The following is a 72,089-nucleotide window of genomic DNA, read 5'->3' on the forward strand; positions in this document are numbered from 1 at the left end:
CTCATAAAATTTTAACCAATAAAATAAGTAAATAAAATTAATAAAATAAATGTATTTAAATACATTTTTAATAAAATAAAGTTTAACCAATGTAGCTAGCAACATCTTTAGTGCTACAGGGGAATCCAAAAGAAATATGGCTGCAAAGGTTTGTTTTTTCTGAGATACCAGACACAAGACAAAAAAATACAAGTAGCCACATAAATGGAGATAGTTTAAAAATGTACTTGACATCAATGAATTTTAATGAGCACAATAAATGACTCTGTAGTAATAAAAGACATATCCAAACATCACTGTGACCCTAAGAAAAATTTGCCATACATTTTTTAATTTTATTTTTCATCAGATCAAACTAATGAATTCAGTCATATGTATTTCAGTTGAGACAAAGATAAAGAATGTGAATCTGGTGGGTTGCATGACTCATTACTGAAAACACGTGTGGGAGGGGCATTAAAAATGATAATATGAGAACCAAACGTCTGACTAAAGATAAAGCCATGAAAGTGTGCAGAGCAAACATATTAACAAGTGTAGAAATAAAACAGCATATAAAATACGTGTGTACAAGATTAAATCTGAGCAGCAAAACAGTTACAGCATGAACAGTCTGTCAGCAATATGATACAGTACAGAAAATGAAGGAATGTGTATATTTACTGAGTGCGGATTTATCAAATGACAGCTTGATCACAGAAAGCCACTTTCTTTGCCATGTGGTGTTGCACTTTCTCCACCACTGTCCAACTGTGGAGCTTGTGCATATAAGTTAGGTGGGCAGGGGGTGGTTTGCCCCCTGCAAGAAAGAGCTTTGGAAATGTATTTTACTGAAAGTGTATTTCACCAATTTGTTTCAAGAATGATCCTTCAACTAATAAATATGAACCCAAACGTGCAAGGCAGTGAGAAGGTATTACAGGAATCCAAGTCATAATTTCTTAGTAAAAATAACAGTGACATCAGAAATTATGCCAAGTTACTCAAGCTGTGGTTGCCAGCATTAAGCAAAATGGCACCCTAGGTAAAGGTTTCCATGACTTCCCACCTCACTGCCCATTATTCTCCCCACTAAGCACACACACACATCCTAAGATGTCATACCGTTTCCTCCATCATGGTCTTCCCACATTATCCAGATTACTTCTTGTCCATCTTCTCTCTCATTTTGCCTTACTGTTCAGCTTTTTCCTGCATCCTTCCAACTCACCCTAACTGGGGATCACACTGCATTACAACAACTCTGGCAGAAATAAATTACATTTGGTGTTTTGGAAGGTTGTTAAGCCTCAAAACTCCATGTCAGTTCCAGGTGACATGTTTTGGAGCTTCTTTCCAACCTTTTGATCCAATGATGTCAGGAATACAAACCTGGCTGCTAGGTCTCCAGAATTCATGAGGTTATAGACATTCTGAGGTACATGTTGTAAATTTTTTCCAACCTTTTGATCCATTTTATGCCTTGGACAAGAAATATGAACGAGGAAAGAAATTCAATCTTTCTCTCAAGGATGAAATGTGTTTTGTCTAACAAAAAACGGTTAATGATAAAAACTGGGAAGACAAATGCTTGGGAGGATATAAAAAATGATATATGGGAATAGTCTCTGCCTTCCTATCCAATTCCTTTCTTTCCCTCTGGTATGAAGGCACAAAAGGCCACAGTCAAATAATTGAAGAGTTTGCTGCCAAACATATATACAGCAGTATATATTGTGAGATGGCAATATTACTGCACAACTGTGCCAATAATCAGTTACTTATACACAGACACACACTGCTTTTGACCAACCACAATACTGGTGCTTGTGATGGAAAGTGAAAGAAATTATGGACATCATATTACTCAAATACACTGACCCCCCCACACACACACACACACACGCACACACATAGAAACACAAGCATAACCCATAGTAATACAAGTTTTATTTAACATATGTAACATATATACAGAATGCACCGCTACCTCCTGAAGACTAAGATGAAACTAAAAGAACAAACACAACATAGCAACATACTTCAATCTGTTGCAGTCAAATGTATATAAACAGCATGCCTCCTTACTCCTATCACCAAAAGAAGGTCACCTATACATGCATATGTTTGATTATGCAGAAAGTGAAAAACACAAACAAAAACACAGCAATGTAGTTCAACTTGTTGCTCCTAATAAAAATACTGCCCATAAAGAAGCTATAGTGATATTCTGTCCACACCTCCAAAGTTTGATTCTGAGAAAAAGTAAAGCAGTAGCAACCATACAGTCCCCAGCCCCCCAAACAAGCTGTAGTGACCTTTTGTGCACATCTGTGAGCAAGGCAATTTTAGATAAGGCAATGCTCAAGGAAGAGGCCATTACTAAGCCTGTGTCAAAATCTACTTGTACAGGTTGGGATGTGGGAGGGATAACAGTTCTTCAAAAGCACTCGGGAGGGGGGATGTCCGTCCTGCAAACCATTTAAAAGGTAATGACTTTAACCATTACACAGAAGAGGGATCTATTACCACATTGCTGAATGCACTAAATGTCAAACACCTCTTCGTTGAACCCCATTTGTCGAATCCTTATCCGAACAATTGTTACAGCGAAACTTTTTCCCACAGTAAGTAACAAGCCGTTCAACCTACTGACCGCAACAAAAGCAGCATTATTTAAAACCCACCCTGGTGAGAGGCGGCACCCCCACATCCTCTAACTAAATATACCAACTCTGAGATCGTACTACAGTGGGGAAAGAGACAAATTCCAGCTAATGGCCCATTGGTTACTTACCATGGGAAAGAGTTCACTGAAATGATCATTCAACGGACGAAGACTTCAATAGAGTTCGATGAAGAGGTGTTCGACATTTAGACCCCTCAGAAAAATACAGTGTGTGCCAAGCAATACTGTGTCTGTCCTGACAAACCAGGTCTGTCATATGCACTGATTTTACACACATGCACACACACTAATGATGCCCCCACCAGTCACGTGCATCACACACACACACAAATACATACACACTTATACCACACATACATGCTGCAAGCTCACCTACATGAATTAGTGTTCACCCAATATGCAACTGTATCACATCTTTGGGGTGGTACAGAAAAACTGAGTACGTGGATAAACCCATAAAGGCACGGGGTGGAGGTATGCAGACCCCACACAGAAGAAGCCACAACCAAGAACTCAACCAGAACTGTGAGATGGCAATATTACTGCACAACTGTGCCAATAATCAGTTACTTACACACAGACACACACTGCTTTTGACCAACCACAATACTGGTGCTTGTGATGGAAAGTGAAAGAAATTATGGACATCATATTACTCAAATACACTGACCCCCCCCCCCCCACACACACACACACACACACATAGAAACACAAGAATAACCCATAGTAATACAAGTTTTACATAGATATCAGCAAATGATGCACATTGCTTGACACTACTCCTGCCAAAATAGGTCGGTGACTATTTAAGAGGTGTTCCAAAACCTAGGAAGCCCATGACTAGAAAAATAAATAGCATTTTTGAAATCTGTTATATCTCAGTAGGCTATCAAAATCTATATAAACAGAGGTAATGGAAAAATTAAGAAAAAAATACAAATGGAAACACTTATAGAAGACTTAAATATTCCAAGATTAGAGGACAACAAAGCTCAAGAATTCAAGACCAAGATGGGAGAGGATGGTATAAAAATGATGATGTATAATCAAATCAACACTGACATCTCCAGGGACAGAATGTATTCCTGCGGAATTTAGGCTGGAATTAAAATGATAAAAGATGTGGAAGCTTTGTTTAATAGTTACATTCAAAGGTGGGATGGTACCAGCATCTTGGAAGAACGCTGTGATGACTGACCTAACTGAAGAGGACAAAAGTACAGTTTTGTACCTACCATAAATGTAGATGTTCGAGTGCTAATACAGCTGCAGTAATCACAGATGGGTTTTCTGCCGTCAGGCGGGTCCTCGGACGGCTGAATTCCAAAGTCTAGGTCCGGCGTCGGTTGTCGTCGCTTTCTTTCCTGACGTCAGTGCGACAGGGGTATATAAGACACAGCCGACGCCATATTCTTCAGTCTTTCTTGTCCCAGATGTCAGGTGCCCCCAGAAGGAAGGCAATACATAAATTATAAGTATATATATATATATATATATATATATATATATATATATATATATATATTCAAGCAATGCAATGTAATCAAAAAACAGTAGTTGCAAGCAAATACACCATAGAAGGATAACCCCAAATTAGGTTGCAAGAGGAGGTGTTAAGCCACTAGTCCTTTACCAAGAGGGGAAGGAGGGAGGGAAACCTGTACTGCAGCTGTATTAGCACTCGAACATCTACATTTATGGTAGGTACAAAACTGTACTATGTTCATCGTGCATACAGCTGCAGTAATCACAGATGGGTACAATCCCAAAGCTACGCACAGGGTGGTAGGCACTAGGTGGAACTGGGATGAGCCAGAATGCCCTGCAACACAGCAGTGGCAAAGCCTGCTCTAGTTTTGGAATATAAAGGCAGGTGGTAGTGTTTTGTGAAGGTATGCACAGAACTCCAAGTGGCTGCCTCCAAAATATCTTTGGTAGGAACTCCTCTGAGGAAGGCTGTAGAGGTAGCTGTGGCCCTGGTGGAGTGGGATCTGATGCCTGTAGGGACAGATTTTCCATGATAGGAGTAACAAAACCGTATGCAGTGGCTTATCCATTTTGAAATTGTCTGTTTGGTAACTGGCTTCCCTTGAGCTCCTACAGCATAGGAGACAAAAAGTTGTTCTGATTTCCTGAAGGGCTTTGCTCTGTCCAAATAGTAACGTAACTGTCTATGGATGTCTAAGGAGTGTAGCAGCCTTTCCCCTTTGTTTTGAGGATTGGGGTAAAAGGTAGGTAAGTGTATGGCTTGATTTAAAGCTACCCTGGATACCACTTTAGGCATAAATGATGGGTTGGTTCGAAGGGAAACTCTGTCCTGATGGAAAATGAGAAAGGGCTGCACAGCCATGAGGGCTTGTAGTTCTGAAACCCTACGAGCTGAGGTAATTGCCAGAAGGAAGGCTGTTTTCCAGGGCAAATATTGCAAATCTGTTGAGGCAGCTGGTTCAAAGGGAGGTAATGTTAATTTTTCTAAAATGTAATTAAGATCCCAGGCTGGCACTGGTTGTTTCCTTGGAGGTCTTATATTTTTTGCCCCTCTGAGGAACTGTCTTAAGAGTGGGTGAGAGAATAAGGGTGGATCCGTGTTGAATTCTGCAGAAATGGCTGAGGCATGGATTTTTATGGAGGAAAATGAAAGTCCACTGTTCAGCAGCTCAGCTAGATACTGTAGCACCTGAGGCAAATTCATTTTTCTAGGGTCCTGGCCTTTTTTCTCATTCCAAGAGCAAAACCGTTTCCATTTTGCGGAGTAAGTCTTTCTAGTAGATGGCCTTCTGGCCTCCAAAATGACATCCTGCACCTCTTTGGGGAGTAGGGTCTGTTGAGGTGTTAAGGAATTTTCCATGCAGCGAGATTGAGTGTTTTCAGCTGGCTGTGAAGAGTTTTGTAGCTGTGCTGAGTCAACAGAAGAGGCATTAGAGGTAGAGGCTAGTGAGGAGTATGTGTTAGGCTCCTCAGGAGTGGATACCAGTGTTGTCTCGGCCAGTCTGGAGCAATCAGTATCATCTTCGGTCTGTCTGCTCTTGCTTTCAAGAGCACCTTGGGCAGAAGAGGCAGAGGTGGAAAGGCGTAAACTGTCCATGCTGTCCAACTGAATGAAAGGGTGTCCACTCTCCAGGCCTTTGGATGAAAGGTCCTTGAACAAAACTTTTCCAATTAATGGTTCCTGTGGGAGGCGAAGAGATCTATGTCTGGCCTCCCCCATGCTTGGATTATCTCTGTAAACACTTGAGGATGCAACTTCCATTCGTGTGGATCTGTCATATTTCTGCTTAGATTGTCTGCCAGCGTGTTTTCCAAACTTGGCAAGTACTGTGCTTGAAGTTCGATTTGCCATTCCAGAGCCAAGTTCCAAAGTGTCATGGCTAGTCTGCACAGGGGGTATGAATGTGTTCCTCCTTGTTTGTTTATGTACCACATTACTGTGGTGTTGTCTGTTCTTATCAATAATTGTCCTGGATGCAGGAGGTCCTTGAAAGCTGTAATTGCATTTATCACTGCTAGCATTTCTTTTTGATTGATGTGAAGGTGCTTTTCTTTTTGGGACCATTTGCCCTGAATGCACCTGTCTGTCATGTGCGCCCCCCAGGCGTAATCTGAGGCGTCTGTTGTGATGACTTGATTTGCTTGAGGCTTGCAGAATGGGAGGCCTGTGTTTGTTTGACATGCTTGGGCCCACCATAGAAATTCCTTTTGCAAACATGGAATTATTGGTATTATTGTTTCCAAACTGTGGCTGTGTTGAGACCATAGGTTTTTTAGGTACCATTGAAGTTTCCTCATATGCAACTTTGCACATGGGATTAAAAGAATGCAAGATGCCATGAAGCCCAGAGCCTGCAGGATTTTCCTTGCAGTAAGCCTGGTACAATTTGCTAGTATTTTGAAGTACTGAGTTAGATGCCCCTGTTTTTCTGGTGTGAGATAGGCCATCTGAGTGTTTGTGTCCAAGCTGGCACCCAGGAAAGTTATTTTCTGAGATGGTGTTAGCCTGGAATTCTCTTTGTTGATTGTGTATCCCAGAGAGTTCAGTAACCGTGTTGCATAAGCCAGATGATCCAGAAGTATGTGCTTGCTGTCCGCTTGGATCAGGCAGTCGTCCAAATAAGGGTAAATTTGTATCCCTTGAAGTCTGCAGTAGGTAATTACTGATGCCAGGCATTTCGTGAATACTCTGGGTGCAGTAGATAAGCCAAAGGGCAATGCAGAGAATTGATAGTGGATTGAACCTGCAAGAAATCTGAGGTATCTTCTGCAGCTTTGTCTGATTGGGACATGCAGGTATGCCTCCTTGTGGTCCAATGTTACCAGCCAAAACTCCTTGCCCAGCATGGGAAGAAGCTGCTGTAATGTGAGCATCTTGAATTTTGGTATGAGCAAGAATGTGTTTAGGATGGATAAGTCCAAAATGGGTCTCCAGTCGGTTCCTTTCCTTGGTACCAGAAATAGCCTGGAATAAAAACCTTGGCCTTGTTCGTGAGTAGGTACCTCTTGAATAGCTTTCATGTCTATGAGCTTTGAAATTTGTAGTTGTGCCTCTGCCCTTTGATTGTGTGGCAGATTTGGCATGCCTCTCATTTTTGGTAGAGTGTGAAAATGAAATCTGTAGCCTCTGTCTATAACGTCCAGGATCCATTTGTCTGTTGTGACAATATGCCAATTTTTTATAAATAATGCCAGCTTTCCTCCCAAGGGTGCTGCTAGCTGAGACTTGCTTGGCATGGAAAGGAGGAAGTCATTGGGTTTGTTTCCTGTATTGTTGTGCACTGTCTTCGCCACCTCTTGGTGCTGGAGTTTGCCATTGCGTGCCTCTATATGATCCTTGTGATTGTCCTCTGCCCCTTGAGCGCCTGTATCTACCTCTTTGGGGCTTGTCCGTGGCTGGAAAGGACCAGTTTTTAGAAGGCCAATTTCTGATAAAACGTGGTGGTTGAACCTGTAGAAAAGCTTTGACAGACTGCGTAGATTTGGCTTTTTCTTCCATTTTTCGTAGTATCTCCTCAGCATTAGTACCAAATAGCACATCCTTTTGTAAAGGAGCATCTAGTAGTTTAGCTTTCACATGATCAGGCAAGATTTGTTCCCTAAGCCATGCATGTCTACGAATAACTGATCCTGTAACAGCAGCTCTACTTGAGGCCTCTAGGGCATCATAGCCACATTGTAAGGTGTGTTTACCCACTTGTTCTGCACTATGCATCATATCCAGCAACTCCTTCAAATCTGGTTGTTCAGGTTGAGACATTTTATTTCTTAATTGTGACAACAGAAACTGCTGATGTTTAAGCATATGAAACTGACAATTTAAGGCCCTCATGGCTAGGGTGGCCGAGGTATACACCTTTTTTCCCCACCTTTCTAAGGATCTTGACTCTCTTTCGGAAGGTAGTGGATTCTTAGCAGTAGAGGCCTTCATTCCCTTGGGGCCTTGAGAAATGGTTTCAGGGTCAGCATTATGGCCTTTGTACAGAAATTGGTGAGAGTTAGGAACTCTGTAGTACCCTTCAGGCATGACTGGGGCAGGAGGCAGGGAATCTGGATTAAGGCAAGCCTCCGAATAAACATCATCCAGTATGTCCAGGACAGGAGGTATCGCCAGAGGTCTGTGTTGAGGTAACAGAAGAAATTCCCTAAGTCTTTTCTTGGAATCAGAAAAGTCTTGGCCTTCCCAATGGAAGTGTTCCCTCAAGGTGTGCAAGGTTTCCCCAAAGGAAAAATCCTCAGGAGGAGATACAGAAGGAATGGACTGCTCTGCATCAGAATCTTCAAAAGGGGAGAAGGAGTGTTCCTCTACATCAGAATGATCTGAAAAAATGGAGCCCTGATCAGAAGAGGGAGAATCTTCCTCCACTCTGGGTCTCTTGTCTGGAGGGGGTTGGGAACCCCTGATAAGAGTAATTAAATCCTCAGCCATTTTAAGCATCTGCTTTTTAGGCATGGGGCCTGGAGATGGGCCCTGTGCAACAGGCCTCTTGGGATGCCTGGCTGATTTGGACTTAGTAAAGGCCTTAATGGAAAAGGAAGATGAGGATCTAAAGACACCATGGGTGGAAGTGGACCTGTCCACATTAGGAGGCTCAACGCTCACAGTGGCTTCAGTGGTTGTAGTCTGGGTATGGGCCGAGGTACCTGCGGTCTCGGGTACAGAAGACCCCACCAAAGAAGTGTCGTCGGTAGTCAGAGACTGCATAGGCGTCTCGCTGAGAACTGGACCACGTGTAGCCGGTTTTGGCATGGTGTCGGTGGGGAACGCGGACCTCACGTGTCGGTCCTTGTGTTTGCGTTTTTTGGACAAAACGGTAGTCGGAGTCTCCGATGACATTTTATAATCAAAGGCTTTACCGAAAAAATGTTGGGCGAACTCCGCCCGACGCTTAATAGTGTGCTTATTGAAAGTAGCGCAAAAGCGACAGCCCGAGACATCGTGGTTTGGGCCTAAACAAGGTATGCAGAGGGAATGGAAATCCTTATGCGGTATTTGCTTCCCACAAGAAATACAATTGTTAACTTTTTTTGACATTGGTCTGAGGCAAGAAAAGTTTCCCCAACGGGGTACTTAGCTTTAATGAAGACTTCGGTTTCCAATTATTCGTAAATTCAGGAGCTGGCCGACCGGCATTTGCGAACTGCTTCTGCTTCGGGCACCGCGCGGCAAAAAAGACTGAAGAATATGGCGTCGGCTGTGTCTTATATACCCCTGTCGCACTGACGTCAGGAAAGAAAGCGACGACAACCGACGCCGGACCTAGACTTTGGAATTCAGCCGACCGAGGACCCGCCTGATGGCAGAGAACCCATCTGTGATTACTGCAGCTGTATGCACGATGAACATCACTATTTAAACCCAATTTCATACAAACCAATTTCAAACTTGAATCATGACTATAAAACATTTATGTCAACAGTAGCTAAGTGTATAGCTAAAATGTTACCAAAGCTGACAGATAGTGTTTGCCTCCCCTCCATAAATCCACACTGAACTAACATTAACAGAATGGTGATTAGAATGCAAGATGACTCCAATACCCCTGATGGACTTAGATGCATTGAAAGCTTTCGATAGTCTTAGCTGGATTTTTGAGTGGAGCAATGATAGCATCTGCTTTTGCTGATAGGATACATGAAGTGTCAGAGGCAAGAATCAAGGTGGGCAGGTTCCTCTATGACAAGCTGTGTTTGAACAAAGGAACCAGGCAGGGGTATCCTCTTTCCCCTTTATTTGCCTTACACATTAAATATTTGGAGACAGTTTCAAGTTTTTCAAATGCATAAAATAAATAAAAATAAAAACAAAGGCTATATCAGTACACTGTGTTTCTACACATGAATTATTTCAGCAATACCCATATTTATGGGGACATAAGAAGAATACGGGAAGACACTAAACATAGGATAATACAAAAATGGAGAAGATGGAATCTCTTGACTAATGATATTTTATTTATTTATTTATTTATTTATTTAACATTTGTTTAATGGGAAAGTCAGACTTGGAACAAAGCCAGTTTTCATTGGAGGCCCGGGGAGAAATGCTCTAAATGTATGTTTTTGTATTGTATTTACATTAAGATATAAACACTGAGGATGTGTTAAGTCACTGCAATATTGCATACAGGTGAGGCATATTTTTAAATCAACCAGAGGCAAGCTGGGGACAAGAACTGAATAACTAAAGGAATGTTTCTGGAAGGGAAAGAGGGAAGAGTTAAGTGAGATAAGTTGTTTCTTCCTACAGAACAAAGTAGCTTATGGTTATCAGACTTGTAAGGACACTTTAGAGTTGCACAGTTAAGGCTCGTACGTGCAACACAAGCATAAAACTACAAATCAATGTGGAAAGACATGAAGCTGAAACAGAGGGGCAGTGCATGAAAAAGGGAGCATAAGATTTTGGATATATGCCCTAAAGCAACGCAATAACCTTAGGAAAAACATTCTACTTAAAAAGTAGCGGAAAGTAATTTGTGAGACAAGCCAGTACGGGAATGGAAAAAGAAGACTTCACTAATAAGGATGACTACAAGTAGTGACACAGAAAACAGGCAATACAGAGCTGCGGTTTATTACAGAAAGTCACGGAGGTGTTGCCTAAATAGTAAAGGTGTGGACCAATGTCCATGTGGCAGCTTCCAGATTGGCCTGGGAGGGGACACCTTTAAGAAAGGTAGTGGTGGCTGCCCTGTTTCTAGTGGAGTTTTTCCTGATATGGTCTAGTAATGGCATACCATTATGGACATAGCAGAACATAATGCAGTTAGCCATCCATTTTGAGATAGTCTGTTTGGAGACAGATCTGCCTTGTTTTCCTTCTACAAACACTACTAGCAGTTGACCTGCCCTGCTCATGTATTACCTATACAGGGCAAAGTTTCCTGTCAGTGTACATCCAGGAAATGCAGAACTTCTTCAGCTTTATTCTGTGGGTTTGGGAACAACACAAATAAGTGAATAGCCTGATTCAAGGAAAGTTCTGATACTACTTTTAGCATAAAATAATTAGTTCTAAGAAGTAAGAAACACAATGAAAGGTTCTATCAGAGATTGTAGCTCTGAGACCCGCTTGTCTAAAGTGATGGACATCAGTAGGGAGGCCTTTCTTTAAAGAAGCAGAAGCTGCAGGCTCAAAAGATGGTAAGGTAAATTTTTTTAATACATGGTTTTAATTCCAGGTGGGGGAAGCCGGATATGTATGACCCGTTTTAGAAACTGTTTTAGGTGAGGGTAAGAGTAGATCAGGGGAGCAGGTCAGACAGGTGGAGATGGCAGAAGCATGCACCTTGATAATGGAATAAGAAAGTCCCCACTGAAACAATCCCAACAAGTATTCCAACACTAACATCCACCTGAGGGGAACCGATGTCTGTTTTTGCACCAAAAAGAAAACATTTTCCATCTAGGTAAGTATGATTTTCTGGTAGTCTGTTTTCTTGCCTCTCACAGGACAGATATTACTTCTGTAGAGTTCTTTGCATTAGTTGGAATCAAAAGCCAATCCTCCAAGCTGTTAAGTTTCAGGATGGTCAGGGAAGCTGAATGACAGACTCATTTTGCTGGGTGAGTACATCTATGACCAGTGGAAGAATGTAATATCTCCCCTTGCTGAAAGTCAAGAGGAAAGAGAAAGTACAGTTGTGTGCACTCACCATAAATGTAGATGATCCAGTGTGTTCACTGCTGCAGTCTTAAGCATTGGGTTATCCATGCCGCGGTAGCCCTCGGTCAGTCCGAATATCAGTCAAGGTTTTGTGCGTCGGCTGCTGTCACTTGCTGGGTGACGTCAGATCGTCCGAGCTATAAAGGAGAGCAGGCGACACCATTACCTCAGGTTTTTTTGCCTTAACAAACCAAAGAAGTCCAATTTTAATAATTATTAGTAGTCCTGGGGTCAGAGACACCCACAGAAATATGCGTCTCTCTAAGGAAAGCAGATACCAGGGAGAAGGAGGGGGGAAAGCATGACTGCAACAGTGAACACACGCGAACATCTACATTTGTGGTAAGTGTACACAACTGTACAATGTTCTTCGTGTTTCACTGCTGCAGTCCTAACCATTGGGGAGATTCCCAAAGCTGAGGAGAAGGGTGGAAGTTTAACAGAAACTTAAGATTGAGTGAGCATGCCCTGCAGAATTGCAGAGGTAAACCCAGCCCTAGCTTTTGAGAATAGGTTCAGATGTTAACATTTGGTGAAGGTGTGGAGTGAAGCCCATGTGGCAGCTTCCAGGATGTCCTTGGTGGGTACCCCTCTAAGGAATGCTGTGGAAGTAGATGTTGCCCTAGTGGAATGAGTTCTGATGGTCCTAGGGGGTGGTTTTCCATGCAAGAAGTAGCAAAATTGGATGCAGTGTGCTACCCATTTGGAAATGGTCTGTTTGGATATTGGTTTCACCTGTGCCCCTGTTTTAAAGCTGTCCAAGAGCTGATCAGTTTTCCTGGATGTCTTTGTATGATCCAGATAAAATCTGAGTTGCCTGTGCACATTCAAATAATGCAGTATCCTTTCTCCCTTGTTCTGAGAGTTAGGGAAGAAGGTGGGCATGTGGATGGCCTGGTTGAGGGTAACATCTGAAACCACCTTTGGCATGAAGGAGGGACTGGTTCTCAGGGAGATCCTGTCTGCATGGATGATAAATTGCTCAATGGCCAGTAAGGCTTGAAGCTCTGACACTCTCCTGGCTAAAGTAATAGCCAGGAGAAAGGCAGTCTTCCAAGAGAGGTACTTTAGTTCTGAGGATGCTGCAGGCTCAAAGGGAGGCTGAGTAAGTTTTTTCTAAAGCACAGTTCAGGTCCCAGGCTGGGGTGGGCTGTCTTCTGGGAGGCCTGATATTAGTGGCTCCTCTAAGGAATTGTTTGATAAGAGGGTGGAAGAACAATGACTGTTCTGTATCAAAGTGTGCCGAGATGGCAGAAGCATGGATCTTTATGGAGGGAAAGGAGAGACATTTATTAAGAAGCTCAGCAAGACAATCTAGAATAAGAGGAATGGAGGACATATGTATGTCTGCCACCTTGGACTGGCTCCAGGAGCAGAATCTTTTCCATTTTCCAACATAAGATTTTCTGCTACTGGGCCTTCTGGCTTCTGTGATGATGCCAAGGACTTGCTTGCTTAGCATAGATTCCTTGTTGGTTTTGGTAGAATAAGCCATGCTGAGAGCTTGAGTGTGTGAAGGTCTGGGTGGAGCATTGTCCCCCGTCCCCCCCGGGCCAATCTGGGGCAATGAGTATTGCTCTTGTTTTTTTCTTCCTTATCTTGATTAGTACTTTTGGACTGAGAGGTAGGGTGGGAATGCATAAACAAAGAGGGTATTCCAAGGGAAAGTCAGGGCATCGACCTTCCAGGCTAGGTGATGGTCCTCCCTGGTGCAGAATTTCTGTAGTTGGTAATTTAATGACAGGCAAAGAGGTCCACCTGGGGGGGTCTCCCATGTGTGGGTAATTTGCAGAAAAATGTCTCTGTGGATTTGCCATTCGTGTGGGTCCACCAGGTTTCTGTTTAGGTGGTCTGCTAGGGTGTTGTTGATGCCCGGTAGGTATTGAGCTATACGATATAGTCCAATGGATGAGGCTGCTAGCCCCAGGTTCATGGCTAGTCTGCACAGAGATTGTGAGTACAGACACCATAGGTTCTCTAGGTACCACTGAATTTTCCTCATGTGTAGTCTGGCCAGAGGTACCAGGAGGATGCATGAGACCATGTATCCTAGAGCTTGTAGGATCTTCCTGCCAGAAAGCTGGGTTTGAGAGGCCAAAGTAGTGAAGTATTTTGGTAGGAAACTTTGTTTTTCTGGGGACAGAAAGGCCATTTGCTGTTCCGTGTTCAGTAAGGCTCCCAGAAATATGATTTTCCTGGCAGGTGTCTGTTTTGATTTCCTTTCGTTGATAGTGAACCCCAGAGAGGTGAGTAGGGTTTCTACAAATGAGAGGTGCTGCAGGGGCAGTTCCTTGCAGTCTGCCTGGATGAGACAGTCATCCAGGTAAGGGTAAATCTGTATATTGTTTGCCTGCAAAAGGCAATGGCAGGAGTTAGACATTTGCTGAATACCCTGGGAGCAGTAGATAAGCCAAAGCGCAAAGCAGAGAATTTAAAGTGTAATGATCCTGTTCTGAAGCACAGGAATTTTCTGCATGATTCCCTTATTGGGATGTGGAGGTAAACATCCTTTAGGTCTAAGGTGACCATCCAAGCTTTGTTTGGCAGCACTAGTAGAAGCTGTTGTAAGGTAAGCATTTTGAATTTTGGGATTATCAGGAAGGTATTGAGAAAGGACAAGTCCAAGATGGGATGCCAAGTCCCCTCTTTCCTGTGAACAAGGAATAGTTTGGAATAGAATCCTTTTGCAACTTGTTCTGGAGGTAGAGCTTCTACTGCCACTAGGGATATTAGGTTTTGCACTTGTTTTAGTGCTTCCTCTTCAAAAACAGAGGAGTCAGATCCCTGAGTCTAAATCCGATTGGATGTCTGGAGAAGGTTCCCTTCTACTTTTGGCTGGAGTGTCCTGATTATCCTGGATAAAAGTGATGAGATCCTCCTCCATTTTAAGCATTCTAGTTTGAGGAGGGGAGGAGTAGTGGAATGGAGACTTTTTGCTGTTTTCTTAGGAGTAGCTGTAAGTCTGGCCTGAAGAGTTTCCCTCGGTGTTATCGGTGGGTTAGTCGGAAGAGAGAGCGAAGGCCTTGAAGTGAATTCCAAAGCGCGAGCGGTATCCTCTGAAGCCGGTGCCTGCATAGCAGCTACGGACCCAACCAAGGCAGAGACAGCCAAAGGCTCGTTAGACGATGCAGTTTTCTGCAGCATACAGGACTCCAAAAGGGTCTTAGTAGAGGCCTGCAAAGTAATCAAGTCGGGCATCAGGGGCTGCGAAAGCGCCTCATTGAAATCCGAAGAACTGATGACCCTTTTAGCGGTGGTGTCATTGGAAGGCTTGGCCTTATGTGGTCTGTCTCTATCCTTATCTTTACTTTTTTAGAAGATCTGCGGTTTGTTGACTGATGGATGCCATATCAGTAATCGAAGACGGAAGATGAAAATATCTGGCTACAAACAGAACTCTACGATGAATAGTTCTAGCATTAAAGAGAGCACAGAACAGACAGAGGGGTACGTCGTGACCTGGGCCTAAGCAAGTGACACAGTAAGAATGGAAGTCTCTGTGTGGTGTTTGCTTTCCACAGGCGAGACAGTTATTGACTTTTTCGGACATCGGTTAGTGCAAGAAAAAGGAACGCTCCCCAATGGAGGACTTAGCTTTAGACATTTTCAGCTGAAGTTTGAAATCTGGAAACAGCTGACCGGCACTGTTGTGAATTGCTTCTGCTATGGGCTCCACGGCAAGTAAGACTGAGGTAATGGCGTTGCCTGCTCTCCTTTATAGCTCGGACGACCTGACGTTAGCCAGCAAGCGACAGCAGCAGACGCACAAAACCTTGACTCTGGTATTCAGATCGACTGAGGACTACCACAGCATGGATAACCCAATGGTTAGGACTACAGCAGTGAAATATGAAAAGCATCCAATACTGCTCTGGCCATAGTGGGAATACGAGTATTATACTCAGGCTCTCAGACCTCACTTTCATTACTACCCTGGCGATCAACAGTAGTGGTAGAAAGGCATACAGAAAGAGCTCTATCCATTTGAAGGAGAAGGTGTCTGCTCTCAAAGTTCCTGTCTGTATGGTTCTAGAACAAACCCTTTGTAATTATCTCTTTTGTTGGGAGGCAGATGGGTCTGTACTGGAGTGCCCCACTGATGGGTGAGGTACAAGAAGCTCTCTCTTTCAGCATCCGCTCACTGTGATCCTTGCTCAAAGAGTCTGCTAGGGTGCTCTTCTGACCCAGGGTGTAGGATGCTACAAGTGTGAAGTGTAAATACAATGCCAAAAGCCAAATTTATTGCAAGACTGCATAGGAGGTAAGAATGAGTTCCTCCCTTGCTTGTTTATGTACCTCATGATTGTGGTGTTGTCTGTCCAAATGTGTAATATTCCTGGTTTTGGGTTGTACTCGAAGTCTCTGATAGACTGCCAACATTTCTTTTGGGTTTATGTGCAGTTATCTTTGCTCTGGGGTCCACATACTCTACACCTTCAAGAGGGGCCTTAAGTGTATTCCCAGTGCAATATTTGAGCCATCAGTGGTGATAGTTTTGTGTGCTTCTGGCAGGAAAAAGTTGTTTCCCCTGGGTTCTATAAGACGCTGTTCTTTTCCACCACAGTAGTACCTTTTCAAGCAGGAGTGAAGGGGCACTAGAGTTTCCAGGGATTCAGAATCCTGTTCCTAGGTGTTTCTTAGGAGCCACTGGAGTTCTCATGTGCAGTTTTGCAAAGGACACTATGCCTCCTTGTGAATTTAGATACTCACTTGCAGAGACTGTCTGCTTTGGAGGAAGACTGACCAAATCATTTGAGAGGTAAGAAACATATTCCTGGGGGAGGGAGGCTTTTTGTTGCACTGAATCTATCAATGTGCCCAGGAAAATAATTTTTGTCTGGTGCAAAGTTTGTGACTTGTAGAGAGGGAGCGTGAGGTCTACCTTCTGGAAGCAGTCCATGGTGATCGGTAAGGCTGCTTCGAGTTCTGTAATGAATTGTGCCTGGATGGGGGAGTCATCTAGTTACAGTAAAATGTGCATCCCTAAGGTTCTGCAATGAGCTATTACCAGAACTTGACATTTGATGAAAATTTTGGGAGCAGGGTTAGGCAGCTCTGCCTGGCTAGGCTCCCTAGATTTCACAATGGCCAAGAGGTCCTGGGCTACCTTCAGAAAATCTTGTGTTTCAATATGGGTAGTCACAGCTGAAGACTGAGTAGTAGGCTGAGGAAAGCTGACTGTTCTATTGGGCTTGGGCATCTTTTTGGAAAGGAGAGGCTCAGGACATGGTTGGCCAACTGCAACCCTAGTCCAGCCCATGAACCTTGCATTGGATCATATCCAACAGCCAAAGAAAAATTATCTCCCATGATAACCAATGCCCAATGATGAAAGCCAAATCCTGTGGAGCAGCAGCAGACTCAACCAACAAGACAGTTGGGATGGTCATTTTTAACTGCCACTGTGGCATTCCATGGGACTGTGCCATAAGGTTTGGGCCTAGTACTGACTGGACCAGGGGGCTGCAAAGGTGCCTTGCCATTAAATGACTTAAACATGGTGGCCAAAGTTCCACTGGCATCCACAGATTCCTTTTCTCTTAAACTTTTTCTCCTTACATTTCTTGGGCAAGATCACAGCCAAAGCTGAGGAATTACAGAAAGCTGGGAGAGTAAAGTCCAAGGATTCCACATGGGCTGTGAAGACTTCAGCCCTAAGCTTAAGTGTCATAGCTCAAAACGTAGTGCAATCCTGACAACAGGAAACATCCTGAGGCTCCAGGCAAAACAGAAAGAAGGAATAAAAAATATTTATGTGGTATTTGTTTCCCCACACTTTAGCAGTTACTGACTTTTGTTTTTTAAACATTAGTCAGAAGAGAGACGAATCCTCAACTGTGTACTTACCTAAAAGCAGAGGAATAACCTGGAGGTGACCGAAGAACAGTGAACATTCAGATAAGAATGGAGTAGCATATTGAGCTGCATGCAAAGAAAGAAATGCGATGGTGCCAACGGATGCCTCTCTTACACCAGTCTTTGGAAGTCTGTCAGCTGGGGGATTATGTAGAGACTACGTAAACTGGGCCAGTTGAGGGCTACTGCATGGTAAGAAGACCCAAAACTCAGTACTGCAGCACTGACTGTGAAGAACATCCAAGGTATTGTGAGCAAATCATTAGAGAAGGAAAGTTAACTGTAAGGGATGAGGCCAAGCAGAAATTTGGACTGCCGATTAAACTGCCTTCCATATAACAGAAGTATTAATTAGGATATTAGAAGAGAGAGTTTGGAAAGTCAATTTACAAGGGAACAATGGGAGGACATCTGTCTGGCTCCCAAGAATGCAGCAAAATACAGAACGTTTAAGATTTTTGCTTGGATGAGTCTGTATAGGTATTTTATAACACAACCAGACTTCTAATAATTTTTTCCTCAGGTAGACCAATTGCTGAGGTATGATGAGAGAGTTAATTTGGAACATGTTTTTTGGGAGTTTAATGAATTAGCAGATTTAAAACATGAAGTACTTTTTTTGAAATATTAGGGAAGCAAATGGTTAGGTTGCGGTGGTGCAGCGGTAAGCGTTGTCACCTCACAGCAAGAGGTTCTTCGGTTCGATTCTTGTCCGGAGTGCCTTCTGTGTGGAGTCTGCATGTCCTCCCCATGGTCACATGACATTTAAAGACATGCAGGTAGGTGCGTGCGTGAATGGGTGTGCCTTCGTTGAAGGGTGGGCGTCGGGCTAGCACCTCGGCACCGAAAAAAAATCTACTGCCAATCATAAGTGGACTGGCTTTCCGCTTTGGTGACCCCTAACCAGGGAAAAGCCGAAAGACATTACTAGGGAAGCAAATGGTTGTAACTAAGGAAAAGATTCTATCGAGTTGGAATATAGGACCTGACTTACCTAGATATAGTAAGGCCTTAGTAAGTTTAATGCTACGGGATGTCAAAAAAGCAACTACTAGTTTACATTCTGTTTTCCTTTTTCTAAATGCTATTGAAGCACTGAATATTGTAAAGGAGATAAAAGAACTGGAGGTACAATATTTAGAAAAGAGAAAGATCAAACTACACAAAAATAAATGGAATGTGCGAGCAATGCATGCAGAATAATGTTCAGGAGAAGTATGGACTAAGGAAAGCCAGGAACTGAGAAATCTGCATAATGCTGGAGTGAGTAAGAATTGTTCAAAAGAAATGCATAGAATGTATATTGCACTAAATTGAGAAATGTTAACATGGTTTGTTTTCTTTTCTGTTAACATGGTTTTGTTTTCTTTTCTGTTTTTAAATGTATTTACTGTTTGTTAACTGCGCAAATGAACTGGTCCAAAGACCCTTTTCAGCCACGATCTGGGTTAGAGGGAAAAGTACAAAATAAGAAAAGCAGAGCAGAAACATTTATGGAAGACAATTACATATCTGCACAATTTTGACATTTCAAAATTACAGGCATTTGAAATGCTTGAGCTTAATTGAGTATATCAAGATTAATATTAAGCATTAAACATACCTTGCAAAAAGAGGCTTATTTCTATTTACATACATGCTAGGCCGTAATTGTAAATTAAAATCAAGACTGACAAAAAAATATGGTATAGAATCAACTAAATTTTGTAGATTGTCACACAAGTTGTAGTGTTGCTTATACATAACACTATAATTGTTAATACTTAATTCACTATGGTGTACAATAGAATTACATTTTGGAATAAAAAGATTATTACAAGTAAAGTATGTAGTTTAGTCTGTGCAACTTTATGCTACTAACCCCTATCCCTGTAGTAAATACATGAAATTCAACTATGGAGAAATACTAATATATATATATATAAACTCTGTGATGACTTAAACACATTTTAAATAAGTACTTGCTATGCACTGCTATAGTGCCACACAATGATTCTTTCTGCTGCAAAAAGGAGTACATAACTATCTACTGGTAAACCATTTCCCATAATGCTACACAGCCCAAACATTAAAATAAGTGACAAAGTACAGTTGTGTAAAACATTACCATAAATAAATGTAGATGTTCGACTGTATTCACTGTTGCAGTCATTACATTTGGGTAATCTGCTGGCAGGTTGCCCTCAGTCGACCTGAATTCCAAAGTCTTGGGTCTTGCGTCGGTTGCTGTCTTCTCTTCCATGACGTCAGGTCATCAGGGGTATAAAACATGCAGCCGACGCCATTTTCTTTAGTTTTTCTTGCCCCCGATGTCAGGTGCCCCCAAAAAGGTAGCAATATTTTATACATACATATATATATATATATATATATATATATATATATATGTGTGTGTGTGTATATATATATATATATATATATATATATATATATATATATATATATATATATACACACACACACATACATCAATATAAACTTTACCTTCATCTACAGGCAAATAAACCACATAGGGTGTAGAAGATAGAGAAGGAAAGATAAACTTTAGAATGACAGGGGGATGGCGGGAGGGTAACCTGGACTGCAACAGTGAATACACTCGAACATCTACATTTATGGTAAGTGTACACAACTGTACTATGTTCTTCGTGTTTCACTGTTGCAGTCATTACATTTGGGTAGAATCCCAAAGCTATGGTTGGGAGGCTGGAGCTAAACAGCATTAGATGCGGTTATTAGGCCCTGCAACACTGCAGTGGCAATGCCTGCCCTGGACTTCTGAAACTCTTCTTGCTGAGGTAATTGCTAGTAGCAGAGCTGTCTTCCATGATAAGAACTTTATATCAGTGGTAGCAGCTGGTTCAAATGGAGGCAGGGTGAGCTTTTCCAACACATAATTGAGGTCCCATGCAGGTAATGGTGATCTTCTAGGAGGCCTTAAATGTTTGGCTCCTCTAAGATACTGCTTTAGTAAAGGATGAGAAAAGATTGGTAGCTCTGTATTGTAATGAACCGAAATGTCAGAGGCATGGATTTTGATTGATGAGAAAGATAGGCCTTTGTCAAGAATCTCAGTTAAGTATTGTAATATCTGAGGAATATGTGGTTCTGCTTTATCAGTTCCTTGTGCTTGATTCAAAGCACAGAATCTCTTCCATTTGTCAGCATAAGATTTTCTAGTACTAGGCCTTCTGGCTTCCAAAATGACATCCATCACAGCTTTACTGAGAGGTGTCGTTTGTATGATTACATGATTAGCCATGCTGCCAGGTTCAGAGTCTGTAGTTGATTGTGCAGGATCTGACTGTTTTGCTGGGACAGCAGTTGTGGTCTTTGAGGCAAGGTCCAAGCTGGGTATTGAGACAAGTTCCTTAGGATTGGGTACCAGTATTGGCGGGGCCAGTCCAGGGCAATTAATATCATCTTTGGCTTCTCTTGTCTGACTTTTAGGAGGACCTTGGGTAGAAGAAGCAGAGGAGGAAAGGCGTAAACTGATAGTTTTTTCCAACTGAAGGATAGGGCGTCCACTTTCCATGCTTGTCTGTGATAAGTCCTTGTGCAGAATCTTTTCACTTGATAATTTTGGGGAGAGTCAAATAGATCTATGTCTGGGCTCCCCCATTTCTCTGTTATCATGCTGAAGACTTGTGGATTTAGTTCCCACTCGTGAGGATCCATAAGGTTTCTGCTTAAATCGTCTGCCAGAGTGTTTTGTTTTCCTGGCAGGAATTGAGCTTGAAGATGTATTTGGTAGGTCAAAGCTGTGTCCCACAGTACCATGGCTAATCTGCAAAGGGGGTATGAGTGTGTGCCCCCTTGCTTGTTTATATACCACATGACTGTGGTGTTGTCCGTCTTTATCAGTAGTTGTCCTGGATGAAGTGAGTCCTTGAAGGTTGTTAGGGCATTTTGAACAGCTAGCATCTCTTTCTGGTTGATATGTAGATGCATTTGTTTTGGTGCCCATATGCCCTCAATGCATCTTCCTGCCATGTGGGCCCCCAGGCATAATCTGATGTGTCTGTTGTTAAGGTTTGGCAGGGGGTAGAGTGAAGGGCCGTCCTATGTTTTGGTGACAGGCCTTTGCCCACCATAGAAACTCCTATTGCAGGCAGGGAATGAGAGGAATCATTGTTTCCAGACTGTGTGAATGTTGACTCCATAAACATTTTAGGTACCATTGAAGTTTCCTCATATGCAGTCTTGCATATGGAATTAGTAGGATGCAGGATGCCATAAAGCCCAGAGCCTGCAGAATTTGTCTTGCAGAAGACTGGGTTTTTGTTGCCATCAGTTTGAAGTAAGTAGTCAGTTGCCTTTGTTTGTCTGGCGTGAGGTAAGCCATCTGGGCAGTTGTATTCAAGCTTGCACACAGGAATGTTATCTTTTGAGAGGGTACCAGTTGTAATTTCTTTTCGTTTATTGTGAACCCTAGGCATGTTAGAAGCCTTTTCACAAATGCCAGGTGTCGAAGAACAGTGTCCTTGTTCTCTGCTTAGATGAGACAGTCGTCCAAGTAAGGATATATTTGTATACTTTTTTGTCTGCAAAATGCAATTACTGGTGCCAGGCACTTTGTAAAGAACTTGGGTGTAGTAGATACACCATGGCAGTGCAGAGAATTGGTAATGCATTAAGCCAGCCTTGAATCTGAGGTATCCTCTGCACAACTGTCTTATTGGGACATGCCTCTTTTAGGTCTAAAGTCACCAGCCAAGCATTCTTGCTCAGCATAGGCAAAAGCTGCTGCAAAGTCAGCATTTTAAATTTTGGAATGTCCAGGTGTGTTCAAGAATCGATAAATCCAGTATTGGCCACCAGGCCTTGTCCTTTCTGGGTACCAAGAACAGTCTTGAGTAAAAACCTTGTCCTTTTTCCTGTTCTGGTACTGTCTGAATGGCCCCCATATCCATGAGGGACGTAACCTGTTTCTGTGCCTCTGCCCATTTATTTTTTGGCAGATCTGGCCAACCATTTGCCATTAGCAGAGTGTGAAAATGGAATCTGTATCCCTGTGATACGGTGTTTAGTACCCACTTGTCCTGGGTTATTAACTGCCAATTTTGAGCAAAAAGTGCTAATTTTTCCCCCTATGGGTGCTGCCAAAAGATAAGTGCTTGGTATAGGCAGAGGGAAGTCATTGGGATTGCTTTCTGTAGGTTTGCGCTTTATCTCCTCCAGATTTGGAGGTGGATATGCCCCATTGCTTTGACCTGTATGAGTCTTGCGCCTGGTATCTGGAACCCTTAGGGCATCTGGATTTGCCCCTTTGAGCTCTGACACAGGAAAGGACCAATTTTTTGTAGGCCAGTGTCCACTGAATCTTGGTGGCTGCACTTGTAAGAAGTCTTTTTAACAGTTTGCATAGTTTTAGCTTTGTCTTCCATTTTCTTTAAAACCTCTTCTGCCTTAATACCAAACAGAGAATCATGCTGTAAAGGTGCATCTAGCAATTTAGCTTTAACATCAGGCAAATGTTGTTCCTTTAACTAGGCATGCCTCCTAATCACAGATCCAATAACTGCGGCCCTGCAGGAGGCCTGTAAAGAATCAAAACCACATTGCAAAGTATGCTTTTCAACTTGTTCAGCTGCATGCAATAATTCCTGCAATTCTTTATTTTCTGCACATTCTGAAATCAACATCATTTTCTGTTTCAACAATCCCATAACATGTTGTTGGTACTTAAGCATATGGAATTGATAGTTTAAGGCCCTGATTGCCAAGGCTGCAGATGTATAAACCTTTTTTCCCCATCTGTCCAGTACCCTTGAATCTCTGTCAGAGGGGGTAGGAATTTTTGATGTTGAGGCCTTAACTCCCTTTGGACCCTAAGAAATAGTTTCAGGATCAGCAGCAGGGTTTCTAAATAAAAATTTACGTGAGTCAGGGACCCTGTAATATCTGTCAGGCTTACTGGGAGCCGGAGATAAGGAGTCAAGGGTCAAGCTTGACTCCAAAAACACATCATCCACAATGTCTAAAACAGGGGGAATGGCTAAAGGCTTGTGCTGAGGGAGAAGGAAATCCCTGAGCCTCTTTTTGATTCTGAGAAGTCTTGACTCTCCCAGTGAAAATGCTCCCTCAAAGTATGCAAGGTTTCTCCAAATTAATAATCCTCAGGAGGAGATGCAGATGGAATAGACTCCTCAGCATCAGAATCCTCATAGGGAGGTATAGGCAATTCCTGATCAGAAGAGGAATCAGAAGAAATAGAAACCTGATCTGAAGATTCATAATCAGTGCCTTGCCTAGGCCTCTTATCTGGAGGGGGATGGGTACCCCTGATCAAGGTAATAAGGTCTTCAGCCATTCTGATCATCTGTTTTTTAGGCATAGAGGCCTGTGCACTTGGCTCATGCGTCGTTTTTTTAGTTTTAGAAGTTGCTTTTGTCTTTGGTTTTGCAGCTGTCGTCGGTCTGATGTACAAATGTTGAGGTCTGAATACACCCTCAGAAGCCGGTGCCTGCTCAGTGGCTCCGGACCCATTTGAGGGAGATACATCTGTCGGTCCAACACCTTGAGTATCTTGTGGCATGCCAGGCTCCACATGGGTGTCTGTATAGGCCTGCGACTCGAAGGTAGTGGGGTATCGGGGGCTGCGAAGGTGCCTCACTGAGTACCGGCGACTGGCTTAGGAGAAGCTTCGTCGGTTTTGGATCTCAACTGCCTTTCTCTGCCCTTTTCTTTGCATTTTTTATGTACTCCGGTAGCCGGATTGCTATCAGGCAGAATTTCTGGGTAGTTAAATCTGTTTCCAAAATACTTTGATGCAATATACCGATGCTTAATAGTGTGTTGGTTAAATCTAGCACAAAACCGACAGCCAGGCACATTGTGATCAGGGCCTAGGCAAGGAATACAGTATAAATGGAAATCCTTATGAGGTATTTGCTTCCCACAAGTAATACAATTATTAACTTTTTCTGACATCGGTAAAAGGCAAGAAAAAAGTTTCCCCAACGGGGTACTTAGCTTTAGGGAAGACTTCGGTTCTGAAACTCAAACTCGAATATTTCAGTAGTCGGCCGACCAGCACTTGTGAAATGCTTCTGCTTCGGGCACCGCGCGGCAAGAGTCCCCAACGGGGTACTTAGCTTTTTAGAAGTCTTCGGTAGTAGTAGAAGTATTCGGTAGTAGTAATCTCTGGATCTGACCGACCGGCACTTGCGAACAGCTTCTGCTTCGGGCGCCACGCGGCAAGAAAGACTGAGGAAAATGGCGTCGGCTGATGCCTTTATACCCGAAAAACTGCCGCTATGACGTCGGGTGAAGTGCGACACCAGCCGAGGCCAGACCCAGACTTTGGAATCCGGCCGACCGAAGGGCTGCCTGACGACAGGACAACCCATTTGTAAGGACTGCAGATGCATCCTTGAAGGACATCATCAGTAGATATCTTTCTCTTCACTGTTGCAGTATTCTAAACAGAAGGGATCTCCCAACCAGGGCAGTCCAATGTTTGGCCAGTATGCCAAAGCCTTATGATCTTGTACCCTGCACAGGACATAGGCATAAAAGTGACATACAAATATGGTTACCCAGAACAACTTTGCCATTATTGTTTGGTTGTCTAAATGCCTTGTTGCTTCCCCCCCCCCCTTTGGTCTTTTATTTATGTTGCTTTCCTTGAGTTCATGTCATCCAAGAAGGGAAAATTTGAGTGCGACTTGAGGTACAGTGGAAACTAGGAAATTTGCCCTTACCCCACAGTAGTCCAATTTCAGACTTGTCATATATGAGTAGCAAGGGATGTGGAGGGGTATTGGGGGAGTACAGGGGGCTGCAAAAAATGTTTTAAATGATTTTTCATTTTCAATTAAGTTGTGCTCAATCACACAGTTTCGAACATATCACCCCCCCCCAAAATACTTTGTACTCAATGTTTTTGATTCCAAACCCATAGAAAACTCATACATGGATATGTAATGTTTTGTTCATTAATACAAATCAAAAGGTATGTTGATAATTATAACTGTCAAATGGTACTCTTTGCAACTGTGAATGTGATAATGTATGGAGTGTTTAAGTTTTACTATGGCATGCATGGCTTTGTTGAATGTAGAGTTATGCAAGTTTTGCACTTTAGCGGTGCTGATATTGGAACAAGGATGTCCACTTGAGGAAGGTAAACCACTACATTATCCACCAAAAGATCCTAAGTTATGAAAACTACCAGTAACCTTTCCGAACACAAAACTGAACCAAGTACGTACTGCAGCATTCAGTGCTGGGCACTCGACTCTCCTGCTCTGATTTTGTCTAAGCCAATGGCTGATGAAGTTTTCTGATGAATGGAAGCAGTGAGCATCTCTCTCATTCACTGACACTGAACAGTTCCAGCAAGGGCAGTAATCTACACATACCGTGTGTAACAGCAAGCTACAGCATAGCAGCATTCAGCAAAAAAAGCTGCTCTCGCTTCATTCATTATAAATGGCACTTTTCTTCAGGCATACACGAGAGGAGATCTTGGTACTTATGAGGAAAACTTTCTCTCATTTATCAGAATTCCACCATAGGTCAGTATTTTTTATTTGTTCCAGTTAATTTCCTGTGATCCTGAGGATAGCTCTTTTGAAATTATCATAATCACTCTACTCTTCCCTTAGATCCATTTTTAAATACTATCCCCCTCGTATCCACAAATCCAAGCATATCGCTCAGTTGGTAAGGGCTCCCAAAGATTTCAAACCAAGAAAATTAACTCCTTAAATCCTTCAACTATCCCAACAGAGCAGCATGGCTCTAGCACTCAGCTCAGTCCTATCTGATCTCTTATCATCACAAAACCAGTGTCTCTACAAACACCCGCACTAGGAACTTAAATCTAAAACTACAAATAAGCAAGAATCACCAGAGGGTAATTTCCTACATCAGCATATTCCAATCCTAAACAAGTTGTCACCACAGGTCAAATAAAGTACTACCTTAATTAGTATCACAACAAAGTAGTAACAGACTTACTGCATAATTCAAATTCAATATACTTCTAGTGCTTCAGTTGTATAACCTTCAAAGTGATGTAAAAAAAAAAAAACACCTATTTATACCACACATAATTAAATCCAGTAAGCAATGAAAATTATTGTATCAAACATTTCCAACTAATTTCCTTGTTGAGAGCCACTTAAAACGTCTTTCCACTATTTCTGATCATAAAGTAGTGCTCACCTGTTAAAGGTGTATATGGCTAGATCTCCCTTGGCTAGTAATGTTCTTATGTTGTAACAATTAACCAAACGAATGACTGGGTCATACCCAAGACACTCTATTTCTTTAATTTTATACATATATCAGAAAGCTTGTTTAGATGAAACAGAGGTTTCAATCAAAATTAGCAGGAGAAACATTATCAATTTCATACAGCAGGTGATACCACTCAGACAAACGTGAGGAAGATTTGAAACACCTGTTGATAAAGGTAAAGTAGAAAGCAAAAAAAAAAAAAAAAAACAGGTTTGCTGCCCAACACTAAAAACAATAAAATTATATCATCTAGCCTAACAATTCTTTTCAGGCGGACTGTAGACAAGTGGAGGCAAAGACAGGACTTTTATTTTACTGGGTTCAGAGATCTCTACATATGTCTTTTTGTAGCCATGAAATTAAAAGACACTTGTTTCTGCCAAGGGGAAACTATGGCAAATTTGGATAAGGTTTTAAAGAGCAAAAAAAAAAAATTCAACAAAATTCTGTATAATCAAAGCTATGGTTTTTGCACAAGTAAGTATGTGTGGTAAAAAATGTTGTTTTTTAACTGAGATGCTGAAGAAAGTTTCTAAAAACTCCATGCACTACAAGAGATTACTTTCAGTCAATAATAATCCAGGCTCTTCCTGTTAGTAACAGTAAGACTCAAACTCTTCAGCTACAGAACATAAAACACAGCATTCACTAGATAATACACTGGTGCAGGAAAAGATCAATGGCAAAAAAAAGTGTAAAGGTGGGAGAGGCTAAGACAGCCAGACAGCACTACTGAATTAATGAATATGAATTTTCAAGAAAAGTAGTTACTGACAGTTGTAGTGACTGAAACTCCTTGAGGTCATGAAGGGCTGGACCTGAGCAAACAGCAATAACTACAAAAGCAGTAGTGAAGATCCATAGCAAGGGGGAAGAGCTGAGACACAGGGAGTACGAGTACTCAGAAAGACAGAAGGTGAGGCAGCTTACAGACAGCTAAATAAAGTGGGGGAGAGACAGGTGGATGGAGATATTAAAACAATGTCTAAGATAGACACCAATAATAGAGCTAGTAAGGGATACAACTTAAAAGACCACGTAGAACTTCTGTAATATGCATGACTGAAAATTGTATCTGGTAAGACCCCATGATGAGTTTCAACTCCAGGCTCTTAATCTGGCACTGACTACACAACTTACTAAATATTACAACCTCCAATGCAAACAGCTAGTCTCACAGCTTGAAGGCACACTCATTACTCACTTTCTCAAAGTCTGGTTTGATTAGACAATCTTCAGAGTCCAATTTTAAACAGTAGTACTAATACAGATGATTTTGTAATAAATATATTTACAGGTCAGAGCAACTGACCACTTCTATTTCACAGCATTTAATGGTTATGCATAATACTCCAAAGAAAATTTAAGTCATGCAGACTTAGACAAAGAGACAAAGAGCAAATTCACCCAAATCCTTTATTAGAGGGACATTAAACGAAAGTGCACAAAAATGACAATTTGGTACAGCAAGCATAGGATAACCAGCCAAAAACTATACAAGCAAATCAGTTTTTGGCCAAAATACAATGGATAACTTTTTACCCCAAAGTTGCTCATTCCACTAAAAGTTGAAGTGCAAGAGGCATGGACACAGTGAGGCCCTTTGTCCCAATGACAAAATAACCCCTAAAATACCATCATTTTTTTTTAAAGAGTGAGTGGAATAAAAGAGCTCCAAATTGGTTCCCTCTGGATAACTACCCTAGATCCCTTTACAAGTAGTACTATATGTATAGTGAAGTAATTTAATTAATGAAGCTGCAAAGCAAATGAAGGAAGAGAAAGTGCAAACAGCAACATGTCACTGGAATAAAGACTTCACCGCATATCACCAATGCTTCATATCAAGCTCAGAAAATGAATAGAAACCTTAAAACAGAGCTTTATCCTATGTGTGCAAATACCTTCACTACTGAAGCAGCGTTAAAAGTTAAAGCAAAAGATCAAACCCTGTAGAAGAAAAGTTCCAACACTTGACTGCAGTAAACACAACATGATTAGCAGTCTGGAGTTTTGAAGGTCAGGAAAGGGATAGGAAATAAGTAGCTAACGCAAGACTCGTTTTTCCAGGGGCATGAGGATCTCTATACAAGTCAGCCTAAATCACACACATTAAGGGCACGTAAAGAGGAAGCTGATGAACTTAGAGGCCTACTGGTCAAAAATAAATGGGCAGTAACAGCAGCCACTGAATGCTCATGTGTGTGTGTGTGTGTGTGTGTGTGTGTGTGTGTATGTATGTATGTATGTATGTATGTATGTATGTATGTGTTTCTGTTTGTGCTTATTAGCTTTAGCATTTTTGCGCATGCTAAATCAAATTAGAAACTTACCTTCCTAAGTTCCTGTTAAAAGGAAAAATAAGGAGGCAAAATAAATCACTGTTAGTTTGGCAGTGTTCCTATCATACTGTTCACTCTAGGAAATGCAAACAAATACTTGTCCTTTCATTCCTAAAGTCATCATAATCCATTAGAACAAAAGAATAGCAGATAACATTAACCAGATGCCAAAAATATACAAAAGCCCTATTAAAATCAACATCTGTTACATTTCCACATTCGTTACTTAAATTACAATATTTTTACTGCACCTTTAAAAACAAAATCACATAAACATTAGAAAAATTCAGTCACAAAAGCTAGCCTAACACAAACATGCTCCATATGTAGTCTTTTCATAATACTTTTTCACTTAAGTTTCTTTAGGGGCATAGCATTTTCTGTAACATGCGGTAACGTTCTTTAGTGGAGATTACTGCATTAACGAATAATACCATACAGTTCAAGAAATGAGAATTACTAAAGGGAGTATAATGCTTAAGATTCCTTAAGTAAGTATGTCATTACTTATGAAACACAACACAAGATCTAATTTAGATTCAAGCCTCTGCTTTCCAGGTTGATAGATGGTGAAACTAGCATGAACTTTAAATACACTGTAGAGCAAAAGTGGATTACTTATAAGACCGAAATAAACACATTTGATGGAGACAACTACTAAATGCCTAAAGGGCGAAAGACAGACCAATACAAGACAGCTTAAAAATACAACCTCATAACTGATATAAAGCTTATATAGTGCAGTTAAACAAATTACTCAAGACAGAAGTACAGCTTAATTGTTGTGCTAAAAATCATACAAGACTTACCGCAAAAACGGCGCCCTGATAAATGCAGACACCTATAAAGAAAGAGATTTTTGTTTTCAAAAATGTTTTTTTTTAAAAAAAAAAACATTTTAAGGAAAATATGAAGTAATAAAATGATCTGTAGTGAGGCATAGAAGTGATTACAATTATACAGTATCACAATGCATTATAATATGGCGAGACAAGATTAAAACACAACTAAAACATACATCACTGTTAAGTACCTTTGACTTTGGATGTCACTTGTAAAGGATTTCAGTATACACTATCACCACCCTTGTTAAGAAGTGTCAAAAAGTTACAGGGAGTTGGCTGGACCACAGCTATATAACTGTAAACATGTTAATCAACAAAACAGGCAGTCTACATTTAAAAATGTTTTAATGTTGTTTAAAGACAACATAAATGTAAGGCCAGGTTGTATTACCCATACATTGCAGTTTTAATCGCTAGAGGAAAGAGATGTAGTTTTCCACTCATTACGTACTGTAGGACAATTTATTAAAAACACTTGACAGATAGAGACTGTCAAGTCACACAGAATTCATGAGGAGGAATTATCTTACAGTGCAACATGTGTCCTTTCAGAAGCAAATGCTAACTGGTTTACCCACTAAAATCTGGTAAGCCTGGACATTAAGTATAGTAACCCCCACCCCGACTGACCTGAGCCCAAATGATGCACAAGATGCTTCAGCTTCTTTACTGCTGTGCAGATAAACAGACATCACTCAAAGCAAACATATTTTTATTTAAAAAAAAAAATCTTTATTGATGTATTACTTATCACATGGGCAATCATACATTTAGATAAATGAAAACAAACTCTACATATTTTCAGTTGCAGACATTACAAAAGATTAGATGGAATGTATAAAAGTCATTCTCAATCGAAAATTACATCTCTCATTCCATTCCTGCCTTCCTTTAAACCTCATTCCTCCCCCAAAACATTATTCTGCAAGTATTGTTCCTACAATTCCCATTTTTCTATGTAATTTGCTCCTACCCTTTTCTAAAGACCACACTTCCAATTCTTTTCTCTGAGTTACTATACTCACTACTTCTAATATGGTTGGTTTAGACTTTGGCTTTCCATTTTCTAATAAATGCTCAAAGAAATAATTTCCTTAATTACACCAATTTGCTCATCCAGTATTTCTGACAGTCACATCTTTAGAGATTTTTTTTAAATTCGTTACACCGCGGTGGTGGTGGTGCTGCCGTAGCGTTGTAGCCTCACAGTAAGACGCTATCCGGTTTGATTCTCAGCTAGAGCGTCTTCTGCGTGGAGACATGCGTGAATGGGCATACCTTAGTTGAAGGTTGTGCGTCAGGCCTGGCAAGCTGGTACGTAAAAATCAACTGCCAATCATTAGCGGACCGGAGTTCCACTGTGGCAACCCCTAACCGGGAAAAAGCCGAAAGACACACACACTCCTAGAAAAATATATGTTCTTCAGTTATCTTTTTTGTTCTCCATCACACCTCCACACTTGCAATCTACCTGGGATAAAAATTCTCTGGATTCTGCTTGGGGTATAAAAACACCCATGGAAATACTTCCATGCAAAAATCCTAAATCTTCTAGACTGTGCATATTTGAGAGCCATAAATATACAGATATTATTCTCCTATTGTTTCTCTGTGAAGCACATACCCAGTCTCTCTTCCAATCCTAACTATAGGAATCAATCCAGGGAGGCTATCATACAGTGTTTTACACACCCAACTAATTAGCCCTTTTATTCCATGGTTGGTTTAGACTTTGGCTTTCCATTTTCTAATAAATGCTCAAAGAAATAATTTCCTTAATTACACCAATTTGCTCATCCAGTATTTCTGACAGTCACATCTTTAGAGATTTTTTTTAAATTCGTTACACCGCGGTGGTGGTGGTGCAGCGGTAGCGTTGTTGCCTCACAGCAAGAGGTTCTCCTGTTCGATTCTCGGCTTGGGTTGGGAGTGCCTTCTGTGTGGAGTCTGCATGTCCTCCCTGCGGTCGAGTGGGCGTTCGAAAGACATGCGTTGAATGGGTGTGCCTTCGTTGAAGGTTGGGCATCGGGCTGGCAACTTGACACCATAAAAACTAACTGCCAATCATTAGCGGACCGGAGTTCCGCTGTAGCGACCCCTAACCGGGAAAAGTCAAAAGACAAACAACAACAACATAACTCCAGCTTCTGTTCTAGTTATTAACAGAAAACTCTACCAGTGTTGATCTTTCACTTGGGATCTCTCTATTTCTCTCTCTTTGCCTATACTCAGATATCAATTCTTGATAGTGAAGGCAGTTTCTAGCCTGCAGACCAAATGTATTATTGTCCTCTTCCCATTCTATTACCTTTCCCTCTGTAATTATTTACTCCCAATTCCTCGGGTCAAGACAAACACATTTTGATGGTATTGAAGCAATGATAACACTAAATGGGAGTGCCCATTCACTTACCTACATATCTTCTGAATAAAATGCACATCCCACTACTTTAACAACTTACCCCCACACACACACACACACACACACACACACACACACACACCATGAGCAAACTACAGATCCCACTACTTAAGCAACACCTTATCACTGCAATAGGCAAACTGCAGAAACTAATGTTAGTAACACCTTAATCCCACCATGGGCAAACTGCAAATCCTGTTACTAAATGCCTTTTCTCCCCAAACCTCAAAAGACTTGAAATATATATCTTCTAATCACTCTTGAATTATGTCATTGTTTTCAAATTCTTTGCCCTTCCTCCCCACTTTCAGCTTAATTCTTTAGTCCTAGTCCTTATAATCCAGTTGTTCCCCATCCTACTCAATACAGCACCTGAAATGATCTTGTGGCATGAGCCCTCCTTTCTGGAAGATAAAAAATTACCTTTCAAGATTACTGGTATTCTGTTGGGAGATGGTATAACCGCTAAAAATTTACCATAGCAGCAGCAGATGGATTGTGTTCACTGTTACAGTCATAAAAGGCTCTCTGCTTCTGTTTCTACCATAAGAATTAAAAGGTATTAGTGATAAGGGTTACTTATCTTTACAGATGCGTAAAGAGGTTTTTTTGCACACCAGGGGCTTCAGTTCAGACATCCACACAACAGATATAATGGCAATCAATAGTACAATACTCTGAGTCAACAATCTGAGGAGTGCAGTAGGGGCAGTGGTGGTGACGGTGGTGAGCTTAATGTTTCTAAACTAAAAGATAGGTTCCAAGCTGGATCGACTTTTTTCCTGGGTAACTGGTTAGCCTAAAAAGGGAGATGAACTTCAGAAACCTTGTGGCTACAAATGGATCCAGTGGCAGACAAGAAACAGCTGACAAGTATACTTTGATGCATACGCTAGTCCCAAGCCAAACAGCTCAAATGGATACTGAGAAGCAATGACATTTATGCCCCTTTTAGGTCTGGGTTCCCGGTTTGGCGCAAAAGCAAAAATATCTTCCATTGACTAGGTATGATTTTGTAGCATTTGGCTTCCTAGCCTCCCTTGTAATTTATTTGCACATTTATTTTACCTGTGTTTTGCGGGAAAGTCCAAATGGGTTTAGCTAAACCCCTTTTCAGTAGAAGCCTGGGGAGAAAAGCTCCTCAAATTTTTACAGAAATTATAAAGATTACATACAGAATGACAGTACACAAACTGTATAAAAGGTATTTACAGAGTACATGATATTTTAAACAGTGCACATACCTTAAATATTCATGTGCTAGGTAAATTTATGCCTGTATGTTTACAAAGCATGTATAGCATCATATATCTTGTATGATGTGTGTGACCTTATGGGTCAGTCAGTTGTTAATCTACATTATTTAGAGGATGTGCAGATGCAGACCACCACATGGAAAATAAAGGGTAATAAGGTAAAATCTTTATGCAGTTAAGCTGAGCATGACTAGATCTGAATGTACCAGGGAGTACACACTAGTGATGTGTGTCTGGAGGCCCATATACTAGACAGGAGAGATTTCTCCTCTACCATTTGTAGAAGTGAGCACCAGTGTTGGTCAGAATGGCACAATCAACATCACTTCTGGCCTGTCCTTCCTTGTATGCTGGGCCAAACTGAGGGGTACAGACATTGGAGGAAAGGCAGAGAGAAACAGACCTGCCCATTCAATAAGAGGACATCCACTGCTGCATGCTGTTTGTATGAGGCTCTGGAGCAGTATGTCCTCAGCTACTTGTTCTCCAGGAAGGCAAAAAACTCTGATTCTGGTACACACAGCAGTTCTAAAGTCCAGGAATGTATCCCTGTCACGCATAGGCTCATGGGGTTTGCTGTTGCCATGCATAAAGTGTCTGACAGAAAGTTTTCCTAAACCGGTACATAAAAAGCCCTCATAGACATTCTTCTCTCAGGTCTGTATGCCTAGTCGAAACACAGGATAGGAATGTATGCCCCTTGCTTGTTTATATACAACATGACTGTTGTGCTGTCTGATCATATATATATATAGGACCCCAAGAATTCATAAACATATGAAAGCACTGACAGCAAGAATAAACTCCAACATTTCTTTTATGCTGATGTGCTTCTTTATTTTACATTTACATTTGTTAACCATGTGGATACACTAGGCTAAAGACACTTTGAAGGCACAACCAGAGCCAAATGACCCATTACTTCCATTACTCAAAAATTCAAGAAACCCAGGGCTCTGGCTTTGTCATCCAAAGAGATAAAGCCATGACTGATCCAAATGACAAGAAATCAATAAACAGTTTGGGAAGATCGAAAAGCCAGTGAAGGGTTGGTGAGACATGCACAACTTAACATTGGTATGCTTATCTGTGAGGGAGGATTGTGGAGGCTCCTCCCCTTGTAGGGGGTATGGGCGAGTTCACCCAAACCCGTGTAGAAGTTTTTGCAGAGGCAGGTCACACCCTGTATCAGGTGCAAATGCAGTCCCCCTATGGCAGTGTGGAGACCACATCACCATCAGGAGGTGGGGTTAAGCTGCATTCATAAAACACCCTAAAGGCTGCCAGGATGACAGTTCCATGACAGATTCTCATCAGAGGAGGAATAAACAGGCTCGGAATGGCTCTCATCCAATGAAGAACAAAAGGGGCTACAGATCACAGGTAGCTGATGGTCAACAGGCAAGCAGGATGCCAAAAAAAGAAATAAAACATTAAAAAAAAAAGATATTACTAACATTTCATCAATTACATATCAGCCTGCACCTGAATGACTAACGCTAACATTTTTTCCATTTACACACATATACAAAAGTTATTTCTTTCTCCAGAACAACTGTTTTTCAGTCCAACATTTTAAATTATCAGCTCCCGCTTTCGCTTAAACCTAGCTTCTTCTCCTGAACATTATTCAAAAAAAATCCATTTATTTCTATACAAGTTGCTCCTTCCCTTAGATCCTCTTACAGTTCTTTTACCCTTTTTACAATATCCAGTACTTCAAAAACAGTTGGTTTAGATTTTGATCTCCATTTTCTAGTAACTGCTTTTTTGTCAGCCAAAAGAATTTGTTTAGGCCATTCAAATCTTGTGTCCCAGTTCAAAAGAAAACTGTTCTTAGTCGTACCCACTTGACTCCTGAATATTTCTGACAAGAGTATTCTATAGGAAATTTTTAAAAGTCTGCAAACTCATTACAGTCCCAGAAAACATGTTTCCAGTTACCTCTTTCTTCCCCATCACACCTCCAACATTTGTTGTCTACCCAAGGAAAAATTCTTTGAAGTCTGCTTGGGGTATAAAAATACTTATGCAAACACTCCCAAGCAAAAATCCTAAATCTTCTGGACTTTGTTACATATTTGGGAGCCTTACATACATCCTCCTCTTGTTCCCATGTAAACTACTTTTCCTGTCTCTCTTCCCAATCTCTTCTGATTGACTCCTATAGTAATCATGCAATATTTTATACGTCCTACTCATTATTCCTGTTTTACCAGCAGCTTCTAGTTCTTAAAAAACTCTACCAGAGTAGGTCATTCACTTAGGACTCTCCATCTTTTTTCTCTTTGCTAATACCTGTATATCAATCCCTTATAGGGAAGGCAGTCTCTAACCTGTAGTCTAAACTTCTCAATGGCGTCATCCCAATCTATTACCCTTTCTTCTCTAGTTATTTGCTCCCAATATCTTGATTCCTTTGCTATTTTTCTCCGGTAAATTCTAGCCCCTCTTGCCCATTTTCTGCAACCCTACTTGTAGTCATCCCTACTGGCAAAAATCTTCTCTCTCCATTCCCGTCTTAGCTTAGGTCATAGAGTACTTCCTGCAACTTTATGAATATTATTCTATATGGTGGTTATTATTTACATTAAGGATCTGCATTCAAAACTTCATTCTTTTCTTATTTCTTGAACTCCCCTGCCAGCTTCATCATCATTATCCCTTTCCACTTTGAATTATAACCTGCTTGTGATATGTATGTGAGCCTTAACAGCGTAGCTCTAAAATATTCCCACAAAATAAGATATCTTGAACCACTGTGTTCTATAGGAAGGATCAACTTATCCCACTTAACTCTTACCATCTTTCTCTCCATATAAATTCCTTCAACTCTTATTGTTCACAACCTTTCCTCTTGTTGATAGAAGATGTGAAGAGTGGGTAAAGATAGATGAAGGCTGCCAGCCTAGCCAGACAGAATTTTATAGATAATTCTGTCATTTGTAAATATGAATGTAAACTACAGGCTTGTTGTCTTAAATGGAAAAAAAATGCTGTTAGATGTGGAACTGGAAAAAAATGTGACAACAGTGCACTCTACTGTCCAAAGTAAAGCATGTGGTGACCCTTTGATGTAGACAGTGGTGCCGAAGGGTCCAGATGAAGGAATTCTTGCTACTGATTTAAATTGCTAAAATTTAACATGCAAATGTATTTTTATTGCTCTGGTTCATCACCAGCTGCAAGATAACACAAGGAGATGTTAAGAATGTAAATGCAGTTTCTAAGGTACAGAACTGATAATGTAAGCCAAGTAGAGAAAATCATACGAACTATCCAAAATGCCTGCTGACAGGAATGTGATGGTAAACATGAAGTCTAGCTTTACCATGAAAGTTAGTAAAGGGACAAAAGTTAACAGAGTCTGAAGCGATAACATTCTGAACTTTGTGACTCTGACAAAAAGACTGAGAAAGGAGAGGTCTAGCATGGGCCACCAAGTATCCTCTTACTTTGGTATCAGAGCAATTACTGCAGAAAAGCCCTTCTGGTCTGCCGTCACTAGTTCTACGACAGCCTGAGGTAACATCTGTTAAGTGAAGAAACAGGGATATTTGGCTTACTGAGCAAGGAGGGTTGCCCTGGAAATGAGGGTGGGACTGCCACTGCCAAGTGTAACCTTGATGAATAAATCCATTTGTTGGAAACAATGTGGTACAAGAAAAGATGTAGACTCAGACAGGGAGAGATTGCTGGGGAGTGGGAAGCCTGGACAGGTCAAGGGTCAGTCATTCTGACTTTCTGGACCATCCTTGATTTTAAAACGTTTTGCCTTTCAGTTTGGAAACTCTGTTGTGGCTTTTTAAAATCCTGTTTGGTGGGACATTGCTGCTTGAATTCCTTATTAAAAAGGACATCTTGGGTTAAAGGAAACATTTTATTTGCCTTAAAAAAGAAGGTTTGAAGATTTGTGTCACTCCTTGGGTCAACACCCTCGCCCCCTTCAAACCTCTTAAGTACCTCAGCTGCAGATGCACCAAACAAAAACAGAACTTCATTGTCCAGTGGAGAATTCAAAATTTCAGTTTTAACTTCAGGAAGGTTTTGAGAATATGACCAAGCAAACCTTCTCCTGATTAACCAAGCAGCAGCAGCCCCAGAAACAACAACAGCATTATCATAGGAACACTGATTGCAAGAAAAATTACACAAGCAGCACATTAAGCGAGAGACATTCAAATAATTTAACCTCTTCTGAAACAAAAATTAACACAACATTTTCATGTTCTTCAAAGGCAGAGATGTAAAAGCTGTAACACAGGAGCATTGCAGTTCAAAATTCTAGACGGTAAAGTAGCAGCAGAATACATTTTCTTCCCAAAGCTGTCAAAAGCTTTCTCCATCAATGACAGAGGAAATGGGATTAGTACTAGGAAAAACTGTCTAGAACAAGCAGTTAGATAACAGAAATCACTGCAGTCCCTGTTTTAGGGTTAGAAGATTAGTATTTTTTGAGAGCCTGAAGTACCCTGTACAACCTATAAGACTTCCTACGGGCAGGAGATTGATTGTCAGGTAAACTGAAAGCTGTTTAAAAAAAAAAAAAAAAAAAAAAACCATCATGTAAAGCAGATAAAACAGGGGAAATGGTTACAGACGGCAACTGTTGGAAATGTAAGGACCCGATAAGATGAGCCCTAAAATACGGAGTCCGAATGGCCGAAAGATATACCAAATCTTACATTCCATTTTTGGACTATTCCCTTTTCTTTGAGGTACTGTAAACTCTGAGATTGTATAAGATTGGCAGGGTGCAGGGGGGTTGCCCCCCACAAAAAAGTTTTAAGGAAAGTGCAATCTTCAAGATTCACTCTTCACCAGTGTTTTAGGTCTTTTTCTGCATGTCGGCATTCAGCATTTCGAGTGCAGACATTTCAATAGGGAGCAATTGCAGAAAGTGGAATATCCAACTTAAATCATATAAAAAATGAACAATCACTTGACCAGTAACCACGTCTCCCCAAGACAATCAGGACAGCAGATCCAAGGAAAAAATAGCCTTTAATGTTCACCAACAAAGTAAAAGCAGAAATTCAGAAAAAATCAGTTTAGCTCGCTTTCACCCAGTAAAATACTAGGCTTCTTCTGAAGAAGCCTAGTATTTTTCTGGGTGAAAGCGAGCTAAACTGATTAAGAAGCCTAGTATTTTATAGGGTGAAAGCAAGCTAAACTGATTCTTTTGTGAATTTCTGCTATTACTTTGTTGGTGAACATTAAAGGCTGTTTTTTCCTTGAATCTGCGGTCCTGATTGTCTTGGGGAGACGTGGTTACTGGACAACTTAAATCATAACACCTTTGCTGGGCAACAGATATTTCATTCTGATCCCATGAAAAACTTCCTTTAGCTTAGATAAAAGTGCCTAAAAAGGAAAGGTCATCTGGAGGGAAATCTGAAGAAACACCTTCCTCAGAATGAGATGAAAATCCTGGACCACAACATTTTCCCTTCAAACCCTGCTTTTCTGAAGGCAACTCAAGATCAAAAAGTATATTTTTTGTGGCTTTCCACTTCTAATTACCTAGCGACTGTATTTCGCCTGCTTTGTTGATACATTGTAATTGTTTTTCTGCATTTATCTTGTTATTGCACTTGAAATCTCATTTTGTTACTTTATAATCTGTAATTGTTGCAAATTGTTTCTGTAGGCTGTGATAGCCGATTTATAGCATTTATAAGTGTCTACTGTATCTGTTTCTCCTTGTTTCTAAAAAAAAAAAAAAAAAAATCTCTTGTTTTTCCCGCCTTACTGAGCTACAGTAGTCCAGTTTCAGAGTTGCTGATCCCTGGACTTTGTTTGTAGTTCCTGTTACTGATTCCTTGCCTAATTTGGAAGAGAGGAAGTTCCCTTGCTTACCAGTGGGAGTGGGAAGCATTGAGCTGCCTGTTGGTCCAGTTTTGTGAGGTTTCAGCCAGTAACTTGTAGTCTATTGGTCGTTTTGGGCCATTTCCTAGCTTTTTTCAGCCCCCTGATATAAAACACGCTAAACACGCATTAGCGCGGAGTTGCCACTGTTGCACACTAGAGCAGCGGCGGTTAAACAAGGTTAAACTATTCGGGCCATCTAAATTCAACTCTTCAAATTTTCCCTTAAAACTACCTTCCTTGAGCTGTACTGCTGATCTAACCAGCGTATCCTATAACTGAAAGATTCATCTCTACTTGATTCCCAAGTAGACTATTCTCTATCTGTAAAGCCTAGCACTTACTCCTACAGTATTTTGCACCTTGATAAAGCACTCTTATTATAGATAGTACCCCACCAGCCTAAAACCCACATCCCCCGGAGTCCTTTGAAAGTCTTTTATCTACTACTTCTAGTATGTCGAGGGATCAGTTGCTAGTGTCCTCTCCTGCTCAACTGGTGAACCTGGGAATATTGAGGCAATGTTACAACTGCCTCATGTACACAGACAATCCTCTCCTCCTCCCACAAAACACAAATACATGCGAGAGATGCAACTATACGGCCAAACTGGAGGCTGAGCTCTCTCAACATAGGACTGGCAAGACCAGACAGGAGGAGAAGGTAACCACACACAATACATACCCAGTCACACATAGTACCATCACAACTTCAAATCATACACATAATCACACAAAGACATACTCGGAGGCTCTGATCAAAAATCTACCAAAACAGCAGAGGCCACCAAAGCAGACACCCAAACAACTACCACCTCAGGACCCAACACATGCAACACATAGACCACACAGTCAGAGTGTCAAACAGTCACCGCCCTTAAGGCCAAACACAATGCCAGACACACTTGTCATTGGTGACTCCATAGTCAGACACACTGACGTCCCGCTCACCAGACTGAGTAAGGAGAAGGTCACAGTAAGCTGCCTGTCGGGCGCTAGAATCCACCACATAACGCAAGCACTCAGGTCTCTCAACAGCAGGTACAAGTACGACTCAGTCATTGTCCACGCTGGTGTCAATGACCTGAGACGCACCTCCTTGGACTACATGAAAAGGGACATCGAGGAGCTCTCTGATTATGTAGCCCAAGCAGGTATGACCCTGACCTTGAGCAGTATCCTACCTTCACCTAGAATGATGCCACAATACAGTGATAAGATGATCAGCTTTAATAATTGGCTTAAATTCTGGTGTCATTCAAAGGGGATCCAATGTCTGTCTGCCTGGGATGACATGCTGGACAAGCCTCGCTGCTTCGCAAGGGACGGCTTGCACCTGTCACCCCTGGGCTTCTGGATATTGGCAAAGGCTCTTGCCACCCCCATAGTGCCTTTTTTAGGCAAGGCTCAAATTCTAAACCTACCACCCTAGAACACCAAGATGGAAAAAAACTAAGGGTAATGCTGCTCAATGCCAGAAGTCTCAATCTCAAGATGCACGCACTCGAGGCCCTTCTCAATATGGAGAACATCGATGTCTGTGCTGTGACAGAAACCTGGTTCAAGGCTCCTGAGAGCACCCCAGCACTAACAGGTTTCACCTCATATCATGCGTTCTGGCCCCAAAATCCGGACAACACCAAGAAAGGAGGGGGGGTGTCCATATTCATAAAGGACACCCACACCTCAAGGTTGGTGGCAACGCACGATGCATCAGAGACCATCCAGGTGCAATTAACCTTAGGCAAGACTGCTCTGCAATTTGTAGCATGTTACAGGCCACCCTCTCAAACTCAAGAACCTCACATGGCCTTCCCGAAAACATTGGAGGGGATAAATGTATCTCCAAACACTATCATACTAGGTGACTTCAACTACCCTAATATAGACTGGGAACACTACTCAAGCCCAAACACTCTGACCCAAAGATTCCTGGAGTTCATAAACTCAAATGCTATGGAACAACTAGTCACCATCCCCACAAGAGGAGAAAACATACTTGATCTCATCATCACGAACATGGGATCAAAATGTTCAACACCGGAAGTATACCCCTCACTGGTGAGATCAGATCATAAACTAATCTCGCTGGAGGTCCTCATCCCGCCCCACCTGAAACAAAAAAGACCACAGTGTAAAACTTCTCAAAAGCAGACTTCACACTTCTAAAAACTAGTGTGGTCTCCTTTAAGGCCCCTGAGCCAGTGGTAAACATCACTCAAACCGCTGAATCACTTACAAATGCCTTCTACCAGCACCTACAGGACTGCATGGATCAGGCAATCCCAAACAAAACTAAGACTCTCTGTACCAAAGGCAAGCATCCAGTCTGGTGGACCCCAGCCATAAACAAGCTCTACAACAAAAGGAGGAAGCTACTACAAGATAGAGCAAAATCCTCAAAAGGTAAGACACCTTTGATCATTATAAGTAAAAAACTAAGAGCTCTCTTAAAATCATCCAAGGCAAATTTTGAGAGAAAAATCGCCAAGAACTCAAAAGACAATCATAAGGCCTTCTTTAGCTATGTTAGAAACCTAGGAGGAAACTCCCAGATATGCTCAGAATTAGTTCAAAATGATGTGAAAATTACTGAACCTACACACATTGCCAACATACTGGCTGACAGGTTCAGTGCAAACTTCTCCCCCCCCCAAAAGGAGAGATATCTATACCAGAGGATTGTAGCCCCCCAAACATCTCCAATGCACAGGTGAAAACTGCTCTCACTAAGGCAAAAAACACAGCATCCATGGGACCGGATGGTGTCCCCGACTGTGTGCTTCACGAACTCAACGAGGAATTAAACCCACAGTTAGGACAGCTGTTTAATCTTAGCCTCACCTCAGGATACGTACCCAAGGAGTGGCGCACAGCGACTGTGGTCCCACTTCATAAGGGCGGTGCCTCCACCGACCCTGGAAATTACCGCCCCATTAGCTTGACAAGCCTTATCTGCAAAGCCATGGAGAGGATCATAATGGAACTCATAAATAAAGACATAGGTAACCTGCAGACTTTGGATCCAACCCAGTTTGGCTTTGTCAAAGGCAGATCCTGCCTCTTAAACTTGGTTGACTTTTTCGAGACAGTCACCAAGGCCATTGATGAGGGAAAGGCAGTCCATACAGCCTACCTCGACCTGGCAAAGGCCTTCGACACAATACCCCACTCAGGTATCATCGAAAAACTCATCAGCTTGAATGTAAACCCATACAAGATGGGTCACAAACTGGCTAAGTGACAGAACCCACAGGGTCAGAGTTGCTGGAGCCATGTCAGACTCAAAGCCTGTCACAAGTGGTGTCCCACAGGGCTCAGTCTTGGGTCCACTCTTGTTCGGCATCTACTTTTCTGAAGTACAAGCAAACACAGGAGGGTTATGGCTGACAAAGTTTGCAGATGACTGCAAACTGGGCGCCATAGTCGAAAACACATCTGACACAGATATCCTTCAGAAGGGCCTCACAGAAACGGATAACTGGTGTCAGAGCCATGGCCTAAAGTTAAATGCCAAGAAATGCATAGTCATACCCTTCGGGAAAAACAAGGTTACCCCTAGCTACCATATAGGTGGCAATCCACTGAGCACAGAAGAAGTCATCAGGGATCTGGGGACCCAGGTTGACAGTAGCCTTTCGTTTGACACTCATGTTGCTAAAGTAGTTAGGAAAACCTTCTATATTGCCCACCTGATCATGAAGGGATTCACATCTAGATCAAGGGAGGTCATCGTCCCCCTGTACTCATCACTCATTAGACCTATGATTGAGTACAATGCCCCGTTCGGAATGTATCTGACCTGACACCTGCAGCAGCTTGAAAGGCCCCAAAAGTTCCTCACCAAAAGGATAAAGGGTCTCAAAAATATGTCTTATGCTGCCCGACTGAAAGAACTCCAGCTCTATTCAGTCTCATACCGCTTGCTCAGAGGTGACCTGTGCCTGACATATAAGGCCATGTCAAACCCAGATTTGATGAATATGCTTCACCTCAAAAAATCTAGATCCCTCAGAACCACAAGGGCGGGAGACTTAAACCTTGACACGGTTATAAATAGAACATGCTGGAGGGACAGATTCATCACCCAGAGACTCCCTATGCTGTGGAACAAAATCCCGGTACATGTGAGGCAGAGCACCTCGCTGGCCTTGTTCAAGAGGAATCTTGACAAATGGATGGGAGATCGCAGATATACCCCAGGGATTACTTCAGTGTCACTGCTTGACAGAGGCACAGCAAAATAATAGGCATAGTTTTTATTCAAACTAAAGGGGTGGCAAAAGCCACATAAAGTACAGTTTTGTACCTACCATAAATGTAGATGTTCGAGGATCCACATTGCTGCAGTCCTTACTATTGGGTAGTCCGCTGTCCAGTCGGCCCGAATACCAGAGTATATGGCTGACGTCGGTCAGTGCGCATTAGACTGGCGTCCAGTGCGTCAGGGTACTAATGCGCATGACCGACGTCATATCCTCAGTCTTTTCTTGCCCCAGATGTCAGAAGACCCTAAAAAGACAAGGCCCAAAATACCTGCACCAAAATTATGTACAATATATACAAAAATATATAAAAATATCAACATATAACCTCACCTACACAACCACCCCTAAACACAGAGGGGAACGAGGGAGCGAAAATTGGACTGCAGCAATGTGGATCCTCGAACATCTACATTTATGGTAGGTACAAAACTGTACTATGTTCTTCGTTCCACATTGCTGCAGTCCTTACTATTGGGTAGAATCCCAAAGCAGAGGTAAGGGAGGCTGGCAAATCATAAAGAAGTAGGAGCTGACAACATGCCTTGCAAAACAGCTGTGGCAAAACCAGCCCTAGACTTAGAGTAGATAGGAAGGTGATAATGCTTAGAGAAAGTATGCACTGAACTCCAAGTAGCTGCCTCCAAAATATCCTTAGTTGCCACTCCCTTAGAAATGCTGTTGAAGTGGCAGTAGCCCTAGTGGAATGAGGCCTAATCCCAGCTGGAATCTCCTTGCCATGATGGGAATAACAAAATGCAATGCAAAACCCAATCCACCTAGAAATAGTTTGTTTTGACACAGGCTTGCCCTCTTGAACTCAAAGCAAAAGAAACAAACAACTGCTGAGACTGCCTAAAATCCTTAGTCCTGCTTAAATAATAACGCAATTGCCTGTGTACATCTAAAGTGTGCAAAATCTTTTCCCCTTTATTTTGGGGGTCTGCATAAAAAGTAGGCAAATGAATAGTTTGGTTTAAAGCCACACTAGAAACCACCTTAGGCATAAAGGAAGGATTAGTGCGTAATGATACCCTATCCTTATGGAAAATCAAAAGGGCTCTACTGCCATAAGGGCCTGCAACTCAGACACCCTTCTTGCAGAAGTAATAGCCAACAGAAAAGCAGTCTTCCATGACAAGTATTTCAATTCAGCAGTAGCCGCAGGCTCAAAAGGTTGTAGAGTAAGTTTTTCCAACACAAAATTGAGATCCCAAGCAGGAGTAGGAGCTCTACGTGGGGGTCTTATATTCTTTGCCCCTCTAAGAAACTGCTTGAACAAAGGATGCGAAAACAATGGTGGGTCACAATCATAGTGAGCTGAAATTGCTGCAGCATGAATCTTAATGGAAGAGAAGGACAAACCTTTGTCCAATAACTCAGTAAGATATTGAAGAGCCACACTCAAATTAGGCTCAGAAACCTCCAAATTCTTTGCTGTACTCCAAAATAAAAATCTCTTCCATTTTTCTGCGTACACTTTCCTTGTACTAGGTCTTCTAGCTTCCATAATCACATTTAAAACTTGTTGAGGAAGTCGAGACCTGCTGCGTTTCAACACAGAATATGCCAGGCTGTTAGATGAAGAGAGTGAAGCTTGACATTGAGCAGATGACCGTCCTTCTGAGATAACAGATGAGGAATCAAAGGTAAAGGCCATGGAGGCTTCCTTACCTGACTCCTTAGTAGTGGGTACCAGTGTTGCCGAGGCCAATCTGGAGCTATCAAAATCATCCTTGGCTTGTCTTGTCTGACTTTTAATAGCACCTTTGGAAGAAGAGGCAGAGGTGGAAAGGCATACACATGAAGGTTTTTCCAACTGAAAGACAGAGCATCCACTTTCCAAGCTGTGCGATGAAACCCCTTTGTGCAAAACTTTGGCAGCTGGTGGTTTAGTGGAGAAGCGAACAGATCTATGTCTGGAGTTCCCCATGACACTGTCAATTTCTGAAATACATGAAGATCCAGTTTCCACTCGTGGGGATCCATGATTTGTCTGCTTAACACATCTGCTAAGGAGTTCTGTGCTCCTGGCAGAAACCTTGCCTGAAGAGTTAGTTGCAAGCTTAGCGCAGTCTCCCATAAAATCATTGCTTGCCTGCATAGAGGATAAGAATGTGTTCCCCTTGCTTGTTGATGTACCACATGACAGTTGTGTTGTCTGTTAGAATCAACACCTGCCCTGGAAGAAGTAACTCCTTGAAAGCCATTAATGCAAACTGGACTGCTAACATCTCCTTCATGTTGATATGTAGATGCTGTAGTCTGGCAGGCCACTTGTCTTGTATCCACTTTCCATTTAGATGAGCTCCCCAAGCAATGTCCGAGGCATCTGTCGTTAAAATCTGACTCGCCTCTGGCCGGGTCACAGAGAGTCCCTTGTTTAGGTGACATTCCTGAGCCCACCACAAAAATTCTTTTTGAAGGCAAGGTATTATTTGAATGACAGTGTCCAAATCCTGGCAGTGCTGTGTCCATACATTTTTGAGATACCATTGTAGCTTCCTCATATGCAGTTTGGCATTGGGAAGCACCAGAATACAAGATGCCATGAACCCTAATGCTTGAAGGACTGTCCTTGCAGTCAGCACGGACTGATGAGATAGTTGATGGAAGTAAAGTGATAGACTCTTTTGTTTGTCCGGGGTTAAAAAGGCCATCTGGGCTGCTGTATTCAGTCTCACACCCAGAAAGCACATGTCTTGAGAGGGTACTAGACTGGACTTTATTTCGTTCACAGAATACCCTAGGCATCTTAGCACTGCTATAACATATTCCAGATGCTGTAGAAGGTCTTCCTTTTCTTGAGCCAGAATCAGGCAGTCGTCCAAGTAAGGATAGATTTGAATTCCTTGTAGCCTGAAGTAAGCTATCACTGGAGCCAGAACCTTTGTGAATACTCTGGGCAGTAGATAAGCCAAAGGGCAATGCAGAGAACTGATAATGAGAATTTCCAGCTCGAAACCGCAGATACTTCCTGCAACTTAGCCTTATAGGCACATGAAGGTAAGCTTCCTTGAGATCTAAAGTTACCATCCAGTGATCTTTGCCCAGCAGAGGTAAAAGCTGTTGTAACGTCAACATCTTGAACTTGGGAATGTCCAGATAAGTGTTGAGGAGAGATAAATCCAAAATTGGTCTCCACGTGTTCCCCTTCTTTGGTACTTGGAACAGGCGAGAATAAAATCCTAGGCCCCTTTCTGATACAGGGACTGGCTGAATGGCCCCCATCTGGAGTAACTGAGAAATTTGCTTGTGAGCCTCTTTTCTTTGTGGAGGAGGAACGTCTGGCATGCCTTTGAAAGGGGGCAATGTATGGAAATAAAACCTGTAACCATGGTGAATGATATCCAACACCCATCTGTCTTGAGTAATTAAATCCCAATTTTCTTTGAAAAGAGACAGTCTTCCTCCCAAAGGAGCTGCCAGACGAGAATCTACTGGCAGCTGAAAAGGCAGGTCATTGGGTCTGTTTACGAAAGGACTGACCCCTGCCCTCACCAGAAGTCTGAGCAGGTGAACTCCTGTTCTAGGCCTAAAAGAACCTTGAGCTCTGCCCCTACCACGTCTAGACCTACCCCTAGACTGGGAATCATAAGCAGGATATGTCCACCCCTTAGCAGGCCAATTTCTACTAAACTTCGGTGGCTGCACCTGCAAAAATCTTTAACAGTTTGCATAGACTTAGCTTTGTCCTCCATTTTCTTTAAAACTGCTTCCACAGGCGAACCAAACAACACATCAGACTGTAAAGGAGCATCCAAAATCCTTGTCTTAACATGCTCAGCTAAATTCTGATCCCTCAACCAGGCATGCCTGCGAAGAACAGAACTAGTGGCAGCCACCCTCGAGGAGGCCTGTACAGCATCAAAACCACATTGCAAAGAATGCTTACCCACTTGTTCAGACACATGAACCAAATCCAGCAACTCTTTACACTCAATACCTTCCGCCAAAGCATCCACCTTAGATTTCAATTGTGAAAGGAGATAATTTTGATATTTTAGCATGTGAAACTGACAATTCAACGCTCTCATGGCTAGAGTGGAAGAAGTATACACTTTCTTTCCCCACCTATCCAAAGCCCTTGCCTCTTTATCGGTGGGAACAGGATTTTTAACCACAGAGGCCTTAACACCTTTAGGCCCCTGAGAAACAGTTTCTGGGTCCGCCCTAGGACTCTTAAACAAATACTTATGAGCTTCGGGCACCCTATAGTACCCATCAGGTTTAACAGGAGCAGGAGGCAAAGAATCAGGGTTCAGGGAAGCCTCTGCAAAACATCTTCCACCACATTCAACACAGGAGGTATAGCTAAGGGCCTATGCTGGGGTAAAAACAAGAATTCCCTAAGCCTTTTCCTGGAATCAGAGTAATCCTGGCCTTCCCATTTAAAGTGCTCCCTCATGGAATGCAGAGTCTCTGAAAATGAGAAATCCTCAGGAGGAGAAGCTGTAGGAGTGGAATCATCCACATCAGAATCAGAAAAGGAGGATACTCCTGCAAATCTTCCGCAGAAGACTCAGAAGCCTCTGAACACTGTTCAAAACTATCAAACTCCAGTTCCACCCTAGGCCTCTTATCAGGAGGGCATAGAACCTCTAATCATAGTAATCAAATCTTCTGCCATTTTAAGCATATGTTTCTTAGGTACAGAACCCGAAATGCTAGGAGAAGCCCCCACTGAAGCTGAACTTGGCCTACCTCTCAAAGAAGTTTTGGCAACAGAAGGAGAGGCTCTAACTACCTTGGGAAGAGAGGGAAGAACAGTTACCTGAGAAGCCCCTCAGCCTGGCCTACCTCCTGAGAAGGCACATCCTGTAACAGTAAAGTTTCTGCCTGAGACTCCATAGAAACTCCTGGCAAAACCTCTGGCTCCACTGAGCCTTCTAAAGAACCGACGTCCGGGACTGCCGGTTCATCAACCCTAGGCTTCGCTGTTTTGTCCTTGCGCTTCTTGGGCGAAGCGGGCCGGAGCATCCGGCGGCATTTTATAATTGCAACGCTTCCCAAACACTAACCTGGCACAGTCTAACCTCCTCTTAATAGTGCGTTTGTTAAACCTAGCACAAGAGCGGCATCCAACAATGTCGTGCTCAGGCCCTAAACAAGGTATACACAAGGTATGGTAATCCCTATGAGGTATCTGTTTCCCACAAGAAATACAGTTATTCACTTTTTCTGACATCCGGTTAAATACTGAGGCAAGAAAAAACCAAAATGTTCCCCAACGGGGTACTTAGCCAACTCTGATTCGGTCTGAAACTCCGGTTTCGGAAATATTTCAGAACGCCAACCTGCACTCGCAAAACTGCTTCTGCATCGGACCAAGCGGCAAAAAAGACTGAGGATATGACGTCGGTCATGCGCATTAGTACCCTGACGTACTGACGTCAGTCTAATGCGCCCTGACCGACGTCAGCCATATACTCTGGTATTCGGGCCGACTGGACAGCGGACTACCCAATAGTAAGGACTGCAGCAATGTGGAACGGAGAACATCTATGGGCTAGGCTTATAAATGCCCTTGGGCAGATAGCCTAGTATGAACCTATGAACCTATAAAGGGAATCATTTTTCTTTTCTTCCCTGAAGAGGAGGAAGGAAGAGTGAAAGCAGAGATTACCCACACAGCATATCCCAGCAAAACTTCCTGTCCATAGATATAGAAACAAGATAAGCTGCATATTTTAGTTCAATTTTATTTTCTTGGTTGACTCTCTGGAAAAGGAACTCTCCAAAGAAGGCACAATCTCCCTGGTCTCGGGGTCCATTTCTTAATTATGTGGAAGACCTTCACCTGCCCCCTCCCCAAAACTGACAGGACTGGTTCTTCCATCCCACAGGGGACAACCCTGCATTCGCCAAGGTTGTGTCTAACCCCTGGTCCTCAGTGGCTGTAGGTGCCACACCAAAGGAAAGTACAGTTGTGTACTTCATAAATGTAGATGTAGTGCATTCACTGTTGCAGTTATCACATTTGGGTTATCTGCTTGCAGTAGCCCTCAGTCAGCCTGATTATCAAAGTCTTGGGTCCTGCATCGGTTGCTGTCTCATCTTCCGTGACGTCAGGTAGTCAGGGGTATAAAGCATGCAGCCGACGCCATTACATCTGTTTTTCTTGCCCCAGATGAGAGGTGCCCCCCTAATGGGAACACACACACACACACACACACACACACACACACACACACACACACACACACACACACACACACACACACAAGGTTATACCTCCATCAAAAAAGGATACACACCAAAAAGCTTTTAAGCATAGCAAAGGAGAGTAGAGGTATAGCCAAAAGAAGTCAGGGGACTTTAGGGAGGGTAACCAGGACTGCAACAGTGAATACACTTTAACATCTACATTTATGGTAAGTGTACACAACTGTACTATGTTCTTTGTGTTTCACTGTCTGTTGCAGTCATCACATTTGGGTAGATTCCCAAAGCTAAGGACGGGAGGAGGAATTTAGATAGCATTAGGACCAGCTATAAGGCCCTGCAAGACTGCAGAGGCAAAGCCAACTCTGGATTTAGAGAAAAGTGGCAAATGGTAATACTTGGTGAAAGTATGTATAGAACTCCAGGTAGCAGCTTCTAGGACGTCTCTGGTAGGGACACCTCTGAGAAAGGCTGTAGAGGTAGATACAGCCCTGGTTGAATGGGGCCTAATCCCCTGTAGGATAGGTTTTCAATGGTGCTTATAGCAGAAATGAATGCAATGGCCTATCCATTTAGAAATGGTTTGCTTTGAAATAGCCTTCCCCTCTGCCCCTGCAGCAAAGCTGACTAGCAGCTAGTCAGATTTTCTGAGAGGCTTAGTCCAGTCCAAATAGAATCTAAGCTGTCCGTGCACATCCAGAGAATGCTGTATCCTTTCCCTTTTTTCTGAGGATTAGGGAAAAAATTAGGCAAATGAATGGACTGGTTTAAAGCCACACTAGACACTGCCTCGGGCATAAAAGATGGGTTAGTCCTGAGGGAAACCCTGTCCACATGGAAGATAATGAAGGATGCCACTGCCATAAGGGCCTGCAGTTCAGATACTCTTCTTGCTGAAGTGATGGCTAGAAGTAAAGCTGTTTTCCAAGAGAGGAATTTCAACTCTGCTGTAGCAGCCAGTTCAAGGGGGGGGGGGGGGAGAGAACGTTTTTCCAATACAAAGTTAAGGTCCCAGGCTGGAGTGGGAGCTCTCTTGGGGGGGGGGGGGTTCTTAAATTTTTCACTCCTCTAAGGAGCTGTTTTGGAAGGGTGGCCTAATGGTTAAGTTGTTTGCCTTACACACACAAGGTGCAGGGATCGAGTCTCACAAGGGATAATTGGCTAGGCTTAAAATGGCTTGCAAGAGCAGTTAGCTTAGTACTAATCTATGAACCTAAGAGGAGTGGCTCAGTATTATAATGAGCTGAGATGGCTGAGGCATGAATCTTAATTGAACAGAAGGACAGGCCCTTGTGGAGCATTTCTGTTAAGTAATCTAGTATATGAGGTAAGCCGGGCACTGTTGTGCCCATTCCCTGAGATTGGCTCCAGGAACAGTATCTTTTCCACTTTTCTGAATAGGATTTCCTAGTACTAGGCCTCCTTGCCTCAAGAATGACATCCAGCACCTGCTTACTGAGGGTTGCTAGAGGTAAGCTCAGGGGATTAGCCAGGCTGCAATGTTCAGGGTTTGAAGCTGAGGGTGCAGAATGTGGCCTGCCTGCTGGGACAGCAGGGAAGGGATCTGAGGCAGGTGCCATGGTTGTAGCACTGTCAGACTGTACAAAAGAGGGTACCCAGTGCTGGCGTGGCCAGTCTGGTGCCATCAGGATTGTCCTTGGCTTGTCCTGTTTGATCTTTAGTAGAACCTGCGAGAGGAGAGGCAGAGGGGGAAAGGCATAAACTGAGAAACTTTCCCAGATAAAGGACAGGGCATCCACTTTCCAAGCTTGACTGTGGGGAGTTCTGGTGCAGTATTTGTCCAACTGACAGTTCTGAGGGGAGGCAAACAGGTCCACTTATGCTGTCCCCCATCTGTTCCTCAAAAGTTTGAATATTTTGGGTTCCAGTTTCCATTTGTGTGGGTCCATGAGATTTCTGCTAAGTCGTCTGCCAGTGAATTTAGCTTGCCTGGCAGGAACTGAGCCTGTAGGTGCACTTGGTTGCTCAAGGCTGTGTTTCACAGAGCCATGGATAGTCTGCAGAGTGGGTAGGAATGGGTTCCCCCCTGCTTGTTTATGTAACCCATAACTGTGGTGTTGTCTGTCTTTACCAATAGTTGTCCTGGAAGAATAAGGTCTTTGAAGGCTGTCAGAGCATTCTGTATGGCTAACATTTCTTTTTGATTGATATGCAGTTGCATCTGCTTTGGGTTCCATTTGCCCTGAATGCACTGCCCTGCCATGTGAGCCCTCCATACATAGTCTGATGCGTCTGTTGTTAGGGTTTGGGTGGCAGGGGGTAAAGTGAAAGGGAGCCCCTTGTTGTGGTTGCAGGCCTCTGCCCACCAAAGGAACTCTGCTCTTAGACAAGGAATGATAGGAATTACTGTTTCCAGGTCCTGAGGATGTTGACACCATAGACTTTTTAGATATCATTGAAGTTTCCTCATATGCAGTCTTGCATATGGAATTAGCAGAATGCAAGAGGCCATGAACCCCAGAGCTTGCAGATAGCTGGGTTTTTATGGCCAGTAGGTTGAAGTAGGTTGTCAAATAAATTTGTTTCTCTGGAGTGGGGAATGCCATCTGGAAAGTTATGTTCAAGCTTGCTCCCAGGAATACAATCTGTTGGCAGGGTACTAGGTGTGATTTCTTTTCGTTGATGGTGTACCCCAGTGAAGTTAGAAGCCTCTTTACAAATGCCAGGTGCTGTAATAGCAAGTCCTGACTTTCTGCATGAATCAGGCAATCGTCCAAGTATGGGTAAATCTGAATACTTCTCTGCCTGCAAAATGCAATGGCTGGAGCTAGGCACTTTGTGAATACCCTGGGCACAGTAGATAAGCCAAACGGAAGTGCAGAGAACTAATAGTGCATAGAGCCTGCCCTGATGCGTAGGTATTTCCTGCAAGATTTCCTTATGGGGATGCGCAGATAAGCTTCTTTTAGGTCTAGGGCTGCCAGCAAGGCATCCTTGGCTAGTATAGGAAGCAGCTGTTGGAGAGTTAGCATTATGAATTTTGGAAGCACCAGAAAGGTGTTGAGAATAGACAGATCCAGGATAGGACGCCATGAGTTTTGTTTTCTGTGAACCAGGAACAGTCTTGAATAAAAGCCTTCTCCCCTTTGTTCTGCTGGGACAGGTTGAATAGCCTTGATGCAGAGGAGAGAAAGTACTTGCTTTTGGACCTCCGCCGACTGGTTTGGTGGGACGTCTGGCCATCCAGTAGGGTCGGGGGTGAGTGGAAGTGGAATCTGTATCCTAGGGAAACAATGTTTAAAACCCATTTGTCTTGGGTAATGTATTCCCAGTTTTTTTGCATGCAGGGCGAGCTTTCCTCCTAAAGGTGCAAGTAGATGAGGAAGGCTTGGAGGAGTTAAGGATAAGTCATTGTGCAATTTTACCATGAGGGGGGTGGCTTACTACTCCCTGCCTTGGATGTGGGAGCACCCCACTGCTTAGATCTGTGTATAACCTGAGACTGAAGTCTTGGTGGTCTGCTGACCCTGGGTTTGGACTGAAAAGACCTGGAAAGGATTGGAAAGGACCAGTTCTTTGAAGGCCAATGCCTACTGAATCTAGGTGGGTGTACTTGTAAGAAATCTTTAACAGTTTGCAAAGATTTAGCTTTTTCCTCCATCCTTTTGAGGACTTCTTCTGATTTATTGCCAAATAGGCGCTCTTGGTTTAAGGGTGCATCCAGTAATTTTGCTTTTACATGATCTGGCAAGTTTCATTCCTTAAGCCAAGTATGCCTTCTAAGTACAGACCCAGTGACAGCAGCCCTGCAAGATGCTTTTAAAACATCAAAACCACACTGCAAAGTATGTTTACCAATTTGGTCAGCAGAATGCATTAACTCTTGTAAATCTTTGTGTTCTGCAGTCAGGAATCAACATAATTTTCTGTTTAATTAGCCCCATAATATGCTGCTGATACTTTAACATATGAAAGTGTCAATTTAAAGCCCTAATGACCAGAGTAGCAGAGGTGTATACCTTCTTACCCCATCTGTCCAAAGCCCTAGAGTCCCTGTCAGAAGGGGTAAGATTTTTGGCAGTAGTAGCCTTAATGCTTTTTGGTCCTTAGGAAATGGTCTCTGGATCCGCAGTAGGATTCTTGAAAAGGAATTTGAGAGAGTCAGGTACTCTATAGTACCTGTCATGTTTCCTGGGAGCTGTAGGCAAAGTATCCAGGATAAGGCTGGATTCCAAGCAAACATCATCTACAATCTCCAGAACAGGAGGGATAGCTAGAGGCCTGTGCTGAGGCATGTTTAAAAATTTCCTGAGTCTCTTTTTGGACTGAGAATAGTCCTGGCTTTCCCAGCGGAAATGTTCCCTAAGGGTATTCAAGGTTTCACCAAAAGAAAAATCTTCTGGATGGGAAGCAGAGGGAATGGAATCCTCTGCATCAGAATCCTCATAGGTAGATAACGGTATGTCCTGGTAGTCAGAAAGAACAGAGATATCAGATTCCTGATCAGAAGAATCAAAAGGAAAATCAGTTCTAGGTCTCTTAGAGGGGGAAGGCTGGCTTACACTAATTAACGTAATAAGGTCTTCAGCCATTCCAATCATTTGTTTTTGAGGCATGTGGGCCAGAGAATGCGCTTTGGTCGGTTTCCTAGGAGTAGTGCGAACTTTAGGCCTGAGGAATTCGGTATTTTTAGCTTGAAACAAAGTCATCGGTTTAATATGAAAATCGGTAGGCCTGAATACACCACCAGAAGCCGGTGTCTGCACAGCGGCTCCAGACCCATCCAAGGTAGAGACATCAGCAGGTTCCATAGTCAAAGAAGCATCTTGTGGCATACCGGACTCTGAATGGGTCTCAGTAGAGGCCTGCAAATCTGTAGAAGAGCGTATCAGGGGCTGTGAAAGCGCCTCACTGAGTACCGGCGGACTGGAGACTAGCTTAACGGAAGCAAAGTCGGGAGTTTTGGACTTATGCGGCCTGTCTCTGTCTTTATCCTTACGTTTTTTTGGAAGATCAGTAGTTGGATGGCTTAACGAGGCCATTTCGGAGTATGGAAATCAAGAGCGAAAGTATTTAGCTACAAAAGCAGCCAGACGATGAATAGTTTGGGTGTTAAACAAGGCACAAAACTGACAGTGAGGGACATCGTGGCCTGGGCCTAAACAGGTGATGCAGTAAGAATGAAAATCTCTATGAGGTATTTGCTTTCCACACGCAAGACGATTATTAATTTTTTCTGACATCGGTTAGAGCAAAAAAAAAAGGATCCCCAACGGGGTACTTATCTTTTAAAAGACTTCAGGTCTGAAACTTGAAAACGAAAATTTCAGGAGTTGGCCGACCGGCACTTGCGAACTGCTTCTGCTTTGGGCACCACATGGCAAGAAAGACTGGTGTAATGACGTCAGCTGCATGTTTTATATCCCTGATGACCTGACATCATGGAAGAAGTGACAGCATCCGACGGAGAAATCCCAAGACTCGGGTATTCAGGCCGGCTGAGGGTTACCTGCAGGCAGATAACCCAAATGTAATGACTACAACAGTGAAACACGAAGAACATCAATGATGATACAGAGAGGGAAGCAGAGCATAAGAAAATACCTTGTTGCTGTTGGTAGGTCTTGATGCAGAGAAAGCACACGAGTAGTGGAATAGAGGTGTTTGCATTCCCTGATAGAATAATAAGTTTAATTTGGAGGATACCTTAGGATCAGAAGAAGTGGCAGTTCCTCTCTGACAGGTTCTGTCTGAATAGAGGAAACAGGGGTGTCTTCTTTCCCCTTTGTTGTTTACATTATATTTAGAGCCACTGGCAAAGAAAATAAGGGACTCAGAAATTCAAGGATATAATTGTTATGGTAATTAAAGAAAAGTTGGCTTTATTTGCACACATTATTTTGTACCTGATAAAACTAGAAAATGTCTTGTTGTTGTAGAATGTTCAGTGACATTTCCAAGTCTTTTCGGGATATAAAATTAATGAAGACAAAACAAAGTACAGCTGTAAACTAGAGACACACACACACGAATTGGTTCAGCAATATCCATATTAATGGGACATGACAAAATGAGTTTAAAAGGACACCATTATGGCAGCTAAGGATATATGTGGGGAGAGACTAAATAAAAGACAATACAACAACTGAGAAACCGGAAGCTCGTTTATGGATATGGATAGCAAGTTACAAAAAGTGAAAATGTTTTTAGTCACTTTACTTTTATAGAGAGATTAGGCACACTTTAAATCACCAGTGGAGCAGTTGTGGACAAGAGAGCTGAAGAAATTTTTCTGGTAGAGGAAGAGGGCAAGAGTCAAGTGAATAATGTGATCCTTCTGAAAAAAGGATGTGGTTTATGGTTATCTAATTTGAAAGGATATTTTAGAACTATGCAGTTAAGACTCATATACATAACACAGGCAAAAAGCTATAATTCAAAGTGTAAGGGGAGGATGATGATAAAACAGATGGTGAAAGAAGAATGGGATTTTGGATGCAGATCCTTTATGAATGTAATATTCTCTACGACTGTTATTTTAAAGTAGTATAAAGTATTCTAAGTAGTAAGCCAACATAAAAATGGGCAAAGGAGATTTTGCTGATAGGAATGACTGCACTTAAGGGTACAGAAAATAGGCAAGAGGGGCCTGGACTTTATTGGAGAAAACTGGCAAAGGAACCAAGGCATTGGGAGCAAACTACTAGAGAGGGAAAGGTAATATAATGGGAAGTGGCCAAGAGGACATTCGGACTCCAGGCTAGAGATTGCCTTCCCTAGCAGAGACTGATAGAATGTAGGCAAAGAGAAAGGTACACGAGAATCCTAAGATAAAGACCTACTCTTATAGTCTTTTTTGTGTTAGTCTAGTCTAGTATAGAAGTTGCTTTAAAAAAAGGAAAGCATAAAAACATTGCACAATTACTACAAGAATCACAGGAGGTTAAGTAAAGACTGGCAAGTGATTGGATAAGCAATTTACAAGGAAACAGTGGCAGGACATAAGTATGGCTTCCAAGTATCCAACAAAGCCTAGAACATTTAGGAATTTTGCTTGGAGGTGTTTTCATATGTATTGTTATACCCCAAGCAGACTCAAAGAAATTTTTCTCAGATGGTAAATGTTGGAGGTGTGATGGGGAAGATAAACAACAAATATTTTAGGAATATATGTTTTAGGAGTGCAATGAGTTGGCAGACTTCAAATATTCCCTAATGATTACTCGCTCAGAAACCTTGGGATAGCAAATGGATGTAATTAAGGAAATTATTTTTTGAGCTGGGATACAAGATCTGAATTTCCTAGACATGGTAAACCTTGCAAAGTTTAATTTGGGTGGCTGCCAAAAAAAGCAATTACTAGAAAATGGAAATCAAAGTAAAGAACTGTATTTAAAGTACTGAATATTGTAGCAGAGATAACAGAACTAGAAGAAAGATCTTTAGAAAAGGGTAGGATCAAACTACATAGAAAAATAGAAATTGTGGAAGCAATACATGCAAAACAAAGTTATGAGGAGGAGTAAAATTTTAAGAAAGACAGGAATTGAGCAATTTATGTAATGTTGCGATTGCTAGTTATACAAACAACATATGAGGTGTATAATGGTTCTAACTAGGGATACGCTAACATGGTTTAGTTTCTTTTATATTAAATATATGTTTGTCTGTGTCTTAAGTGATAATGTAATAAAGGTGCTAAAAATATTTGCATATCGTATCAAATGTCTATGTGAGGAGAGTGAATCTCAAGCATTGCTCTTCTCCTTTAAACCCACACAATACACGTAAGCCCCCCCCCCGCTCACACATACACACACACACACATACACACACTTGCACACACACACACATACACACACACACACACACATACACGCACACTTGCACACACACGCACACTTGCACACACGCACACACGCGCACACACACACGCACACACGCACACACACACGCACACACACACGCACACACACGCACACACGCACACACACACACGCACACGCACACACACACGCACACACACGCACACACACACACACACACACGCACACACACACGCACACACACACACACACACACACACACACACACGCACACACACAACTTGTACACACCAATTCTAAGATCACCATCACCTGGTAGAAGTGGCCATCTCAGACTTAATATATGCAAGTCAATTTTTTTCGGTCATTTAGTCTCTGTGTTTTGAAGCTTGCTCTTTGAGGTCCCAACATTTCAAATGGTTACCTGAAAATGCTTTTAGTCTCTTTAGTTTTAAATCCAGTTCTGGCATATTTTTATCAACCAGTGGAAAAGTTGTGGCCAATAATTATCTGGGAGTGGAAGAGAGGACAAAGTTAAGTCAGCTACACCGATCATCTCGGGTAAAATAAGTTGGTTTAGGGTTAGTTAACTTGAAAGGATATTCAAGTGCTACACAATTAAGATTCATCTACATAAAACAAACAGGGTATATATAAATCAAAGTGAAAATGGATGAAGATGATGGAAGGTGGGTTCAATAAACAAGAAGAAAGTGAGATTTTTATATCCAGACCCTTGAGAAAAATACCAACCATATAGAACAAGGCTGTTGGTCCAGATGACATACCTGTGGAAGGGTGGAGGTGTTTAGGAGACATGGCAGTGGAGTTTTTAACCAGATTGTTTAATGAAATATTGGAAAGTGAGAGGATGCCCAAGGAGTGAAGAAGTGTTTTGGTACCAATTTTTAAGAATAAGGGTGATGTGCAGAGCTGTAGTAACTACAGAGGGATAAAAATGATCAGTCGCAACATGAAGTTATGGAAAAGAGTAGTGGAAGCTAGGTTAAGAAGGGAGGTGAGGATTAGTGATCAGCACTATGGTTTCATGCCAGGAAAAAGCACTATATATGTGATTTTTGCTCTGAGAGTGTTGATGGAGAAGTACAGAAAAGGTCAGAAAGAGTTGCATTGTGTCTTTGTGGACTTAGAGAAAGCATATGACAGGGTGTCTAGAGAGGAGTTGTGGTACTGTATGAGGAAATCGGGAGTGGCAGAGACGTATGCAAGAGTGGTACAGGATATGTGTGAGGGTAGTGTGACAACGGTCTTGTCTGCAGTGGGAGTGATGGATGCGTTTAAAGGTGGAGGTGGGATGACATCAAGGATCAGCTCTGAGCCCTTTCTTATTTGCAATGGTGATGGACAGGTTGACAGACTAGATTAGACAGGAGTACCCGTGGACTATGGTGTTTGCAGATGACACTGTGATCTGTACTGAACAGGTTGAGAAGACCCTGGAGAGGTGGAGATATGCTCTAGGGAGGAGAGGAATGAAGGTCAGCAGGACTAAGGCAGAATATATGTATGTGAATGAGAGGGAGGATAGAGGAATGGTGAGGATGCAGGGAGTAGAGCTGGTGAAGGTAGATGAGTTTAAATACTTGGGATCAACAGTTCTGAGTAATGGCAAGTGTGGAAGTGAGGTGAAGACGAAAGTACAGGCAGGGTGGAGAACAGCGTCAGGAGTGATTTGTGACAGACGAGTACCAGTAAGAGTGAAAGGGAAGGTCTACAAGAGGGTAGTGAGAACAGCTATGTTATATGGGTTGGAGGCAGTGGCAATGACAAAATGGCAGGCGTCAGAACTGGACGTGGCAGAGTTAAAGATGTTAAAATTTGCACTGGGTGTGATGAGGGTGGGCAGGATTATGAATAAGTGTATTAGAGGGTCAGCTCAGGTTGGACGGTTTGGAGACAAAGCCAGAGAGACGAGACTGCATTGGTTTGGACATGTGCTGAGGAGGGATGCTGGTATACTGGGAAAGGGATGCTAAAGATGGAGCTGCCAGGTAAGAGGAATAGAGGAAGGCCTGAGATAAAGTTTATGGATGTAGTGAGAGAGGACATGCAGGTGGTTGGTGCGACAGAGCAAGATGCAGAGGACAGGATGAAATGGAAACAGATGATCCGCTGTGCTGACCCTTAATGGGAACAGCCGGAAAAAAAAAGAAGAATCATACAACACTGATAAAGGTGCAAGATTTAAGCTGCTGTATCAAGCTGTCTTCAGAGAGTTTTTTTTCTGGAGAATCAGACATTTTTTGATGGAAAACAGGCTATGGAAGAAATAAAGCTTATCCCACAAAACAATAGCAAGCAAGCAGAAGGGGACTCTGACAATAAGGCTTGTAGGAAGACCTTGCCAGTAAAACAGTTTCCAATTTCCAAAGGACAACTGGAGAGAGACCAAAAAAAGCACAGCACTTTACTGGAAGAAACAGGAGTACATTGGACTTGAATCAGAGTCTGGTGTTGGGAGATAGAGATGATCAGGAAGAAGACCAAGAAAAAGAAAAGCAACACTGCAACTAGTGAACAAATAGGAGACTATAAGACATAAAGGATCCCTATCAGTTAAGAGTTTTCAGAAACCTGAAATTTGTATCGGCAAGATGATATGATTGAACTTCCTAATACTCAAAGCTTTTGAATGGAGATCAAGATAACAGTGAGGATAGGAAATTTACCATTTTCCTCAATCCAGCCCGATCCTGGAGTTGGTAATTTAATTTGCGGGGGAGGAGGGGTATGGGGAGTGCAGGAGGGCTTGCTGCCCTGGAAAAATGTAAAAATAAATTTTATTTTTATTTTATTTATTTATTTATTTGTTTGTTTATTTTTATTTTGGGGGGTTTTTTTTGAATGTTCGGGTTTTCAGAAATTTGCTCATTTCGCTGATATGAATTTTGAGTTTGAGAACTTCAACTAACATAGATCTGGCATAAATTATAATTGTGAACTATGATTTTACAAAGATGGGGTGTTCAGAAAATCTATGCTTGTTTATGAAATGTGACAGGTTTAAATGGAAATGAGAAGAAAACTGCATAAAATATCAGCCTGCCAAACATGTGTGCGCACAGACAAACGTTGGAAATACACATTCAAAAACTGTCATGTAAAAAAGGTGAATAGAGTACTGTTATGACAAAAAGTTATCTATTTTTTTTAATACCTTTATTGAATTATCACTTCTGACACAGGCAAATTTACATCTATATAAAAGTAATCAAACTTTACTAATAAGGTTACATTTACAAGCACTATACTTCACATATATTGCTATATATCCTATAACCTTAGCAACATTACATAAATTTAAAAGAGACAGGAATTGAATAAGAAACATATTTATTAAACCATCACTTACTACATGAGCAATCGTACATTTAAATAAATGAACACAAACTACATCAACACAATTCTAGTTGCAAGCATTTTACATCACAAACCATATGGACAGACTCCCAGCTGTAAGCATTATACATCACTTATAATCTACCCAATCATCTTCAGTCAAATCATTACACAGCTCATTAAAGTTCTGCCTTCTTTTAAACCTCATTCTTCCCCTGTATGTACTGTTCCCACAACAATTTTCATTTTTTCCTATGTAATTTGCTCCTACCTTTTCTAAAGATTTCAATTCCAGTTGCTTTATCTCTGTTACTATATTCATTACTTCTAGTTTAGTTGGTTTAGATTTTGATTTCCATTTTCTAGTAACTGCTTTTTTTGGCACCTCCCATAATCAAAATTTAAAAAACACAATCCCAGGAAGTGCCTGTCCGCTCACCTTGAATCAAAGCACCATAAAATACTCCAAGCACAAGGATGTAATCCAAACATAAAAAGTTTATTCCACAGTTCTTTAATTTCTTCCACAGCAAATGTAATGACCTCCAAGAAAACAACAGTACAGTAAGTGCTTTTGTCTGTAACCATAACAGACTTAATGAAACTGTTGTATTTCCCTCCTCTTTACACTTATATACAAATGTGTACTTAATTAGTATCCAATTAACATTTAAAAAACAGTTCACTAAAAGTATTAAAAATATACATACTCAAGAAGTGTACTAGCAGGACTACAATACATCTAAGGTTCATACCCAGAAGAATACAAAAGTGTCTAAACTGAAAACATAAACATTAATAGGTTTGGGAGGGAAGCCTAATGGTTAAGGTGTTTGCCTTACAACCACAAGGTACAGGGTTTGAGTCTCACAAGGGATAATTGCCTATGCTTAAAATGGCTCGCAAGAGCAGTTAGCCTAGTATGAACCTATGAATAATGTTCCTTTTAACTATCTCCAGTATACCAAACTTGAAACTGGTAAAATTAGGACATGTTTCCGAATGTTTAAAAAGAGCATTGTTTTTATTGTTTGTTTCCATAGCATATGTGTGTTCATAAATTATTTGCCTTAATGGTCTTTCTGTTTTCCCCAATATAGAAATTTAAACAGGTTTGACAAATGGCAATGTATACAACCCCGCTTGTTTGACAATTGCCACCAACCATCCTAATAGTGGGTGTCTAGTCTCCCACCTATTGGTTAGGTACAGGTCCACTCTTTACTAAGAGTGGGGAAAAATATGAAATATTTATTAGAACACACAAAACAGTTAAGTACAGTTAGATCTACTATTAAATGTGGTAGGTGTAACCAATGTTCACTGATTTTGGAAAGCAGTGAATACAAGGTGGGAGACAAGACACCCACTATTAGGATGGTTGGTGACAATTGTCAAACAAAAGGGGTTGTATACATTGCCATTTGAAATTAGTTAAAGAACTGTGGAATAAACTTTTTATGTTTGGATTACATCCTTGTGTTTGGAATATTTTATGGTGCTTTGATTCAAGGTGAGCGGACAGACACTTCCTGGGATTGTGTTTTTTAAAGTTTGTTTTTATCTACAATCCTGGTGCTTGTGTTTCTTGCAGTGTACCTCCCATAATCAGTCACAGCAAGGGCTTACCATGTCTAGGCAATTCCATTTCTCTAAAATTATCTCCCTTGTCACACCAATCTGCCCACCGTGCATCTCTGACAGTGCATCCTGCAGGGAATCCTTAAATTCTGCCAACTCACTGAACTCCCAGAAAATACATTCTCAATTACCTCTTTCTTTGCTGTCACACCGCCAACATTTGCTGTCTGAAGGAAAAATCTCTGGGGTCTACTTGGGGTATAAAAAAAAAATCTATATAAACATTTCCAACCAAAAATCCTAAATCTTCAAGATTATGTTGCATATTTGGAAGACATACATATATCCTCCCAGTGTTTTATTCAATTTCTCTTCCTAATCCTAATATTGTCTGATTGATTCTTATAGTTATCATACAATATTTTATGTGCTCTACTAATTATTCCTTTTTTAATGGCAGCTTCGGACAGTTCTGCACTTTCTAATTTTTAAATACACTTTTTGACACTTTTTGTATTACCTTACATTTTCAGAAGTATATGAAGTCTGAAAGTCAAATGTCAGTATTCTGGAGCTGGCAACATATGTATCCCAACAAACAGCCACAAAGTTAATAACATAGGTACAAGAGATCATAACAAGCAGCAGTAAATTGAATAAAGACAGAAATCCAATATTTATCGCTTTCGTTCACTTTACTTATGGAACTTCATCCGAATACACTTCATAAAAAACAAACACAGACACACATACATACACACACACACATATATATATATATATATATATATATATATATATATATATATATATATATATTTATTTGGGTCTAGGACATTTCACTGAATGCACATTTCACTGAAAGTCAAACTAGTGTGCACTTTTCACTGACAGCTCAATTCACTAAGAACTCAATTCACTGAAACACATTTCACTGAAGGTTATATATGGCCTTTTACCCATTGTAGTGTGACCCTGGAGTTAGTATATGTAGTAAGGGGGGTGTGGAATTTTAAATATTTTGAACTATATACATGGATACTTGCATTTCCAATATATTACTCTTTTCCGAACATAATATATACTTAAAATATGTGGGGAGCTACGCCCCCACACCCCCCTTACTCTATATACTAATTCCAGGGTTGCACTACAGTTGGGAAAAGGCAATATATAACTTTCAGTGAAATATGTTTTAGTGAATTGAGTTTTCAGTGAATTGTGCTTTCAGTGATTTGTAATATGAATGCACCAATCCTATGCAAATGTGCTTTGCTGAGAAAAGATCTTAAATTTTTTTCTTACAGAAAAAGTAAAAACCAACACTGGTGTCAATAAAGAACAAACATACTGTGCACACAAAATATCAAATATATTCATATCTTAAAAGACTTTTAATAGAAATTTGTTTGTTGAGCCCTGGAAGTACATCTGCACGTACAAAAAAATACAGTTTTGTACCTACCATAAATGTAGATGTTTGAGTGTACACCCTGCTGCAGTCATCACACTTGGGTTATCCTGTCGTCAGGCGGTCCCGCAGTCAGCCGGAATTCCAAAGTCTTGGTCCGGCATCGGTTGCTGTCACTTCTTCCCTGACGTCAGTGCGCCAGGGGTATACATGATGCATCCGATGCCATTTTCTCCAGTTTTTCTTGCCCCAGATGTCAGGTGCCCCCAAAAAGGTGGTCAGTAATTAGTACCAATTTATGAAGTTTTAGCACAAACACAAAATCCCTCTAGCTATAAGCAAATACATCAGGAAGGTTTTGTAGAGATTTAGCCAGTTAGATCAGAGGGGATGGAGGGAGGGTAACCTGGACTGCAGCAGGGTGTACACTCGAACATCTACATTTATGGTAGGTACAAAACTGTACTATGTTCATCGTGTTACCCTGCTGCAGTCATCACACTTGGGTAGAATCCCAAAGCTAAGGATGGGTGGAGGAGTCATAGAGGATTAGAGGAGGCTATAAGGTCCTGCAGAACTGCAGTGGCGAAGCCAGCTCTAGTCCTAGAGTAAAGTGGTAAGTGGTAGTGTTTGGTGAAGGTGTGTACTGAACTCCAAGTTGCAGCTTCCAAAATCTCCTTGGTTGGAACCCCCCTGAGGAAGGTTGTAGATGTAGTTGTTGCCCTGGTAGAGTGGGGCCTAATGGTAGCAAGAACTGGTTTTCCATGATGGATATAGCAAAAACGAATGCAATGTCCTATCCATTTGGAAATGGTTTGTTTTGATATAGCCTTCCCTTGTGAAGCTGTAGCATAGGATACAAAGAGCTGGTCAGATTTTCTGAAAATCCTAGTTTTATCCAAGTAGTAACGAAGTTGCCTGTGAATGTCCAAGGAATGCAGGAGTCTTTCTCCTTTGTTCTGTGGATTTGGGAAGAAGGTGGGTAAGTGGATAGTTTGATTTAAAGCCACACTGGAAACCACCTTAGGCATGAAGGAGGGATTAGTTTGTAAAGAAACTCTGTCTTGATGGAAAATGAGGAAAGGTTCCACTGCCATTAGTGCCTGCAGCTCTGGGACTCTTCTAGCTGAAGTTATTGCTAGCAGCAGGGCAGTCTTCCATGACATAAACTGTAGATCTGCAGAGAAAGCTGGTTCAAAGGGAGGTAGAGTAAGTTTTTCCAGAACAAAATTGAGGTCCCATGTTGGTGTAGGTGCTCTCCTGGGGGGTCTAATGTTTTTTGCCCCTCTGAGGAACTGCCTTAGAAGTGGATGTGAAAATAAGGGTGGATCCGTGTTGTAGTGGGCTGAAACAGCTGATGCATGGATTTTAATGGAAGAAAAAGAAAGTCCTTTGTGCAACATCTCAGTTAAGTACTGTGGAATCTGAGGCATGTGAGGCTGGAGTGTGTTTTGGCCTTTAGCTTGGTTCCAGGCGCAAAATCTTTTCCATTTGTCTGAGTAGGCCTTCCTGGTGCTGGGCCTCCTATCCTAGCTTCCAGAAGAACATCTATAACTGCTTAGGAAAGAGGAGCTGGCTGGATGCTTAGTTGATTTGCCATGCAGCCAGATTTAAGGTTTTAAGCTGGCTGTGTAGAATCGGATTGTTTTGCTGTGTGAGCAAATGAGCAATTTGTGGCAAAATCCAAGGTGGGCCCTGGGCCATATTCCTCAATAGTGGGTACTAGTGCTGGCGTGGCCAGTCTGGGACTATGACCATCAGTCGTGGTCTCTCCTTTCTGACTTTCAGAAGCACCTTTGTGAGGAGAGGCAATGGAGGGAAGGCATATACTGTCAGGTTTTTCCAACTGAATGAGAGTGTGTTCACTTTCCAAGCTTGATGGTGAAGTGTCCTTCTACAAAAATTTGTTAGCTGATAGTTTTGGGGACTTGCAAACAGGTTTATGTCTGGAAGGCCCCATTTTTGAGTTAGCATTGCAAATACTTGTGGATCCAGTTTCCACTCATGGGGATCCATGATGTTTCTGCTGAGGTCGTCTAACAATGTGTTCTTTTTTCCTGGCAGGAACTGAGCTTGTAACTAAACTTGGTAAGCTAGTGCTGTGTTCCACAAGGTCATTGCTTGCCTGCATAGAGGGTAGGAGTGTGGACCCCCTTGTTTGTTTATGTACCACATTACTGTGGTGTTGTCTGTCCTTATTGTAAGTTGTCCTGGATGTAATAGGTTCATGAAGGCTGTCATAGCATTCTGTACAGCTAGCATCTCTTTTTGATTGATGTGCAGATTTCTTTGATCTGCAGTCCATATGCCTTGAATGCACTGTCCTGCCATGTGTGCCCCCCAGGCATAGTCCGATGCATCTGTTGTCATAGTTTGCCTGGCTGGGGGCAAGGTGAAAGGCTGACCCTTGTTGAGGTGACATGGCTGTGACCACCATATAAACTCCTGTTGTAGGCAAGGAATGAGAGATATCATTGTGTCCAAGCTGTGGCTGTGTTGAGACCATATGCTGTTTAGTACCACTGTAATTTCCTCATATGCAGCTTTGCAAATGGTATTAGTAGTATGCAAGATGCCATGAAGCCCAAGGCCTGCAGAATGTTTCTTGCAGGGAGTAGGGTCTTTGTTGCCATTGTTTTGAAATATTGAGTCAGTTGTAGTTGTTTGTCTGGCGTCAGATAAGCCTTCTGGGCCGTTGTATTCAAGCTGGCACCCAGGAATGTCATATTTTGTGAGGGTACTAGTTTTGAATTCTTTTCATTTACTGTGCAACCCAGGTAAATTAGAAGATGTTTTACAAAAGCCAGATGTTGTAAGAGGATGTACTTGTTTTCTGCTTGGATGAGGCAGTCATCCAGGTATGGGTATATTTGAATTCCTCTTTGTCTGCAGTATGCAATTACTGGTGCCAGGCATTTTGTGAAGACCCTGGGCACAGTAGATAAGCCAAAGGGCAGTGCAGAGAATTGGTAATGGGTTGAACCTGCAATGAAATGGAGGTATCTTCTGTAACTTTGTCTGATAGGGACATGCAGGTATGTCTCCTTGAGGTCCAACGTTACTAGCCATGCTTTCTTGCCCAACATGGGAAGAAACTGCTGTAGTGTTAGCATCTTGAATTTGGGTACTTGTAAGAAGGTGTTTAGAATTGAAAGGTCCAGAATTGGTCTCCAGGCATTGTCCTTTCTGGGGACTACAAAGAGTCTTGAGTAAAATCCTTGGCCTTGCTCCCGTGTAGGCACCAGTTGAATGGCTCTCATATCCATGAGGGCTGTAATTTGTTTTTGTGCCTCTGCCCATTGATTTTGTGGAAGGTTTGGCATTCCTCTTTTCATTGGCAAGGTGTGGAAATGGAATCTGTATCCTCGTGAAATTATGTCTAGGACCCATTTGTCCTTTGTGACAATGTGCCAGTTGTCTGAAAAAAGTGCGAGTTTTCCTCCAAAGGGAGCTGCCAAGAGAGTGTTGCTTGGCCAGATGAGGTGCAAGTCATTGAGTTTGCCTACTGGTAGTTTGGGACCTGTCTTCTCCTCCCGTCTGTGTTGCAGTGCCCCATTGTCGAGGTTTGTATTGGGCTTGTGGTTGTCCTCTGCCTCTTGGGCGTCTGTATTTATCCCTCTGTGGTCTGTCAGTAGCTGGAAAGGACCAATTCTTAGTTGGCCAATTTCTGCTGAAGTGAGGGGGCTGTACCTGTAGAAAATCTTTGACTGTCTGCATAGATTTTGCCTTATCCTCCACTTTCTTTAAGACTTCTTCTGCCTTAACTCCAAATAGAGCATCCTGCTGTAAGGGAGCATCTAGAAGCTTTGCTTTAACATGATCAGGCAGAGTTTGTTCCTTTAACCAAGCATGTCTGCGTATAACAGGCCCAGTGACAGCTGCTCTGCAGGAAGCCTCCAAAGAATCAAAACCACATTGTAAAGTATGTTTGCCCACCTGTTCAGCTGCATGCAACAGATCCTGCATTCTTTCAATTCAGACTGTTGAAGGAGTGTGCTCATTTTTTGTTTTAGCTCAGACATTAGAAATTGCTGATATTTTAGCATGTGAAATTGGCAATTTAGTGCTCTCATAGCTAGAGTGGCTGAGATGTAAACCTTTTTCCCCCACCTGTCTAGTGCTCTGGAGTCCCTTTCAGAGGGTACAGGATTTTTTGCCATAGAAGCCTTAGCCCCTTTGGGACCCTGGGAGATAGTCTCTTGATCAGCAACAGGGCTTTTATAAAGGAATTTGTGGGAATCAGGCACTCTGTAGTATCTGTCTGGTTTGGCTGGAGCAGGAGGAAGAGAATCTGGGTTCAAACTAGATTCTAAGTAAACATCATCCACAATGTCTAAAACTGGGGGGATGGCAAGTGGTCTGTGCTGGGGGAGTAAAAGAAACTCTCTGAGCCTTTTCTTTGAGTCAGAGTAGTCCTGACCTTCCCAGTGAAAATGTTCCCTCATAGTGTGTAAAGTTTCCTCAAAGGAGTAGTCTTCAGGAGGAGAAGCTGAGGGGATAGAATCCTCAGCATCAGAATCTTCATAAGGGGAGGAGGAGTAATCTTGGTCCTCAGAGGAGCCTGAGGAAATAGACACTTGATCAGAGGAGGCGTAATCCTCCTCTTGTCTACGCCTTTTGTCGGGTGGGGGTTGGGAACCCCTGATTAAAGAGATCATATCTTCAGCCATTTTAAGCATCTGTTTCTTAGGCATGGGGCCTTGAACTAGAGACTGAAGTGTAGTCTTTTTAGGTTTAATAGGAGTCTTAAGCTTAGAATACGTTTTTATGGTGAGCGTTGTAAGTCTGAAGACACCTTCAGAAACTGAAGGCGTTTCTGCAGCACAAACATCTCTTTCTGCAGAGTCGTCGGTAGGTGCTAAACAAAATGGCTGCGTCGGCCTAGCTCTCTCCACCAAAGGCTCCGAAGCAGTCTCTGGTTCCAAATCTGCGGTAGTCAGGGGCTGTGTTGGAGCCTCACTGAAGACCGGTGAACCAGAGACAGTTCCAGTCGAGGCCTCGGAGTCTGGCTTGGGCCTAGGTTGCCTGTCCTTATCCTTGCATTTTTTGTGCACGCCGGAAGTCGGTTGCTCCGACGGCATTGTGTAGTTAAATTTTCTTCCGAAGTAGTGTCGTGCGAAATCAAAGCGTCTTTTTATACTACGCTTACTAAACCTAGCACAAAAACGACAGCCAGTGACGTTGTGGTCTGGACCTAGGCAAGGTATGCAGTAAGAATGAAAATCCTTATGAGGTATTTGCTTCCCACAAGAAATACAATTGTTAACTTTTTCTGACATCGGTCTGAGGCAAGAAAAGTTTCCCCAATGGGGTACTTGGCTTTATTGAAGACTTCAGATCTGAAATTCGACTTCGAAAATCTCAGGAGTCGGCCGACCGGCACTTGCGAACTGCTTCTGCTTTGGGCAACGCGTGGCAAGAAAGACTGAAGAAAATTGTGTCGGATGCATCATATATACCCCTGGCGCACTGACGTCTGGGAAGAAGCGACAGCAACCAACGCCGGACCAAGACTTTGGAATTCCGGCCGACTGCGGGACCTCCTGACGACAGGATAACCCAAGTGTGATGACTGCAGCAGGGTAACACAATGAACATCCTGCCATTTGAGCTCTGCAAATTCCAAATTGTTGAATTCCTGTACAAGCAATTTATTAACCCCTTGTAATACCAAAAAATATATTTTTTAAACAAACCACATTCCTTACTGTGTTTTGCCACAGCATTGTTGCAATCATAGTGTTTGATTGTTCTAATGTGTTCACTGATCCGACAACCCAAGGTCCTAGTAGTCTTGCCTACATAGAAACAGTTGCATGAGCCACATAGAGCTAGATATACCAGTCCCTTACTGTGACAACTGTATCTATACTTAGGTTCAAAAGTAAAAGACATATGCCTGAAAGTATACAAACTTTCCGGATAAATGTATCTGCAAAATCTACAACTCTGACAAGGAAATGTACCCAAAGGATCATGCCCATCTGATTTAATGGAAAGGGACAACCTTTCCAATAGGCTTTTTAACTAGTATGTTTTTTTATATACAAACTGAGGTTGTGTTCCCTCTATATCACTAAGTTCCTTATTCCCTAAAATCACCTTCCAATTCTCTTTAATAATATTTCTAATAATTTCTCCTTCAAAACTCATGGGAATAGGAAAGGCTAAAGTTTTATCATCACTAACATTCTGGTTAGAGCTCTCTTTGGAAACATACCCAAACTTCAAATTAGGGGGAAATTCTGATTTTCTCCTACTAATAACCTGGTTTGCAATCTCTTTCCACTTACAAAAAGGGTATCCCCTTTGTGAAAACATGTGAATTAAAGTATTAATTTCCCTTAGAAAAGCATTGTCCTCACTGACCATATGACTAACCTTAATCAGTTGTCCTTTAAAAACATTGTGCTTCATAAATGTAGGATGGAAGCTTAAATAATGTAAATAAATTACTAAAATAATTATTACTAAAAGTTTTCTTCCTATATATGTTGCTAGTGAACTGTTGTTTCTCTATAGCAATGGTAAGTAGTACATCTAAAAAGGTCACTGTACTACCAAACCCACTGATTTCAAACTTTAGCTAATCAATGTTCTGGTTGATATCATTAACAAACATTTGGAATGCCTCTTTACTGCCTTCCCAAATAAAAATAAATCCTCAATATATCTTCTATAAAGGAGGTTGAATAAGATAGTGACTTTCCCACCAACACATCACTAGATTTGCGAATGAAGGGGCCACCCGTGCCCCCATCGCCACACCAGAGATCTGTTGAAATATATCAGAATCAAATACAAAAAAATTATTACTTTAGATGAGATGCAATAGCACACCTATTGTCTTAACATCCAAACATAGGCCAGATGTAAACTTGCTGAGATATAACTCAACAAATTCAATGCCTTGTTCTTGATTGATAGAGGTATACAAGGAACTGACATCAATAGTACATAAATACTGTTCCATCCCATTAAAATTGTATTCTTTTAACTGATTAAAAAAAATCCAAGAATCCCTCAAAAAAACTGACTTCACTGTGCAACTGGATTAAGTGTTCTATCAAGTAAAATAGAAATATTGACTGTTTTGTTCTTAGGTGAGGACACTATGGGCCTAAATGTTTTTTTTTATCATATTTATGAATTTTGGGGATACCAGAAAGTATCCCCAACTCTGGTTGTTCAACATTGCAAAAATTATACATTTCCAGGGATAAACAGTTTTGTTGTAACAAATCAAGCAGTGCTAAATAAACTAAGTGGTATCTCCTGCGTACAAAATCTTTAAAAACTCTGTGATAACTGTTAGCATAGTTCACAAGTAACAGCATGTTTTTAATATAATCTTCAGAAGACATAATAACCAAGCCATTCCCTTTGTCGGCTTGCATATATCTAAGATGGTTTTTAGAACACAATTTTTTTCAAAGCATTTAAAATTAAAACTTTTTCAAGAGTTTGGGTTAGGCTTCTCAACTGATCTGGTAAAGAATATACACTCACATCAGGATCCATAGGGAAGCTGAATACACTGGTGTCAATATACCAAACCATGTTGCTGCTCGAACAAACAATCAATCTCCTATGTAAATAACTAAACAAAAACACGGCAGCAACTGGGTAACTATGAATGATCAGACTGAACACCCACAAGAGATCGTAACAAGCAGCAGTAAATTGAATAAAGACAGAACTCCAATATTTAGCGCTTTCGTTCACTTTACTGTCGAGAAAGCTAATTAAGTCATCGCTCGAGTAAACAGACAACCTAGAATCGACACCATATCTTCCGTTAGTTATGTTTCATCAGATAAATGCATTTTGGTTGGAGAAACAGACAATTCCAAGCCA

This window comes from Protopterus annectens, chromosome 2.part0 (genome assembly GCF_019279795.1).
Source record: "Protopterus annectens isolate FY-2018-M chromosome 2.part0, PAN1.0, whole genome shotgun sequence".
NCBI lineage: Eukaryota > Metazoa > Chordata > Ceratodontiformes > Protopteridae > Protopterus > Protopterus annectens.